Source organism: Lucilia sericata, unplaced genomic scaffold (assembly GCF_015586225.1).
Source record: "Lucilia sericata isolate MDLA Ls3-8-SP2 unplaced genomic scaffold, ASM1558622v1 Contig000635F_arrow, whole genome shotgun sequence".
Lineage (NCBI taxonomy): Eukaryota > Metazoa > Arthropoda > Insecta > Diptera > Calliphoridae > Lucilia > Lucilia sericata.
The window spans coordinates 71,373-143,461 of NW_023994641.1; the positions used below are offsets into that span (position 1 = coordinate 71,373).

Here is a 72,089-nt window from a genome sequence, read left to right on the forward strand (position 1 = left end):
AAAAATGCAGATATGTATAAATAAATATTTTTGTGCCAATTTGTCTGTATATTGTACATATACATATTTATTATGTTTTACTTTTTTTCGGCAATACAAAAATATTTTGGCTTTTACATGTATATTATATTAAACATTTTAGTCTCCCCAGAGACATAATAAATAACATAAATTTTTTGCTTTTAGACTTACATTTACATTCCGGTTTAACTATGTTTCGTATGTAAATGCGAACTGACAAACAGACATATAACTCTTCATTGTTGTTAATGGAAGCCTTAAATTTTCGTTACATCTTTAAAACGGAAAAAGTAGTAGATAGAGGAAGTGAAGCACTAAATATTAAGATTATGAATAATAGAGGAAAAAAAAACAAAACACAATAGGAAATATTTGAAAACTAAGAAAAAAAACTGAAGGAAAAACTTTTCTATTGTTTGCAGCCTTAATCATTTGATTTACATGAGGCTTTTAGGTAAGAGTAAGAATTATACGCAAAAGGTTTTTTTATAAAATTCAAGGAAAATATTATAACCATGAATTGATGCTGTGGAAATCCTTACCTCTATATGTGTAGGTGTCCTTATTTTTTTATTTTTTTGTTTACACCTCACATACACATACTACATATTAACTATTAAATATTCATTTAATTGAAGAGGAAAAAAAGAGTATGTATATTTTTCTTACAGTTTTTGCCTTAAGGTTTCAATTTTATGTTATTAACCCCTGACAGTCAGGTAATTGCTTTCAATTTGCTTGAAGTGCTGTGAAAAAAGGTTAACAAACAACAATTGTATGAGTTATAGCAGGGTGGAAAAGCAGACATCAGTAAAAGAGAAATGTTAGGAATGGTAGAAATAAACATATTTGCGTAACATGACCTGATAAAATAAATTAAATTGATGGATAACTTTGTTTGTAGTAAACTCTTCTTCTTACTTGTATTTAAGAAATGTAACGTCTATTGACTAGTTTATAATTTGGAATATATGATAGTTTCTATAGCAGGATGTAGACTAATCTATAGTTCAGTCTATAGACCAGTCTATAGTTAGGACTATTAACCAGTCTATAGTTCAGACTATAGTCTATAGTTTAGTATAAAGATCTTCCTATATTTCAGAATATAGGCTAGTCTATATTTCAGGATAAATATTAGTCCATATTTCAGTTTACAATTCAGACTACAGACCCGTCAATAGACTACTATATAGTTTAGACTATTGACCAGTCTATATTTCAGACTAAGAGTTTAGTAATATGAATAATACACAAGTATATATGTATATAATCCAGCCAACAGCTCAGCATTAAGTCTAGTCAGACTATTGAACGGTCTATAATTCAGACTTAGTCTATAGTTTAGTATAATGATCTACTTATATTTCAGAATATTGGCTAGTCTATATTTCAAGCTAAATATTAGTCCATATATCAGTTTATAGTTCAGAACACAGACCAATCTGTAGACTATACAGTTTAGACTATTGACCAGTCTATATTTCAGACTAAGAGTTTAGTAATATGAATAATATACAATTATATATGTATATAATCCAGCCTAAAGCTCAGCCTTTAGTCTAGTCTATAGTTCACACTATAGACCAGTCTACATTTCATACAAATGATCAGTCTACTGTTCAAGATATAGACAATCTATAGTTCGGACTACAGATCAGGCTATTGACCGGTTCTGTCTATGTATTAGTCTATAGATCTTGCAATGGTCCACTCTATAATTTAGATAGTGTACTAGGCTATAGTTCAGAGTCTAGACCAATCTATATTGGTCTAGAATCTACAGTTTAGATTATAGACTAGTCTATGTTTTAGGCTAACATCAAGTCTATAGTTCAAGCTACAGTCTTAACTATTTAGAAATTCATAGATCTGACTACAGACCAGTGCATAATTTGGACTATATACTAATCTATATTTCAAACTATAGACCAGTCTACAATTCAGATAAAAGACAAGTCTATAGAACAGATTATACACATGTTTAAAGTTCAGAGTATAGACAAATCTATACCTCAGATTATAGATAATTTCAATTATGTACAAGTCAACAGATCAGATTATAGATTAGCCAATGTTTCAAACGATCGACTAATGTATAGGTTATATTTTATACCGGTGTATAATCCAGTCTAGTTATTATTCAAGCTATAAATCAGTCTACAATTCAGGGTAAAGATCAGTGTATAATTTACACGATAGACTTTTCTGTAGTTCGGTATATAGTTCAAAATATAGAAAAGTCTTCATTTGTATTAATTTGGATTCGGTGGCAATTCATTTACATACATATAAAGTTATTATAATCAAATAAATTATGTAAGAAATATTGTATTGTTGTAAACCATTTTGTTATGATAATCAGTTTAAATACATTCAACAAGTTATGTAAAATATTTCTTGGAATTTCTTGCAAATTAATCTCATTATCCAAAAGCAAAAGAAAACAATACTGGATTACACAAAAACAAATAAACATTACAATCAGTTATCCTCAAGATGGCATAATCAAAAGTCAATTAATAATTAACAATATAATGGAAAAGTCTACTAGATACATCATTTTTAATATAAGTACTACATACACGTAGACATTACCAATACCTACTAAATAGAATCGAGCAGACTTAAAGAAATATAGGATTTCAACAAACTAAAACATTTTATCACTTATTCCTTCAACAACGAAGATTGGTCATTGTATATCACGACACATATACATTAAACGAGAAAAGTAAATAAAATGGAAAATCATTGTTAGAATATCAAATATACTGTTTGTTGTACTCCCACTGTCTTCGCCCAATACTAAAATAACTGCAGAAACATTATAACATCACATCACAATGTGAACTGAAAAAGTAATTTGATTTAAGGTGTAATTTTCTACTTTTTATTACAAATACTTTGTACGTGTCAAAGGCCTCTATTTGCAAAACGAAACTGTAGTAACAAACGAAACAGCAGAAGCCTTAAAAATAACCATCATCAGCACCAAGGACCGTAATCAAACAGTTGAGGAAATAAGATTTATTTAAGGAGACAATATGAACGGATGTTGTGTTTGCAAAGAATGAAATAAAATGACTATAATGATTAATTATAGGGAGAGACAGCATGCAAACTGGCATGTATAGAAAATCAATATTGGTTTATTATAGTACTTTTGTATAACCAGTAAGTGTAATTTTAAGTAGAATTTAATAAATTTAATAAATATGTAAATAATTTTGTGTAAATTCTTGCAAAACTAAATTTGTCATAAACTTTTGATAGAAAAACTTTAAATATGTAAATTCCAACTAAATATATCAATAAAACTTTAACTAAAATAAATAATGAAATCAAAACAAAGTTGTCAACAAGTTAATTTAATATTTTTCAATCAATCATACGGGATTGTTTTTATTTGGAATTTTTTTTTTTTTAATTTTTATTAAATTCTCTAAAAAAGATGTTTATATTATACTAATACAATTAAAAATTATATACATACATATGATACATACATATGTATATTTTGGCTTTATTTAACAATCATGCTGACCATGTTGTTGTGGATATTAAACCCACAACCACCCACTAATAGAACAAATTACCAATCTAGCAACTAATACCCTTAATCAAAAATCTGTCTGGTTGTAACCATAATATAATGATGAAATATTCAGAGGTTGTCTCGGAATTTTGTTCATATCTCCGTTATTTATAAACGGATTTTGCTGATTTTAAATAGGAAACTTCTTGAAAGCATGTCTGATAGTATTATTGAATTCTGTCAGATTCTGAAGGTATCTGGGGCCCTCAAAAAATTGATTTCAACAGACGGACAGACAGACAGACGGACATGGCTTAATCAACTCCGCTATCTATAAGGATCCAGAACATATGTATGTATATACTTTATAGTGTCGGAAAATTATATTGTGGAAATTACAAGCGGTATGACAAACTTGCAGAAATGTGATTGAGAATGTATTCTAAAGAATGGACATCTGTATGCAGAATGTGTTGGACTTCGGTTCCTTATTAAATTCTAAGACAAAGCAATGTCCGCTAGATCGTCTTACTGACTCAAATACAAAATACATCTATAAAATTCAACATAACTTTTATGTGAATCGGATCATAATTGACTCTACACCACATATAATTTACCGCTTATAAAAATACGAGTACAGCGATGAAATTCGACGTAAACATGTTTTATATGAACCGAAATCTCTCTACTAAATTTTCGGCCTATATTTAACCCTACCCTTCATATATGGACCCATTCACAAAATGACTTTAAGGATGATTACTGGCTCAAAAATATGGGTGTAGCGAGACATGAAGAAGTTCTATACAAACCAATATTTATGTACAATATTTTGTGAGGATCGGTTCATAATTGACCATACCAACCATATAAGGTTCCCTCCAGGAAACAACTTTAACGATGATTACTATAAATAAAACGGTAAAATTCGACACAAATAAGTTTAAAACAAACTGAAACCTCTTTATTGGATGTAGTTCCTTGAATAAAAAAATATAAATGTTTCATCAAAAATTGTTTTTTTTTATAACAAATCTAAATTTGGTCCCAACTCCCAAGATATGTACTTTGTATTTGACTCTAATTTACTCAATCTAGACTACTTTGTCCTCTTGCATTATATATTATATGACCAAAAAATATCTAATCACTTATTTAATACATCTTTTTCTCATCCTTAAAATTTTATTACACATTAAAAGTCCCCCTTGTATAAAATTTGAAAAAGACGAAGGAAATTCCTTAAGAGCAAAACGTGTTGCTAATGCTTTTAAAACTTACAAGTATTCGAATGCCAGTAAAGTTGATAAAAATATTCGTATTTACCACAACACGCATACCAACAACATCAAGTAAAAGCGTTAAATTGTAAAACATTTTCAAACAAATTAGAAATTATAAACCACCGTGGTCGACCTTCTGATGCTCTACATTAGTGGTCAATTAAAATATCGAACCTAACAAAATTAGATTAAGAGAAAATCATTAAGTCGAACTTTACTCGTATGTATTTAAATAAGGCTGATGTCAGAGTGGGCGCTACAAGCGATGCGAAGCTTTGCGCTACAAACCTTTTCTTGTGTTTTCCTATGTGTCATATCAGAGTGAAAGCGAAGGGTGATGCGAGAAAACACAAGTAAAAGTTTTTAGCGCAAAGCTTCGCATCGCTTGTATCGCCCACTCTGACATCAGCCTAAGTCTCTAAAAACGAGCTAAGGTCTCAACTATGGAAATATTCTCAAATACATATACAGAAGGTCTGACATCGCCATATTGACGGAGAAAGTGATTCTTAGCCGATTGTTATACTTAAAGATGGCAACATTTTGGACTGTTACAAAAAGCATTTCGAGCTCATAATAGCCCCACAGTAGCGCAGGGTATAATAACAAGTTTCATGGCTGTTGAAGTAAACATCAACAAGATGTAGATGAAAAATCAAAAAGAATTTTTAAAGCGACTGGGTCGACTGTGAAAAATGAAAAGTACGTGTCTGTGTAAGTGCGTGTGTTCTTGAAAAAAAAAAAATACAAAAAAAAAGGAAAACAACGAAAAAAAGTAGGACAGGATAAGGATGAGGAAATAAGAAAAGTAAAATGAATTGTATTGTATGCTTTTTTTCAAAGTCAATAGAGCAACAGTAGCACGTTTAATAAGGTTGAATGGTTTGATGTACAATTTTTTCTCTTCCTCTCTCTCTCTTTATTGTATTTCTTGTATTTGTTTTCATATATTTTTTTTTTATTTTCTAGTTTACTTTGATATTAAAGCATGTTGCAACAGTTGTTTTCACGTTCAATTTCAAGGCAACAACATATGGTTTGTTTTAACTTAAAGGCTTAGAGAGCAGTAACCTTGAAAAGCTTTCACTTTTTATTGCTCTCTCTCTGTGACTAACACTCTCGCAACATATAAAAAGCTTTTATAATATTCGAATTTAGTTTAATGTCCTTTTTTAAAGGCAACCACATGTAAAAATATGTTTAGTTTTAATACGACCAACGTGATGTAAAGACGAAAATACAAAAAGGACTTAAGAAAAGGATATTAAAGGAAAATAAAACATAAAAAAATAAACATATATTTAATAAAAACTAAACAATAACAACATAAATTTTAAAAATAAATATTATGAATAAATAAAAACATAAAATTTAATCTTAAACAAAAATAAAAAAATAAAAAAAATATTACTTTAAAATTGTAAACCTTTCTTTAAAATACTTAATAAAAATTTAAACAGCTATTACTACTTTTTCAAATTGTCATTGTGTTAGTGTTGTAATTAGCATAAATTAAGTAAACATAAAAATTAATTTGCATACTGTTAGGAGTTTCATTTAATAACAGTTTTTGTGTATTTCAAAAATAAAAACAAAATAAATATAAATATTTTTTTCAAAAATTATAACGACAAATAATTGTGTGTCTCTCTGTGTGTGTGTATGCATGTACTTAAAAAGTCATTTGCATAATTAGCCACAAATGACTTTTATTTAAAATATTCTTAAATAAGTGTATTAAATTATAGAGTAAAACAAAAAAAATTTTAAATAACAAATAAATAATTTAAATAAAATTTATTCAAATAAAAACAAATTGTTTAATTTTAAATGATAATTATACAAATATTGCAGCAATCATATAAAGGTAAGTTGTTAAATACTATTTTTCTTATATTTATCTAATTTGTATGTAGAATATTGTTTTTATATTGAAAGTTTTGGAAACAAAATGTGCTTCTTACACATTTGTATTAAGATCAAGGTGGTTTTGTATGATTTTGCTGAAAATTGAATCTTTGACCCTGTAAATAAATATTTGAAGTTGCTGGTTTAATTTAGGTTTTCTTTCATTTTCTATAACTGGTATTGAAATGCAAACACTTTATAAATCAATATTGAACGTTACCAGAATAATTTAAGAAAAATAGTTTAAATTTGTTTTATTTAGTTTTTTTGTTTATTACAAGGTTAAGGTAAAAGTGATAAACAAAGATAGAGGTTATATGTATGTATATTCAAAATAAACGAACATTTCTTAATTCCATTTTAAATTTAAAGGATTTTAGCCAAAGTCAATGAATTGAACAAAAATTTTTAAGTACATAAGCAAATGTTCGCGATCATTTTTTTAAAATGTGTTAAAGATAATTAAAATTTTTTGCATAAAATTCTTCAAGCCAATTGTATAAAAAGAAAGAAAGTTTAAAAAAATTTAGACTAAAAAAAATTATTTAATAAAATTAATTTGTATTAAGCGAATTGTGGACACTTAACTCATTTTCTGAAGGTGTCTTTGTGGTCGTATCATTAGGGTCAAGTGAGACCGGATCATAACAAAATACGTCAAGGTCATCAAGGAAAGTATAACTTAGTTTGTTTGAAAGGAGGATGTATATGCACCAAATCCGAAAAAATACACCTACCCTACACCTAGTATATACATACGTACGACAACACTATGCAATGTTGACAACGCAACGTTGTCAAACTTAGTTATGCAGCTTTTTATTGAGACACGTATTAACCCTAGTCGGGCGGTTCAGTTGTATGAATTAATGAACCAAAACATTAACTATATTCAATAGGCTTCATCACTGAGACATTAGAAGATCATGTACTAAATTTCTTTGAATGATCTTCAAAATTGCGACCTGTATAAAGTTTACATGGACGGATGGATGGACAGACGGACGGACGTACAAATGTTTCTAAGTCAATTGATATATGATTATTATTAGAGTTGTGTAGAGTATAATTAAAGATAGTTTTTTTTCTTTTATATTATTTCAAATTTTGTTTTTAGGAAAAAATATGTAAAAACATTTTGAATAATATTTTTATATAATTTTACGAAATGGTTGTTTTGATTAATCTTATGCAAAAATAAAACTTTAATTATTTTTGACACATCAAAAGTTATGTCAATTTTTACGAAATTTTTAAGCTCTTTAAAAGCTGTAGTGTTACGTATTTAAAAAAATTTGTTAAAATCGGTGTCTATGGGAATAATCTTTAATATTTAAAATGGAATTTGCCTTATACACCTCAACAAAAACCAAAGTAGGTCTTTCAATAGAACTACATCATATCCTGTAAAAAAAAAATACAGCTTTAATTTTTTGAAATTTTATATAATTTTGGAAAATTTCAAATCGGCCTATCCATTCCACATAGAGTATAAAAAAATTATATTATTTTCTCTCGAGCGGCAAAGAGTCGAAGAGCTTTACGTGAACACCTGCCATTTTGGCCTTATTTCACGGTGGTAATTTTCCAACTACAGCACTTTGCTCAAGTACTAGAGCTATCTAATCTCTGACTATTTCTTAGCTTCTGACATGCAAAAACATCACTCCCATTTACAACTACGCAGATGGGATATGTTGAGACAGCAACAGCATCTAGAGACGTATTCGATAAACTGAAATACGAACCCATCAAATAATTCGAAGACTTGTTCTGAATGACATAGAGTATGAAATGAGTACACCCTGAATATACCTGGACAAGAAAGGCAAATTCAATGGTATCTCTTGTACAAAATACCTTTTATTCATCATCATTCAACCCAGTACACTTCACGTTCGTCCGACACGCTCATACTCAAAGAACACTCACTTTATGTATACGGTGGGTAAGATCCGAACACCCCTACGTATCATATACACTTAACACCAACTCATTTCCAACGCTTAATTCTACAGTTACACCACTGTGGGGCATCTTTTGTCTTGGCGATAACACCGAACTTATACCGATTTATAGACTTTACTGACATTCTCTTCCCGCGAATTTGAGTTTAAACCACAGCCACCTAAGGGACCCCTCCAATAACCGGGACAAGACAGAGTCCGAAACACTGCCCTGTGCGCTACCGATTTCCGAGGTTTCAAAATATGTGGTTCTCTAGTTCGACCCCATGTCAAATCGTTGCAAGGAAAGGCCGAGGATAAATTTGATCATCACCAATTTATTGTCCAGGCAATCTGGAGGTGATTGCAATAACACCAAGATACGTCAAGGAAACATGCCCCCGCTGAATTCATTCATTTATGGCAACAGAAATGAAGAAGAAACAGATTTCTTCTACTAACATAATTTATCCCATAAAAAAAATCAAATTTATATATTTGATTAAAATTTGCTTAAAAAATATTATATAATCTCCAAACAAATTATAATTGTTTCCTAAAGTAAATAAAAAATAAAGATAAATAAAGTAACCCTTAAAAATGTAAATAGGGATAAATGAGGTCTACATAATACTAAATTACCCATATTGTTTGCAAAATACTTAACGAGAACTTTCCCAAAGAATTATTTTAAATTCATAAATTTTAAAAAATCTGATTGAAAAAAAGCTTAAACTTAAGTACAACAACCCTTTCCCATAAAAAGGAACAAAGACCTTTTGCAAATAAGAAAGAAAGTTAACAAACAAAAAGCCTTTTTGAAAAAAAAATTACTCATACGCCTATATGAACTTGGTATGTTTGAATCTCATTTTGGTAATGTTTTGTTGTTGCTGTTGTTTTCAGTTTTTCTTTTTTCGTTTAGAAAAATCAACATCTTTTTTTGTTTGTAACTTTTCCTCTGAAAAGAAAAGCAATTTGTTACGAAAACATTTATATGTATATGTTTTTATGTATGTATTTTTTAGGTTCTAAGTGTTTACACTTGTATGCAGTGTTAACAAAACCCTTATGTATATAATGTGGCAAAGTAAATTGTCTTATCTGTGGCTACAAATAAAAAGTGAATATCTCAAGTTATATAAAATACAAGTTTATCGATTTTTCAAATCTTAATATTCAGCTATATTGAATGTTTTGGAACTTTTGAAGGTAAATTTATTTCAATTTATTACATTTTCTATATTTTCAAAAAGATTTAAAATATTTTCTTATTTAAACCGACTTATATACTTTTTCTCTATCTACCACAAATTCGTATACGTGTGAATTTGTAAATTAAAAACGTTTAAATGTTTGTGGAATATAATGTGAACAAACACTTATACTCCTCACATACATTTTATAGACATACGAGCCCGAAGTAAGAAAAATATACATTTTGCAATTTAACACACCCTTCTTCACAGGGGAACTCGGGGGAATATTGCATGTAAATATTTTTATTGACAATTCTCTTAGAGTTATTATGACAGCTTTAGGAATTTTTACTTAAATGAAATTCACACATATACTTGAATGCTTAGACATAACAAAAATATAATTCCAAAAATAATAAATGTAAAAACTCTTTACATAAAATAATATTAAGCTTTTAATAAAAATAAAAACCTAAGATTTTATGATGCAGGAACAAAGTTCGAGTACTTTTGTGAATATGTACTTTAAGTGTCAGAAAGGAAAAAAGGAATAAATGTATTAAATTTTTTACTTTTTTCCAATAAAAATTGAAATGAATATTAGACCAATAATAATAAAACTTTTTAAATATTGTTGTACTAAAGACCTATGTACTTGTATAGGTTATATTGGCTTTAACATAAATACTTAATCACATTTAAAATTTAATTTGTGTAATATATTTCTAAAGCTTTAGTATTTTTAATACTGTTGTATAGGAATAACTCAAATTATCAATAATATTTGAACATGATTTTTAAATCGTTTAAATTTTTGTAAATAAAAAATTTTATATTTTTTCATTTAGTTGGACAAATATTTACAATTTTGAAATAGCAATTGATATCGGATAAAACTTTGTTTGTACAGTTTACTTAAAAAGGGCAAAAAATTTAACATAAACTTGGAAATGTAGGGAGTTTTTTTTTAAGATTTAGATCCATTGTTCTAAAGAATTACAAAAAGTCTATTTTATACGCAAAATTAAAAAAAAATAATGATATATTAATTTGTTACATCCATTTGTAACACATGACAATTTTGGCAGTACACTTATTAAAGCATTTATACATTGGGTCCTGATTAAATTCTAAGATGTTCAAAGATTGTCCCGCAATCATTTTGTCCATCTGTTTTAGACATGAAATTTTCCACAAATATTCTTCATTAATAGGTCTTGTTTGGTATTTAAATTTGCAAATATCAATCAACAATTGCACTTAGCCCTCATACAAGTGGGCTCCCGGAACATATGTAATTCAAACAGTTATATATATGTTGGTTATGAAGCTGTCGTGACAATCGATTTGCTCTTGAGGTTATTAATATAACAGTTTATTGTAAATTAGCCGATGATTGTTTGGTGGTGTGTCATAATGTCCATAGTCCTTATGACACACTAAGTAATGTCCATGGACATAATGACAATTTCAAAAGAATCACAATGTCCAAGAGCAATGCAACAGAAAGTCCATGGACTTATAAAAAAAGGCTTATTTTAGCAAAGCCGGTATTCAAAATTTTCCAGAGTTTGAAACCCCTGCGACCGGCCGAAGGCCGGCTATCCAGGACACTTTTTAAAAGGAATCCAAAATGCAACATACACCAAATTTAGGAGCAATTCTTTTCGGGATAAGTGTGTCCCAAAAATTCTAAACAAATTTTCCAATACATTTCTGTTTTAAAAGTGTCACAATGTCCATGGACATTAATACATTTGTGTGTCATAAGATCTATGGACATTATGACACGGTGCGTGTCATAATATCCAGTGTCATAATGTCCATAGACGTTATGACACAGTAAATTGAGTCATAATGTCCATGGACGTTATAACAATTATAATTTAGCGAAGCCGGTATTCGAATTCCCCAGAGTTTGAAACCCCCGCGCCCGACCGAAGGCCGGCTATCCAGGACACTTTTTAAAAGGAATCCAAAATGCAAAATTCACCAAATTTTGGTGAATGTCATAACGTCCATGGACATTATGACATTTTAAAAAAGTGACATAATGTCCATTTCAAATACCAAATACACTGAATAATTTCTATCATCTAACCGATTAATAAAAACTTATTAAAAACCTATTAAATTTTAAGACGATCTAGCCATGTCCGTCTGTCTGTCTGTTGAAATCACGATAGGGTACACACGGGAAGAGCAAAACAGTTGAAATTTTACATAAATATTCTCTAAGAGCTAAACAGTTGAAATTTTGCATAAATATTCTCTATTGATAAGGTTTGTTTGATATTGAAAATGAGCAATATCGGTTCATGATTTCGGCTAGCATCCATATAAGAGGCCTCTCGAAATACTATTAACGCTCATATCGGGCGAAATTCGACATAAACAAGTTTTATACGAACAAAAATCACTCTGCAAAATTTTATAAGGATCGGTCTATAATTGACCCTTCGTGCCATATAAGGTCCCCTTACGAAAATCACTTTAGCTCTTATAACTTTATCAGTAAAAAGACGACATAAACTAGTTTTGTAGGGACAAAAATCACTCAACTAAATTTATCCCCCACATATAAGATTCCCTTCAGGAAATGACTTTAATGCTTATAACAGCAGTATAGCGTTTTCAGTTTTTCATTTCGTGATCCTGTGTCCTTTTTAAAGGACTTCAAAATTTTAAAAAGTACATTTTTCAAAAAATATTTTAAAATACTTCTACTTTTAAAGGGACACAGGATCACTAAATGAAAAACTAAAAACGCAGTTTTTATCCATTAAATATATAGTTTCAGACGTATATCATCCAGTTCGTGTCTAATTTTGAGTGTCGGACGGTGTAATTGATCCTATCTCCAATATAAAAATCCTTCAGAAAATTTCCTTAAAGCTTAAAATTATCCGCAATATCTTTGTCCTATTATAAAAATTCAAAAAATACCATTTTCAAAACTAAAAAGTAGCAGAAAGCTCAAAAATTTTGAAGTACGAAAAGGTAAACAGTCCCCTTTTATAGGTTCACACTTACTCAGGGCTCTACATGCTTAATTTCATGTTCCGTTTTATAGGTACTCACTTAATCCGGACTCTATATACTTAATTTCAAGTTTCTAGACAATAGCAACACTCTGCTTCATTCGTAGCATGTTCTTCTTTCTTTCCTTTGTTTTTATAAACAAGCAAGTACAAGAACAAAATTTACCGTATGAATATTTGTGTTCTTGTCTGTTTATAATTTCATTAAAAATCAAATTTTTTATCTCGGATTTTTGCTCATATATCTCCGTTATTTATGGACCGATTTTTCTGATTTTAAATAGGAAATTTCTCGAAAGCACGTCTGACAAATTTGTTGAAGATTTGAGTCCCGAAGATATCGTGGGTCTTCAGAAAATTGATTTCAACAACCATACAGACGGACAGACAGACATACAGACAGACGGACATTTTTCATTAAAGAAGCACTAGTGGTGATAGATGTAATGTTGTCTTCCAAGGTTGAAAGACTTCATGGATTCTCACTAAAAATAGTCTAGTGAGATTAAATCGCATGATCTAAATACATTTATGCTATCGCATGCCATGCGTTCTTCTGTTAAAGGCCCATGCCAACTAACTTCAGCTCTTCCATTTAGGGCAAAAATGGCGATAATCATCTTACCCCATTATTAATGTTAATAGTTCCTTTTACATAGTTGTTTAATCATTCATAAATCGAATGTTTCAAAGGTTTTTTAATATTTATGAAAAATTAATCATTATCATTTCTACGAATGAAATGGTAAACCAAGTTTTTAATTAATTTTCATCATGACAATTAACTTTCTCTAATATAAGTATATTTTAATTAATTAATTTCCTTTTAAAAACGTTATTAAGAAGAGAGTTTGATTTAACTTGGTTAAATAAAGTGTTGATATAAATACTTTAATTAATATTATATAACGTAAGAAAACAAATAAATAGACAGACAATTAGATTAAAAGCTATTAAATAAATTAGTTAACATTCTGTACTTTTATATTAGGAATGCTTTACAAAAAAAAAAATATATATAACTCAATGATGAGAAATTTAATATTACACATACTTAGGCAACATGACTAAACGCATTATTATAATATTCATAAATATTTTATTAAATTGGCTAAAAAGAAAGAAATAAAAACCATACTACTTACTTATCTGCCCTATAAAGAGCATGTGAGATGGATAAGATAGATTAAGGTTGTCAGACTAAAAAAAATATAATATTTTTATTAAAGCCTTAAAGAAATTTAGAAATCCCAATATACATAATGTACATATCTATGTTTATTCTCCTATATTGGAAATGTTTTCATATCGATAAGCATGTTCTACTTGTTACGTGTCATGCAATATTGGCATTTAATTGGCTTGATATTGAATGTTCCTGGATTATCCCTCGAGTAATAGATTTCAACACCTTTCGAACATAAAAACCATTATTAAATACATTATTACTTGTTATAAATAGGAAAAAGAAAACAAAACCAAATCATACTTGTAGTCGAACATCGTGTTGTGAAAAACAAACTACAAGCATTTCTAAACACATATGTACAACACAAACACACATGCCTCAACAGCATGTTCATTTAACACTTGCCTAAGAGATTTAAAAGAATTAATTCATTCAGTAGTTGGTGTTTCGCAAGGATAAGCTTTTGTTTATATTAAAAAATTTTGCTTTTCCTATTACTTTAATTTAAACTTTTTAATAACAAATTAAATTGTTTACACTCTTTTAAGTTTCTGCCCAGGTGCCTTCTATGCAGCCATTACAAAGTAAACAAAATATGTTCAGTACTTGTATAAATGTTTAGAAAACTTAGTACAAGTACTCGTCTATTTAAAAGAACTTTAAATTACACTTTCTTGAGTTCACAAGTATAAAATGTTTGAAAACGGAAAATAATATTTCCGCTATTGCTAAGAGCACACAAACACAGACAGACAGAAACAGTCGCGCATCTTTAAATTGTCAGGAAATTGAGTGATTCACTTGAATAAAGCCCTAAGAGAGGATTTTATTTTAAGAAAAATTATTTGCCAGACTTAAACCGATCTTTACATGATTTTCTAAGTTAATTAAAAGTTATTGATTTTTAAATATGTATCGATCATCAATTTATTGGCGAATATACAGTCGAGTATATGTTTAGATCAAAAATAGATTTTTTGTGGAAAATAAGTTTTTTAGTCCATTTGTAATTTTCACAATATCCTAGGAGAAACTTTACTTAGCCGGTAACCAGACAAGTAATATTGGAGCAATGAGGAAGTACTTACTTTTGGGGTGAATAACTAATTATTCTTTTCGACTAGTTTCAACAATAACTGTATCAACTACTATTATTCGAATCCCAAGCTTTTTTTTTGAATAGATGCTCGGTATAATTGGCTACAAATTTTATTAGAAATAACTTAATAATGTGTTTGATAACGACTACTCATTACCAGGTAATGTATTAAATAAGTATATTAAGATTTTTTGCTGGACTAGCCCATAAACTATATATTTACCATTTAATGACTTGCACAACCACTTAATTTTTAATTATTACCATATACCGTTTGCATTACTTTTAAGTAATCTTATAATGACTTATATATAAGACCGTCTGACACTCAAACTTAGAAACGAACAAGATGACATAAGCCTAAAACTAGACATTATATGAAGCAAAACTGCGTTCACCGTTTTTTATATTGTAATACTTTCCTTGTAAAAGGACTTCAGGCTTACCCTAATATGTCAAATTTGCTGTCAAATGACCAAGAAGAGTTGTAAAATATTTTGTGTTAATTTCATTTTATTCTGTCAGGATCAAATGATGTCAAAAATGTTCAAAATTTTTTCTGAAAAAATAATTGTAAAAACCTAAATAGATATTAAAGGATACAAATTTTAAAAGGCATTTTTGACATCTTTTTATCCTGACAGTATAAAATAAAAATAATACAAAATATTTCCCAACTCTTCTTGTTCTGTTGACATCAATTGTTTGATCAGTACTTTTAAAAACATTGAAGTCATTTAAAAAGGATACAGGATCACGAAATGAAAAACTAAAAACGCAGTTTTTCTCCACTAAATTTATAGTTTCAGACGTATATCATCCATGTTAATGATTTTTTTCTATTTTTTCGGACGGTGTAATCAGATACGTAAGAACTTGCTTCCAATGTCAAAACCGTGTTAAAATCATAAGTTAAAATGCTAATGAAAAACGTAGTGAAAAGTGGAGATGGCGATATTTGTCTGTCTCTTTGTCTGTCTGTCTGTCTGTCTGTCTGTCTGTCTGTCTGTCTGTCTGTCTGTCTGTCTGTTTGTCTGTCTGTCCATCCGTATGTATACTGAAATCATATGAAGTCTCCAAATATTTCTGGGATCCATGTCATGAATAATTATATTATCCAAGCTTTTGAGAAGATTCCTACTTAAAACGAGTTAGACGAGTAACAAACGATATTGGATTTTTAAGGTTTTCAATTTCGTCTATTTTGTCTCCTACCAAATTGCAAAAAAATGTCTTTTAGCACATTTTTCACCTACACGTAACCAAAAATTGTCATAATCATTACTACATACCAAAAAAAAAAAGCAAAAGAAAAATTATATAAAAAAAACACCATCTACTCAAAGTCTCTTTAACACAACGAAAAAATTATATAAAACACTTTAGCATGAAAAATGATGGAAAACATACAAATGACCTTGATCATAAAAAGCTGGAATAAAATGAAAAAAAAAAATTCCTGAAAAAAATAAATAATAATAAAATGGTATGAATGTAATTTGGATGTTAGCAAAAAAACTGTAAACATACCTACAAACGTTTAAAAGCCCTTGTTTCCAAAAAAATTTTTAAGGGAATTACCAACGTTGCCAAGGTGAAATACATATTTAGCATTTATTTCAATATTGTTCGTTTCACATTTTTCCAACCGAAAGGAATTTTAAGAAAAACCCAATAAAGTTAATCTTGTTTAAATTAAAATTGTTAAAGAGAGAATTTCTACATTCTTCCATGTCTGAGTACATATTTTATTATCGTTTATCGTTTGCATTTTATACACTACTTAAACAATTCCCTTTAACCAAAACAATATTTTACAAATGAACCTTGTTGTGTTTTTTTTTTGTTCGTAGTTAAAGCTTAAATACCTTAATTTAAACAATGATTTTTTATTACTTCAATATCTGCCATCGTCATACACAGCGCACATTTAAAGTTGTCAAAATATTAAATGAAAATATAAGAAAAAAGGTGAAGACTGTAGAAAACTAAGTTAAGAATATTAAATATAATTTCTTTAAGTTAAACGGAAAGTAAATTTGTGAGGAGAGGGACAAATTTTAAGATTTAGATATAATTATAAGGAGAAGTACACAAACATTTATATGTAAAGTTTTAAAGGGTTACACAATGAGGTCAAGGGCTTTCGGATATACTCTGTAAACTGCTAAGTAACTTAATCTATTCAAACAGCTAAATTTTATCCACTAAAAAAGTCAATGATGTCCACATACATTTGACACTCACTGTACTCTTAACTAAATTTAATGATTTCCCTAAATGTGTGTGTATGTGTGTCTATTTTGTCAGTTTTCTGAAAAAGACACGTTTTACGCTAAATTAACATTTCACGATTTGATAAAGGTGAGATTTGATTATATATTTTGTGACATTTTCTTTCTTAATTTTATATTAAATTGTCGTAATGTCCCTATAACTTAAGTAGGCATTTGAATATTATCAATGTTGTCTGCTTAAGTATTATTTAAACTGTTCACAGAAAATGCTATCTAATGTCATTCAATTAAACTTTTTTTTAAGAGCATCTTGATGTGTATTTTATATAAATGTCCAAAACATAAAAAGTGTTCCATTTTTGTATAGATATTGTATTATTTATGTTGTAAGGTCTTATTTATAAAGACTGTAAAGAAACCATGTAATAAAAAATGTTTGTAATGATAAGCAGAATATTTTTAATTTTGCAAAAATAAATTTTTATTTGAAATATATGAGAATTTTTGTTGTTGCTTTTTTGACCTTTTGAATATTTTTAAATTCAATCTGTTTAAAGTAATCATATACATATTTGCATAAGACTTTAGAGTCACACTAGGATTTAATAACTGTTTTATACAACAGACTTTCCCGCCAGTACTTACTCCATCCTAGCTATAGAATAGCCAATCATTTTTACTATTTATACTAAAAGCATTATTATTTAATGAAAATTTTAACTTTTAATCTCCGCATGGTATTCAATTTTGAGTTTTTTACTTTATTTAGGGAAAATTGAAACCGCGAAATGAATATTTCTGAAAGAGAGGTTATATGAGGGCAAAGATAAATATGGTCGGTCCTATCAGTATAAATTTTGGTAGTGCGATTTACTATGACATTAAAGTTATTTATGCAGAAATTCATCGTGATAGTAGTAAGTGTTTAAAAGTCATTTTCTGAAGGGGACTTTGTATGGGGCTATGGTCAAATGAGGTCCGATCATTACGAAAATCGGCAGTATCATTTAAACTTATATAAAACCAAGATTTGCCGATTTTCGTAGAGATTCAACAACATTTAATATAATTATAAGCTCAAAAGCCCTATTCGGAGGATACGAATGTAAAGGGGCTAGTCGAAATAATGGATCGATTTTAACTGATTTCAATAGGCTTCGTCCTTGGGTCAAAAGAAGAATATGTGCCAAATTTCATCAAATTATTTTTTAAATTGCGACCTGTAGCGGGCACACAAAATTTGCATGGACGAAGACAGTCGGACAGACAGACAGAGAGACAGACAGATGGACATAGCTTAATCGACTCAGAGACGAATGGTATACTTTAAGGTTGGTGTAGGACCAATATATTTGGGTGTTACAAATATCAGCACAAATGCACAATACATTCCCCACTATAGTGCTTCTCTTATTTCGTGATCCTCCTGAACTAAATTTCTGAAAATTGGTAAAGTTTTTCCCGTAGACATATATGAATAGTCAACTCGGACTTTCTCCCAAGAAGAAACTTCTCATTCACTTTTCGTTTGGGGTCATACCATAAGTATTACTCCATTAGTGGGATTCTCCTGACAATGTTTTTAAATCCGCTGTCTTCGTCTTGAGAGTTTTTAACTCTTACGAGTTGCATGATGCTCATATAATAAGAGTTTAGCAACGGAAGAGCTCGTCTTAAACTAAAAGTTTTCGGCATACATATATATATTTTCAAATAGTTCCTTGGAAGACTTAACAAATTCTATTCATTTTGTTCTATCTAAAGCTAAGTTTTTGACTTTGTAATAATTAAGAAAAGCTTGAGAAGGAAGTGGCTTAAACTGATCAATGGAACGAAAAACACCTCCATCTTATGTTCAAAAGGTGGGAGTCGAACCCTGGCTATACAATCAGCATAGAAAAAAAAAAAATTTTATTTTTTTTTTTATTTTTTGAATTCTGAAAAAATTTACTTAGTTTAGGTCAAAATTCCAAAACCCAAATGTTGTTTTAATGAACCTTAAATAAATCTCTTCTACTAAATCAAAGCAAATAAATGCAATTAATATTAAAAGAATCCCTAAATAAACTTCTCTAAAAGTCAAATAACCTTGTTAAAAGTTAAAGCATAAGATTTATTTACTTTCACTTTTAATAAGGGTATGAGGCAAAACTTGTCGTGAAAAAGGTTTGAGCGAACTACAAACTTTGGTCACACTTTTTTGTGAAAGCAAAAGTAACAAAAATAAAGAAAACCTAAAAACTTTAATATTTTTTCATCGAAACTTGACAATGTTGTTGACACATTTAGTTGATACTTTTAGCTAAAAAAATAACGCAAAAAGACACTTAATATTTCGATAAATAACGAATGGATTTTACTCATAGACTGGATTTTTATAAAGGACTCACTGGTGTCAGTCATAGTTCGAACTATGAAGAGTTTAATTAAACGATTTAAATACATTTTATGAAACACAACTTTTTAAAGACCTTTATAAAAGGTGTTGACCCGATTTTTATATTTTGAGGTACTACCAATATCATTATTTTTGGGTGTTACAAAAATTTGCATAAATCTATAATATGTACTTTGTTATACTTTCCGTTTCCCACTTGCCTTGCTATTGAACCAACTTAACAAGGCCAACATTATCTAAAGAAAGTAATGATATATAGGGAGGTAACAATAATTCCATATCTTTAAAAATTATAATAAAAAGTTGCCTTTTGCAAACAAAAAAATATGCGTATGAGCACGAAAAAAGGAAATTTATTGAAAAAAATAAAAAAACATCAAATTAAAAAGAATAAGGAAAATTTATAAAAAACACGTTACTGAAACATTTTAAATAAACGAATGATTTATTTTGGATGAAAACATATTAAAGTTATTCAATAAAATATGACGATGAAAATGATGATAAAAGATAAAGTGTCAAATAATGAAATGAACGAGAAAAACGCATGTCTTAAAAACCATAGACAATATTGCTTATTTACTTTGAGAGTGTCATAACTCACAATCATAAGTATTGGAAAATATACGCCAGGTTAAAGTTTTTGAATAGAAAAATGTCACTGGTGGTAACCCACAACTATCAGATCGATTGATAAGCTCACTACCCAGTTGTTCTACGGTTGCGCCTAATCTTTATATGTGTTTATCCGCAAACTATACTTTTTAAGTTAAGACACACTTAAAGTAAATCATCGCTATGATATTGCAGAAAAATGCGGTGACAATTTTAATCTTAAAAAATCTCTTCTTGAATAATAATGAAAAATCTTTTATTTATTATTATTGTCATTTGCTGGTTAAGAAGAACAAAAGAAAAATCAATATTTAATACAGAAATCAGTTATTTGTTAAACATGTAAAATATAAAAAAGGAGCACAATCAAAACGTGTACGAATACGAATACATATGTACATATGTTGCTGAAATGTTCATTACATATTCTTTTATCTTCTTCAGTTTCGGTCACTGCTTCACATTTTTTTTGCTGAGACGTTACAAAACAAAATAGTATTAATTTGACTCTAGGGAATTTTTAGTTTGTGTGTGTTGTAAAATCTTGGCACAGGTCTATAAAATTAAGCAAAATAAATATGGTATGACATGGCTACTAATAATTTAAGACACATGGTAACACTTACGAGTACACTTATGGTAAGATATACAAATATTTTGTATGAATTTATGTATATATGCAGTGTATTTAAGTGTTTCGGTGTGTATGGCACTTACACGTTAATAGCGCAATATAAAAACCAAAATGTCTGTTGACACGGTGGTACGAAATGAAAAATTGGGGTTATACAAACATTTGTCCCAGTTATTCTCAATTTATTTATTGGATTTTTGTTTTTGGAAACAATAAAGAAATAGTTATCTGAACTCCTGCTGACAATTTTTGGTAGGACCAATAGGTGAAAAGTTACACTCACTTGAATAAAACCCTGTATGACCAAAATGTCCAACTTTAACCTCCTTAAAGTCAGGCAATTCTTGACCGACAGAGCTGAAAATTTGTGTTTGGCCTACTATCCAATAGTACTAACCTTGGAATAAATTTCATTCAAATCTATCTTTTTAGTTGGGTTACTTGACATGAAATTGCCCGTATATATAAAACGATTCAAATGGTGATAGGAGCCATTACAAACATCAACTGTAGCCCTTAACACCCTTCCTGGTGGTGTTCAGAGTATTGAACTGATATAACCTTAACATGTTATATTTTTATACCCACTATTATAAAAAAAAACACGTCGAAATATTGGTCATAGACCCGCAAAAGTATATATATTCTGGGTCCTTATTAAAATCTAAGTCTGTCCGTCCGTCTGTCTGTTGAAAGTACCATAGAGTCCGAAGGGAACGAGATAGAGTATTGAAATTTTCCACAAATATTCTCTATAGGTAAGGTTTGTTTAGTATTGAAAATGGGCAATATCGGTCCACGTTTTCCGATAGCCCCCATACAGGTGGACCCCCGAAAAACAGCTTTAATGGTCATATCTGTTTCGACATAAATATGATCCAAAATCTCCCTACCAAATTTTATGAGGATCGGTCCTTATCCCCCATATAAGACCCCCTTCAAAAACTTACTTTAACGCTTATTACTGACTTTAAAATACGAGTATGGTGATGAAATTCGATACACATAAGTTTCAATGTAGTCAAAATCTCTCTATCAACTTTTATGAGGATCGGTCCATAGTTGACCCTACCCCATATAAGGTCCTCTTCAAAAAATTAGATTAACGCTCATTACTGGCTTAAAAATACTAGTATAACAATGAAATTTGATATAAGTAAGCCTCTTATGACCCAAAACCTCTCTACCAAATTTTATGAGGATCGGTCCATAATTGACCCTACCCCCCATGTAAAGCTCCCTTCAGAAAATTACTGACTTAAAAATACGAGTATAGTGATGAGATTTGACACACATAATTTTCAATGTAGTCGAAATCTCTCTATCAACTTTTATGTGGATCGGTGGATCCCTTTCAGAAAATGACGTTCACGCTCATTACTCGCTTAAAAATACGAGTATAGTGATACAATTTAACACACATAAGTTTCATATGATCCAAAAACTCCCTAACTAATTTTATGTTGATCGGTTCATAATTGACCCTACCCCCCATATAAGGTCCCCTTCAGAATATAGCTCATTACTGGATTAAAAATGCGAGTATAGTGATGAAATTCGACACACTTAAGTTTCAATGAAGCCCAAAATCTCTATATCAAACTTTATGTGGATCGGTCCATAATTGACCCTACTCCCCATATAAGGTGCCCTTCAAAAAATTACTTAAACGATCATTACTGGCTTAAAAATACCAGAAAAGTGATGAAATGCGACACACATATGTTTTATACGAGTTAAAACCTTGCGACCAAATGTATTGAGGATCGGTCCATAAAAAATTACTTTAACGATTTTTGCTGACTTAAAAATACGTGAACAGTTATGAAATTTTATATAAGAAACATTTATAGGAACGTAAATCTTCCTACCGAATTTCTTGCGGAAAGTATCGGGAAGTGATATTCGATGTTAAGATGTTTTGTATGAACCAAAATTGGTCTAAAACAAATTTTATTAAAAACGGTCAATTATTAACTTTATCTCTCATATAAGGTGCTCTTCAGTTAATTTGATGAGTAATATCCCTCTATTGTTTATAGGGGAATATTCCTTTTAAGGCATACGGTTTGATGGTGGGTATATGAGATTCGGCACAGGCGAATATAACACTCTTACTTGTTTTGTTTCTGGTTTTGATACACACCACATCATTTCGAGCCCACTGTCTCTCATTTATTGCAGTACAGTATGTTGCACACTGTGTCGTATACAGCCAAATAATAATATAGGCCTATATTAACTAAAAACAAATAACGACTATTTACCCCTCTTGTACCCCAATACGTATCTAGGCGTACTAAATAAAGGTCATGTAAATTTATGCTAAAGACTGTTTATTTTTGGTTTGCAAAAGTAAACATTAAAACTGTGTATTTACATAAAATCATGTGTAAAATTTTACTAGAAAAACGCAGACACGTGTTTATGGTATAGTAAAAATGCTACGCTCGCTTAACTTAAATTCTACGAAAATGTATGTAAGTGAATGACCTACATACATACATTTATTAAATATACAATTTGCAGCATGAACGAAAAAAAGAAAACATTGTTTTTCAAAAGCAACTAAACAAATACACCAGTGACACATAATACGCAATTTGTAATAAATTGCGTCTTATTAGAGGTAAACGAACAGAAAAAAACTGTTAAAACAAAAAGGAACTTCTTAAACAAGCTACTTTTTCTTTTGTCAAAAAGACACTCTAGGGATATACTAGCTGCAGCATTTGATGTTAAATTGAAAAAAAATTGTAAGATAAAGTTATTAGCAAAATAAAAACGTATGTATAGCAACAATGTGATCTTCAATATACATTTTATTATTAAAAAATACATAATACCTGTGGTGCCTTTGATAAATATTACCTATAAAATGTATGTTTTCTAAAAATCTGTTAAATGTTTGCTAATTTTTTTTCTAGCTATATTCTCTCTTTAAAAGGTATTTCTAGTATTTAGCCATTTTTTGGGGAATTCACCATTATTGCTTCTGCTTGTGTGTTTTCATTCGTTTTACTTTGAGTTATAGTTTTTCTAAGTAAGTGAAACATTAAACTTGTTATGCGTTGCGTATACGTAATATGTATTAAGAGACACAAGAAAACATAGATTACTTACTCAACCTATAGACAAATTTTACGTAACAGTTTAAGTAAATTTTATAAATACCCTGCAGGTTTGCATTTAGAATTTCTTTTATTTTTATAAAAATTTTTGCTAGTAGTTACCTTTGCTACCACAAGTGATTGGTTAAATAACTACTATTTGCGGGAAATTACTTTTAGTGAGAAAATAATAATCATTCGTTGTTATAACTTATACCGTATTTTGTAACAATTACAAATAAAGGACGGCCATTTATTCGATATAGTTTAGTCACAATAAACGTTTTAATCTGTAATCACCCCGTATTGCCGGTTAGATTTACAAACTGAAATGCATACTTATATAATCCTAATAAAATCCATCATAATTCCTTTGAAAAGTTTAGCATGATGATGAAAACAAGAAGACGTCTGTATGCACATGGAGTTACACAAGACTTAATTAAGAGGAATATATGCATTAAAGCTCTTACTCATAAAACCAGAGGGATTTTAGCAATTGAGATTATAATCGCTAATTAAACCAAGGCTAAAATTTTGACAATTTGCACTGATACATATTTAAAATGATCTGTCTTATGAAAGACAGAAAGATAGACAATAAATTTTTTTTTTAAAATTCAAATTAAAACAAGTGAGAGTGTTATATTCGGCTGTGCCGAATCTCATATACACACTATCAAAGCGTATGCTTTAAAAGGAATGCTCCTCTATAAACATCAGGGTGATATTACTCATCAAATTTTCTGAGGAGGACCTTATATGAGAGATAGTGTGAATTATTGACCGCTTTTCATTAAATTTTTCATACATTTTTTAGACTGATTTTGTTTTATATAAAATGTGTTTACATAGAATATGACTTTCAGACACTTTCCACCTGAAATTCGGTAGGATGATTTACGTTCCTATACAATTTTCTTGGTTTTGGCTCGTAATAAACCTACTTATGTCAAATTTCATCTCTTTACTCCGACTTTTAAGCCAATAATGAGCGTTAAAGTAATTATCTGAAGGGGACCTATGGGAGGTAGGGTCAATTATGGACCGATCTACATAAAATTTGACAGACAGATTTTAGCTCGCATGGAACTTATACGTGTCGAATTTCGTCGCTATACTCCTATTTTTAGGACAGTAATTAGCGTTAAAGTCATATTCTGAATGGGACCTAGGGTCAATTATTGACCGATCCACATAAAATTTGGTAGAGAGATTTTGACTCTCATTAAACTAATGTGAGTCAAATTTCATCACTATATTCATATTTTTAAGCCAGTAATGAGCGTTAAAGTAATTTTTTGAAGGGTACCTAATAGGGAGAGTAGGGTCAATTATGGACCGCTCCACATAAAATTTGATAGAGAGATTTGGCCCTCATGGAACTTATATGTGTCAAATTTCATCACTATGCTCGTATTTTTAAGACAGTAATCAGCGTTAAAATCATTTTCTGAAGGGGACCTTATATGGGGGGGTAGGGTCAATTATGGACCGATCCTCATAAAATTTGCTAGGGAGATTTTGGCTCATATTAAACTTATTAATGTCGAATTTCATCGCTATACTATTACTTTTAAAACTGATATGCCCGTTTAAGCTCCTTTTTGGTGGTCCACTTGTATGGGGGCTATCCAAAAACTTGGACCGATATTGCTCATTTTCAATACCAAAGAAACCTTATTTATACAGAATATTTGTGAAACTGAATTTCAACTCTTCGGACGCTATCCTGCTTTCATCTTTTTGGTGGTGGGTATAATAAAACCTTTTAAGAAAAATTTTTAAAATAGTTCTTATATCGCATATTTTTAATACTTTCAGTAGTAGTTAGAACAAGCTTCTTAAGAACATGTTTCTTAAATTTTTGCCCTGCTATTAATCTTGATTATTCTGAACAAAAATTTTACTAAAAAATTTTAATTTTAAATTAATACTTTTTTTCATTAATATTTTTTCCAATACTGCAATTGTATAATAAACCACAAATGTGATAAACATCAAAATTGTATAAAACACAACATAAGCTGCCGCACATGTACACGAAATCAATAATCGCAAAAAATCCATATCAATCATTTTTTGAAAGGTCCATGGGATGAAAAAAAAAAAAAGAAAATAACAATTTTGCAATCATGCGACACCAAAAATATATTGATACATGTTATGAGTACAAAAATTCGAAACCACAAAAAAAAGTAAATTTTGTGTTTTTTTTTGCCACGCAGGCCGGAAATTTTTTCAACATATAATTTTAAGGTGTTTTTTTTGTAGGTGATTCAATGGCAATTACATTGATAAACTACATAATAAATTTATTTATACATATAAATATTTGGTGGGGTTTTTATATCCTTTTGTGGTAAAATGATAAATATATAATTTTGACGTTTTATATAAAATATTTCATTTATAACTAAAGTGTGCAAAAAATTCACTTTAATCCTAAATGAAATATTTTTAGTATAGCCGAAAGCATATTACGGATTTGTATAATATTCTAAATTCATGCTATATATCTGTATCAGTCGAAGTTAGTTAGTTAGTTAGTTAGTTAGTTAGCTAGTTAGTTAGTTAGCTAGTTAGTTAGTTAGTTAGTTAGTTAGTTAGTTAGTTAGTTGTTAGTTAGTTAGTTAGTTAGTTAGTAGTAGTTAGTTAGTTAGTTAGTAGTTAGTTAGTTAGTTAGTTAGTTAGTTAGTAGTTAGTTAGTTAGTTAGTAGTTAGTTAGTTAGTTAGTTAGTTAGTTAGTTAGTTAGTTAGTTAGTTAGTTAGTAGTTAGTTAGTAGTTAGTTAGTTAGTAGTTAGTTAGTTAGTAGTTAGTTAGTTAGTTAGTTAGTAGTTAGTAGTTAGTTAGTTAGTAGTTAGTTAGTTAGTTAGTTAGTTAGAGTTAGTTAGTTAGTTAGTTAGTTAGTTAGTTAGTTAGTTAGTTAGTTAGTTAGTTAGTTAGTTAGTTAGTTAGTTAGTTAGTTAGTTAGTTAGTTAGTTAGTTAGTTAGTTAGTTAGTTAGTTAGTTAGTTAGTTAGTTAGTTAGTTAGTTAGTTAGTTAGTTAGTTAGTTAGTTAGTAGTTAGTTAGTTAGTTAGTTAGTTAGTTAGTTAGTTAGTTAGTTAGTTAGTTAGTTAGTTAGTTAGTTAGTTAGTTAGTTAGTTAGTTAGTAGTTAGTTAGTTAGTTAGTTAGTTAGTTAGTTAGTTAGTTAGTTAGTTAGTAGTTAGTTAGTTAGTAGTTAGTTAGTTAGTTAGTTAGTTAGTTAGTTAGTTAGTTAGTTAGTTAGTTAGTTAGTAGTTAGTTAGTTAGTTAGTTAGTTAGTAGTTAGTTAGTTAGTTAGTTAGTTAGTTAGTTAGTTAGTTAGTTAGTTAGTTAGTTAGTTAGTTAGTTAGTTAGTTAGTTAGTTAGTTAGTTAGTTAGTTAGTTAGTAGTTAGTTAGTTAGTTAGTTAGTTAGTTAGTTAGTTAGTTAGTTAGTTAGTTAGTTAGTTAGTTAGTTAGTTAGTAGTTAGTTAGTTAGTTAGTTAGTTAGTTAGTTAGTTAGTAGTTAGTTAGTTAGTTAGTTAGTTAGTAGTTAGTTAGTTAGTTAGTTAGTTAGTTAGTTAGTTAGTTAGTTAGTTAGTTAGTTAGTTAGTTAGTTAGTTAGTTAGTTAGTTAGTTAGTTAGTTAGTTAGTTAGTTAGTAGTTAGTTAGTTAGTTAGTTTGAAAGGAGGATGTATATACAATATTTCAATATTTCCTTCTCATGAAGTTGAAGGGCGTGAAAACGATCCATTCAGAGCTAACTTATACTTATATCAAAATGTGTTAGTTTAGCTGCTATAAAATAATTATTAAACAAAAATATTTCTTATTTAAAACTCTTTAAATATTGACTATATATATTTTCGTATTTGTTATGGATATTATTGCAGTTATATATGAAAATATTGTTTTATTTATAAGCATCGCTCATTTACTATAATATTGGCATAACTCAAATTATTATGGTGTTTTTGCTGGTACATTAATCTCTGCAATCTAATTTTGGGGCCAGAAGACATAATAAAACTTTCAGAAGACAACTGTTACATTTCCAATATGGTCAAAATCTGAAGTAATGTATAAATTCTGATGTCAGATTCAGAGTTAAGGGAGCTTTAGTTTTAATTTTATGAAAGTTTTAAAAAGCCGTTTTCCAAACAATATTTCCTGAGTTATAACAGTATTCACACACAAATGTGCAAATATGAATTTCATACGTATTTATATTATTCTTTACATGAAAAAAAAAATTCTACAATTTTTATTTCAATTATTTTATTCATATGAACGTTTGTATATTTTAGCATGTTGGTTTTTAATATTTTAGTTTTTTTTTTTTTTCTGGTAAAAAAAACCCTAGATTATGAAAGCGTAAAAAATAACAAAACAAAATATTGTAGGTTTATAAAATAAATAAAAAGAATCAACAAAACAATAAGCATTTTGTGGAAATATTGTAGTAATTGTACACATACTGAAAAGTTCCATTTGAAAAAGTCTAACTAACTGCATGCGCAAAACATACGAGATGATAACTGTGATAATGTTATGTTGTATATGTAAGTTTATACATTACAGTGGCTGCTTAAAATTTAAAAACATAAATTTAAACAAAATTTTCTTATGATTCTTATTAAAAATTTAAATTTTCCTTTAAATACAGATAATAAAAAGAATTGAACTAATTGTATCTAAATAACTGGCCACCACTGTACATAGAGAGAAAAAAGGACGTTTTAAAATTATACCCGCGTGGTACCAAATTGACACCAAAGTGTTTATAATTTGTCAAAAACATCCGTTGTCAAAGTATGTACGGATAGTTGTCAAATCAATAACAAAAATATAAAAAATACACGACGTTATCAAAAGAAACAAAAAAATAATACTGTGTTACCAAAGTGACAACGCTATGTTGTCAAACAAAACGTTGCGTTGTCGAAATGACAACGATTCATTGTCGAAATCACAATGATGCATTGCCGAAATGAAACAAAGCGTAATCGAAATGACAACAATGCATTGTCAAAATGATAACTGGGAGTTAGTTAAATTTTATACATCTCCGTTGTGTAAATGTTAACAAACGTGGTAAGCTCACTTTTGATAACGGATTGTATCAAGTTTAAATTAAATTAGGAAATATCTACAATTGACTATAAAACTTATAGCTGGTTAGTTTACGACTTATTGTAAAAATTATGGTATTAGTATTAAATTTGCCTCTCACTGTATTTTATCCTGCTGCATATATTACACATAAAAAAAATCATTTGTTGCCTGTAACAAGTACTACAGTTAAATACAAACTTTGAAAAATAACTGTGTGAATTTTGGTTTTATCCTCAAACTTGAATTCATGAATGTGAGGTTGTATGTTGGGTATATTAGGGTGGCCCCAAAATGAAAGTTGCCGATGTTCCCCTGTCGAAAATGGAAACCATGATATTATTTCTCAAAATTTTGTTCCTGGCTTCAATATTTGGGGAGTTGTATCAAATGATTTTATGGTACAACTCCCCATTGAATGAGCCTCTCAAAGTAATTTCACGTGAAATCAAAATATCATATAATTCCTTTGCGTGATATTGCAAAACTTATGTTAGGTTGATAGGATGATGTATGAATGATCCGAAGAAATACACCTATTCCACTATTGGGCCTGCTGTGCGCTCCTTTTCACGAAAAAAATTGTTCACTGAATGTATTATTTTACAATGTTTCCTGGACGTAATTCCTAAGAATCTTCCAATCAGTGTTAATAAGGAATGATATATCCGGAATAACATCACTTCCAAGATACTTGGATCTAACTTCGACGAATGCCAGTAGCAAAGAAAATACTCCAGAGTCTTACTGTCATCTCCACAGGCTCTAAATTCGTCTGAATTCCCATGTCCAATTTTGTATGTATGTGCTCGTAATCCTGTATATCCACTCAGAATACTAACATCAAACTTGCTCATTTTGAGGAGATTTCTCGTCTTGCTCTCATTAGGGTCACCCCATAGGATCTTTGTGGTTCTACCCAGTGTTTCATTATTCCAAGAGGCCTAATGGGATTCTCTCATCCATATTTTTAATTCAGCTTTTGATGCGTCGAATGGTTTTGCGTTTTTTATCTTTGAAAATATCATGTTTTGATTGAAAACGAATTATTTAACTTATTATTTATCAGGACATCTACCTATCAAAAACTTTCATTACCAAGTAATATTTTAAGTCATTATTTTAACACGGTAATGTCATTATGTAATGGCAAGTGCTTACCACAATCGCTTACAAGTAATTAGAAAAATTTTGTCAAGATTTAAAGATTACGATAGGTATATAATGTTTTTAACACTTTATAACGCATTATAAATAAGACGTTATTAGACTGCTTCTATGTAATAAAGACCATATGTCATTGAAAAGTATGTTAATGATAAGTGGTTATAATTGAGAGTCATTACCAAGTATTTGCTGAGCAATTTAAGTAAGAAAGGCAGAATGAGAGAAATGTCAAACAACTTATAGCCCCTTAGAAGTGCTGCCTGGTTATTTTTTGCTGCATATTTTTTTCTAAACTCTACTGAGGACATGTATATCTGTATGTGTTAACAATTATATTCAAAATAAATATGCATACTAGCAAATTGTGTGAAGATTACTGAGGGTTTCAACAATTTTAATACCTTCAAAGTTTTTTATTTAACTATATTGTTAAATAGAGAATTTTTTATATTTTTCAACTTTCTCTTATATTTTTAACAAAACTATTTCTAAAAGAATGTTGTATTTTTTGCGAATATTAAAAAAAACCCTTTGTATATGATTTTTTTAAAATATATGAATTTGTTTGTGTATGCTGTAATCTTTGTGGATAGATATCATTAATTTACTGCAAGACTATCTTAATTCAAAAATATAATTTCAGGGAAAAAATTTCTCTAAAAAACGAATTTTGAGTTATGACACTTTAAACACAAATAAGTCTTATAAAATTTATATTTCTACGAATGAACAATGATTTAAATAAATGTGGTTACAGATTTACTGACTAAAGTCATTAGACAAATTTTATAGAAATTCCAAAGAATATTTTCACACTTTCTAAATAAATGAAGTAAATGGGAGTAAGGGATGACATAAATATATTAGTTTAACAATGCAGAATTTCACATAACTTTTATCAAAAGTTAATTTTGGAAGGACTAAGTGGACCAATCATCTTCATCCCATTATAACCACGATTAACTTATCTATTCGATTGATATCAGGATGAATTTCATAGCAGAACCTTTTAATGGGGGATTTCGGTCAATTATTTAAAAAATAGTTATTATTTTTTTGGAATAAATCCTTTTAGTTGAATTTTATTTAATATCATAAATTGTTAATGGTTATATTGTATTCATCTATGGACAGACGGATGGACGGACGTATCAAGATCATATTCGAATTGGAAAAGGAGAAAGAATACACATATATCTAATGTTATTGCTATAGTTGCATTTTTTATCCAGTAATGAACGTTAATTTTCTGAGAGGTCAGATTCATAAAACCTTCTAAAATGACTTCTGATTACAAAAAATCAAACGGGAGTAAAATTATATCATGGTTGCTGAATATTCAATATATTTATGACTTGTAACCTCCGGGAATCCTTTGTGTCAGGGCTGGGGAATATTGAATCGATATTGCTCCCCTCATTTAGCAAATATTTTGTTTTCAACAGACAGACGGACAGTAAGATGGACTGACATAGAGAGATCTATGAGGGATAGATGAAATAGTGAAACGATATTGTACTTTTGAATACTTTTTAATGAATCCCTCTAGCTGCTCTAGTTTTAACAGACAGACGGACTAATTCGACAGGCAGCCTAAAACTGCAACAAAACTTAATAGTGACAACTAAAAATTGTTTTCTTTGCTTACAAAAGATTCAGCTTAAACGAATTTAATACTTTTACTTGTTATCTTTTAACTTTTTCTCATCTCGTTTACGTTCAATCTCACATGTATAAAATGTAAATTTTATTTTTTAAAAAACTGAAACTTTGTTTCAACAAAATTACTTATGTAGATTCTATTGTTGAAAAGTTTTGCATGAAAATGATCTTACGCTTAAAAACTAAAGCAAGTGGAAAATTATTCCAGCAACTAAAATAAATTGTTGTCTATTTTGTTATCACATTTTAACTTGCACACATGTGTACTTCCTTAGTCAAGGATAAATATGTAAATATATAGTAAATACAAAGACAAGAAACATAAAAAGTATAAAATTTCATGGCAATTTTAGAAATAGTCGAAAACAAATTGTTTAAAAACTTTAGAAGGAAATCATTAACATTTCAAAATAAATAATTATTTTATGGTTTTTATGTATTTATCTATAATTTTGGAGTTTTTTTTTGGATGTTTTGAAAAATACTTTTTGGTTTATTTTCAATGTAAAAAAATATAATAAACAAGTATGAAAGTATAATGGCACATATCCCCTACATATCTATGAACCTAATGTACATATGTGAGTATCCTTTTTTCTCAATAGACACTTTTGAACAGTTACTAAACGATGATGCTGGAATTGAGAACACTTAGATATAAATAGGGTTGAGATCATTGACAGTTATGCATAATATCCTCTTCCCTTTGCCATAATATAATAAATAAAAATTTATACAAGTGTTCTTATGGTTATCGACAGAAATGGGAAATTTCTGAAAAAAATATGTATTTTACTAAATATTATAAAGATATTTATACAAGCACGTGGGTTTCCTACCATGAAATTGGAAAAGCAATCTAAAAACAATAAAATTTCTTTAAATACTGTTGCTCTTTACAAATGGTGTGTGTGTGGCTTAGTTACTAATACCTTTGCACAACAATTCTAAAAGTTCATGAACTCTTTGTCCTTTTTTCTTTTTTCCTTTTTTTGTATTTGTTAAATCTATTGAGCTTTAAATAAACAACTGGTGCTTAAAATACATGATTGGGTGGGATCCCTCTTAAGAATTGATATAATAACTAAAGTATTTATTATTAACTAAAGGAATTTAAATCATACGAAATTATTGCTTTTTAAAATATGCAAAAAGTATGTTAAGTGATTATGGAAACAAATATATAATTTTTATAAGATTATTTTCGAGAAATATTTTATAGTAAATAACGAGAATTATCGTTAGTAATTTCGAAATGTTTAAAATATATTCGGCTATTATTTTTTTTTTCCACATACATCTGAGACCAAAGACAATGTAGATGCGACAAATCCAAAGTCTGCATTAAAAACCAACTTACATTTGTCCGTCTGTATGTATGTGTGTTGAAATCAATTTTCTGAAGGCCCCAGATATCTTCGGGATCCAAATCTTCCAAATTCTATCATGCTTTCGAGAAGCTTCCTATTTAAAATCAGCAAAATCGGTTCATAAATAACGGAGATATGAGCAAAAATCCGAGACAACCTCTGACAATTTCAAATCAAAAATTTAAATTTTTCGTGCATGCTGAGTCAGAAATTATAAATACAACAACACTCATACATACGTTGAAATTAAGTATGTAGAGCCCAGCCCTGGCTTTTTGATTATTTTTCGTTCTACAAAAGGTACTTTTTGCATTTTGCATAATATTGAACCTAGATACATAAAATTAAGCATGCAGAACCCGGATTAAGTGGTAACCTATAAAAGTGTACTTTTTGGTACTTTTTCGTTCTTCAAAAGGTACTTTTTTTATTGAAACAAGAAACATGATTGTACGAAAATCTATAAAAGGGGACTTTCAGGTACATTTTCGTTTTACAACTGGTATTTTTTGATTTGTTGTAATAAAATTCGTACTGACTATTTTTTTAACGCATAATGGTGAAGGATATATAAGATTCGGCACAGCCGAAGATAGATCATACTTGTTTTAAAGAAAATTTTCGAAAAATTGTCTTTTTATAGTAAATTTTAGATTTTTTTAGTACATTTTCGAAAAATTATCATTTTATAGGAAATTTTCGAAAAACTCTCTTTTCGAAAAATTCTCTTTTTATAGGAAATTTTCGAAAAATTCTCTTTTTATAGGAAATTTTCGAAAAATTCTCTTTTATAGGAAATTTTCGAAAAATTCTCTTTTATTAGAAATTTTCGAAAAATTCTCTTTTATTAGAAATTTTCGAAAAATTCTCTTTTTATAGGAAATTTTTGAAAAATTCGATTTTTATAGGAAATTTTCGAAAAATTGTATTTTTATAGGAAATTTTCGAAAAATTCTCTTTTTAAAGGAAATTTTCGAAAAATTATCTTTTTAAAGGAAATTTTCAAAAAGTTCCGTTTTTATAGGAAATTTTCGAAAAAATCTCCTTTTATAGGAAATTTTCAAAAAATTCTCATTTTATAGGAAATTTTCGAAAAATTCTCTTTTATAGGAAATTTTCGAAAAATTCTCTTTTTATAGGAAATTTTCGAAAAATTCTCTTTTTATAGGAAATTTTCGAAAAATTCTCTTTTTATAGGAAATTTTCGAAAAATTCTCTTTTTATAGGAAATTTTCAAAAAATTCTCTTTTTATAGGAAATTTTCGAAAAATTTTATTTTTATAGGAAATTTTAAAAAAATTCTATTGTTATAGGAAATTTTCCAAAAATTCTTTATAGGAAATTTTCAAAAAGTTCTATTTTTATAGGAAATTTTCAAAAAGTTATATTTTTATAGATAATTGTAATAAAAAATCAAAACGAACATCACTTTACTATAGGGTGTGGAAATATTATATTTGAATATTATAAATGCCTGCTACATTGATGTTGGGCAACATTTGCTTACATAAAATTCAACTATTTTTAACAAAATAATTCTTCATCTGTCATTTAAGAAAACACTACAAAATTTATATGTGTAAATGTTAAAACATAAAAATAATTGCTCCAGAATTTTCTTCCATATTTTATTATCTCTTTCATATATTTAAATTTAAATATTTATTTTATTTTATATTTTTACCCACTGCTCAACATTTCAACTGTCAAAAAATATTACAGTTTTAAAAGAAAAATACATAAATTTTATTCATAAGATAAACACATATACACAATAACAAGTAAAATTGGCCTTATGGTGTAAAATAATATTATTTACATTTATACTTAAAAAAAAACACACTCTAGAATTTGTTATCCCCGCAAAAAGGAAAGAATTATTGCTGGTACAAGAAAAGGAAGAATAAAATAAATTTGTGTATATATATTTTTTGCGTTGGTATTTATATAAATAAACAAATGGAAATACAAATGTATATAGATAATAAAAAAACTGCCAGACAGTCAAAAAAAAGACACTCGGATATGTATTTTATTTGGCTGAGGAAGCAACAGTAAAAATTACATTGTCGTAAATTTCAATTTGTTATTAAAACAAGTATTTAATTTAAGGAGCACTGGTTAACAATGATGTCAATTGGAACTTTTTGAAAAAGTATCTATAAAAAATAGATTGAATTTTTAAAATGTTCGAGAAGTATGCTTTTACATGACTTAAAGTATATCAATGGGGTCAAATCTGTGTTTTAAATATAAAGTAGTGGAAAGTAATATTGTAACACTTGTTGTAAACAGCATTCCTGTGGTGACAATGGTGATATCCTGTGCCGATATTGACCATTTCAATGCCAAAAAACCTTATTAGAATTCTATTAATTATCACGTCGTGTGCTTTTAGCAAACGAACACAGAGATAGACAGACACGCCATAGCATCTATCTTGTTAGTCTAGTTCGTCATAGACTCTAATATGAACCGAGAATATATCAACTTCTGTAGGTTTACGATCAATGTTTGAATGTGTTTCAAATGGCATGAAGAAATCAATACACCCTCATGTTTTTCGATGGTGAGTATAAAAATAGTTGAAATAAGTCAATGATTTCCTCTGATCCCAATACAAATGTCATTTGATTCCATTTAATAGTAACAATTTAAAACCGCCTAATTAAACAACGGAAAATCGCTTACATTCTACAATAAATACTTTAAGAAATATGTAATTGTCGAAATTCTTCTTAACTGAAATAAATGAATAATCGACTATTTCCAACACATTGCCCTTCATTTAATGCTAAACAAGAAAAATATCATGCTTAAATATGTTGAACATGATGTAATTTATATGTATATGAAGCGAAACAATTTCCAGAAGAATCTTATTTAAAACTGTATTTAAAGAAGACAAAAAAAATACTAACAAGACAGATACTAAGGCACTCAATTATACAAATACATTTATAGATACATATACAGAGAGAAAATACTATACACGCCTGGTACCAAATTGACATAAAATTTTTCAACAACATCCGTTGTCAAGTATATACATACATACAACAATAACATGTAATGTTGACCACGCAACGTTGTCAACATTGCAACAATTTGTTGTCGAAATTTAAATTTTATGCACATCCGTTGTCATAAAGTTAACAAAGATGGTAAACTAAAAATCTGTTGTCAATCGTGAGCTTATTAACTTTTAGACAACGAATGTGCATAAAATTTGTATGTAGATATATACTTGACAACGGATGTTATTGAAAAATTTGGTGTCAATTTGGTACCAGGTGTGTATATTTTCTATTTCTCTCTGTGTATACGCAAACAACCAGCAGTTTTACAAAGATTTGTTGTATCCCTCTTAGACAGTATTTTTCTATTGGTAGAATCGTATACACCAAGGCCACTGTCGGGCCTTTTATGATGCGAATCAAATCCATGACCTCCTAACATTTTGCATTTTATTAATAGATAAGTCAAATATGCAGAAATTTGATTTTGATATCGGTTTTTAGCAATTTTTATTCTCAATTTGAAGCAATTTTCGAGCCATTCTAGCAACCAACTTTAAATATTAGGCAAAACCGGCAATTCGGGATAGTCACCCCAGACAGCCGGGGAGCTAAAACAAAATTATCTTCAATTGTTTATTTTGTAAAATTAAAGAAAAACTTACAAAAAATGCAAACAAAATGTAAAATGCTGTTCTTTTTAGATGGCATAATAAAAAATAAATATGGCATTTAGTTAAAAATTTAACAAAATGTATTACAAATAAACACAAGCAAAACAAAACTGTTTTTTTCATAAATTTTCAGTTTAAATTATATTACATATTTATTAATATGACATGAATTTAAGGGCAAAAATAAAAACTACTCAAGTTAATTGTATTTAATTATTCAATAACAAAATAATTTTAATTAAAACAATAAAACAATTTAAAAATCTCTGATTATTTAATTAAACTATTTATTAAAATAAATTCATAAATAAAATAATATAAAAAATTAAATAAAAACCACTTACCAATTATTAACAGCAGTTGTAATAGTTGTAATACAACAATGTTGCATTCCAATACTTTAATAACAAAAACACACACACATCTGAAATAAAACAAATAAAAAAAACTAAATTAATTTTTCATAAGAATGACCAACAATATATGAAAATTTAAATTAAAATAAAAACAATAATTGCAAAAAAAAGGAAAAAATATTACAATAAAAATCTCCTGCAATAATGAAAAAACAAAAGGATATACTCAACTATCAAACAATTCCCTAACAATAACAAATAAAACATTAGTGTAAAATCACAATGAGAAATACCACCAACAAAAAAAACTGGTTACACACTTTCATTTTTACATATAAAAACATGAATATAAAACCTCATACTAATACCAAGTTAAAACTTGGAATTATTTTCAATATCAAGTTCAGGTACGAGAGTTAAAGGACACGCATACATAATACATTTCAACAAACACGTACATTTTAAATGGAACATGCTGTGGCCATCATCAACTTCAGTATCAAAAAGCAAGGATGCGTATTAAATGCTTTCACTGCAGGACACACAGCAACAGAAATAAAAAACAATTCTACACTAAAGCAATATTTAAGTAAGTTACTCTCATAATTCAAAGTTTTCTCTAGTTCGAAAAAGCTTTTGGTTTGAAAGAGACTAAATGCGCAGAGAGAGAGTCCATATTACTTTAGTTGAAATTCAACTAGTGTGTTTATCATAACAATTCGAAATACAATTTCCCATTTGTTCGAAACTAATTATTTACATTATTAGATGATCAAAAAATCACGTCTCTTAAAAAATCACCCTTGGCATCATGATGCAGCGTGTAAGTATGTTCATATGTAATTACTATGGCCATTGTTTGTACAACGTGCAGAAGGCATTATGTACTCATAGATAATAAGTGTTTACTTACAGTTAGAACTATTGTTAGCAATTATTGCAGAATGGTAAATAGTACTTAATAATTGTACTGACCATATTAAGAAGCTTTTGTGTAACTAAATTATTTCCTTATCTTTGTTGATTTTGTACTAGATGGTTGGTAATTTTTTTTTTTTTTTTTTGAAATAAAAGGGGTTGGTGCTTTTAGTTGTTACAATAAAATTTGTATAATTATGTTAGTAAACTTGAAGCTATAGAATGGTAACTAAGTTGATTTCAAATATGTAACGTATTAAACCGATTTTGGCTAACCTGTACTAAAGTAAAGAATTTACCATATTCTAAAGAGAGCGTTCTACGTGGATCGAAACAAATAGTAGTCGGACGGGGTAAGGTTTGGACTATAAAGGAGGTGAGGCAAAACTACCACCCATAACTACCACCCATAAACTTTATAAATAGTTTTTAACAAGTATTTGCAACACTTTTTTCTTTAATTCCAACCAGGGATGGCAAATGGAATTTTCAAATTGAACACAATAATAAATCCGATTGTACCAAATCTATATCTTTGCAAATTTATATTAATATATATCAGCCAGTTAGAGCTAATCAATATTTGTATATATCAATAAGTAAGTTCAGTCAATGGGCTATTATATAGAATAGGGAGACTAGTCTATAACTAGACAATAAACTAATATATAGAGTTGTTATACTAGTCCAAAGACTTCATAGAATATTGCTTGAAATACTTTAAAGTTCTAGTTAAAAGTATTTTGAAACTATAGATTAGTCATTAGACTAGTCAATACACTTGTTCTTCGACTAGTCAATAGACAGTCTATTGTCTCTCTATGGACTAGAGGATAGAGTAGTCTATAAATTAGACTATAGATAAGATATTAGATTAGTTTATTGTCTAGTCTATAGAATTGTCCATATACTAGTCCAAAGACTACAATAGAAAAGAGATCGCATAAAAAAAATGTAATCCTAAAACGTACTCCCTTTTTTTAAATGTTGTCTGGTTACAAACTCTTCCAGGATTCTTTACAATATCCACATATTCACACAGTCGGTACATCTTTCAAGTTTGTGTTAAAAGTATAATTTTAAAATTGTAATGTATTTTGAAATTGTACAGAATGGGTCATTTGTGTAGAATTGTACTTTTGAAGATCGAATTGTGCCAAAAAAAAGTACAATTGTACCAATTTTGTCAACAATGATTCCAATGCTAGCTTCAATTAAATCTATTTTTCTCAGTTCAGATTCCCTGTAATAGTCTGTTCGGATTTCAGTAACTCATAATAGGATAGGGATCCATTTAGTCCCACTAAGTACTATTTTAGCACCATCGTTATTTGACAAGCAATGATTCGTTAAAGAAAATATGGAGAATATTATTTTTGTTTCCTTTGGATTTGTTGATAGTTTTGCTAATATCGTTAAACCTTTCAAAACCGAGAACAAAATAAAGTTTTTCAATGTTTTAAATCTATATATGAAGTTTATAGACTACTAAACGTCTGGAAGAGGTTACTTTTTTATTTTGAAGTTTTAAGTGGGCAAGAAGCCACGCCCATATTAAGAAAACATTAAATTAGTATATCTGAGATAATATAATAGTTAGAGTCCTCAAATTTTATCGGAGCCACTTTAATATCAATATGATTATTTAAGACAAAAGGTAGGCGGACTAGCAGCAGTGGGCGTGGCAACTCCTATATAAATGTAATACAAAAATTTGTTTATCTTGAAAACTATTACATCTCGTATTCGTATATCTGAGAAATTATTAGAACCAGAATCTTCAAATTTTACATGAAGAACTTTGACATTCATGTGAACATTTAGAAAATAATGGGCGGATTTTCAAGGGGGGCCTTGGCACCTTCCATATAAATTAAATACACAATTTCGTATATCTGGAAAACTATTAGATTATTAATTAACATTCGGAAAAATTGGCGAACTTGCAAATTATTGCGTGGCATCTGCCATATGTAACAAATTGTATATCTGGAAAATTATTGTTGTTAGAATCTTCAAAATCGTTAAGTGGGTTTTTTATACCCTACACCACTATAGTGGGGAGGGTATTATATGTTTGTGCTAATGTTTGTAACGTATAAAAATATTGGTACTACACCCACCTTAAAGTATACCGATCGACTCACTTTCGGAGTTGATTAAGACATGTCCGTCCGTCAGTCCGACCGTCTGTCCGGCTGGCTAGCTGCCCATGTAAACCCTGTGCGCAAGCTACAGACCACAATTTTCAAGATATTTTGATAAAATTTGGACCATACGAGTTTTTGCCGATGGACGATAAGACGATGCCTATTGAAAACGGTTGAAATCGGTCCATTATTTTACCAAGCCCCATACAACCTTACCTTCCGATTTAGGGTTTTAAACTCACGTCAAATATACTACTATCTCACCAAATATTGGCACAACTAAGTTTTATATATGCATAAATGACCGTGCCAATTTTTATGATGATCGGTCGTCCAAAATTTACTTATGACCATTTTGCATAACTAATCTTTATATAAAATTACATCCCTCTTCCCAATTTGTTGAGCATCGGCCCCTATTTTGAATTATTAATAAAAAAGATAAGCTTTCAATTAGGCAATAACAAAGATCTCTAATTAGTTTTTCCTTTAAATTTTAAATCGAACTTATCAATACATCTGATGCAATCATAGTACATTTTTATATTTTTCAATGATTTACAATTCCACCGAAACTCTAATTCCTATTACATACAAAAGCATAATAAAATCTCAATACTAAATATTTCCAATTCCAATTGAAATCTCAAAACGAGAATAAATAATATGTATCTTTCTTTCCTTAAAACTAGTTCATAAAAAATGCATGAGTTCTTTCTGTTATGTTATCCCTGATATCTATTTAATCGAAGCAAAATGTATATCAAACCACATAAAAAAAAAATACTGAAGGACATTATAGTAGTAAAGTACTGTGTGGTATAAGGAATACTTTCTTATAAATTCTTCCTTAATAACTTAATTGGAAAACTTCCTAGAGTTTTATAATAATATAAGGACAAGGTCTTTTATGGGATGCCTACAATATTCAAGGTTTTTTCCTATCATTTATCTTTGTTTATTTCAAATAGTAGAGATAAAAATAAAACTCTGTCTTCGAATACATACAATTTTCAATGACCGAGGTTTCCTTAACAAAGGTGAATTAATTACAATGCAATTTCTTTCTTTTTTGCCGTTTTTCTTTGTTTTGTTTTAATGCAACTAGTAATTGTAGTTGTTATCCTATCGTGTTTGTATTTTTTCCACACCCTACACCTTTATAGACGGCAGCATGTATTTTTGGTGATGTTTGTAAGATTTAAAAATAAATGTCCGACCACCACCGGGAAGTAATCCCATCCATTAACATGACCTTTGAGTATTGGAATTTTAAAAGACCTTGTTCCCATACTGGTCCTTTTAATATAGGTTATCATATGGTCGCGTAAGTCCAACCATAATCTTTTAGTTGTTTCATCTTTCACTATGTTTAACAACATTGTCTGCTGCTTTGTTTCGTTGACAGATGCTTGTAATTGTGCATTGTTGCAGTCGGTCGTTGTAAGTTTGAAGTAGAATCCATTTTATTACAACATTGTTTTTAAGTAGAGTCATTGTTGGCTAAAAGTACTAAGGAAAGAAAGCTTGATTTGAAGGCATTATCCTTTTGTTTACACACACAACCACCGACACACAAATATCCAGTAAGTATACACTTAAAGAAATACAAAACGACTTGTTGACACAGACATAGACAACACCAAGCTGTTTAAGTTAAAATTTTTAACAGCCAGTATTGAAAGAAGAATTTTAACAAAACTCAATGACGGCCACTTGAAAACTTCTTACATTTGTTTTTCAAAATTTTACATTTCAAAATTTAACAAGAAATTTTAATGGACATTTAAGTTCTTAAATGGTAAATATTTTATTTGTGTTTGTTTGTCTTTAGGTATGTAGTATGTAAAAATTATATAAAGTTTTACTGCAATTTAATTAAGAAAGTTTTATTTTCATTTCCATTTGAAACACATTTTACTGTAATTAAGTTTTCTTTATGAATGAAAAATATGATTTTAAATATGAAAGGTATTTGTTTGACAATGCAGATGTTTTGTTTAATGTATTTAATACATTTTAATTAAATGTTTTCTTGGTTTGAAAAGAAAGTTTGCTGCCATATTAAAGCTTTTCAAATAAATGAATTTTAGCATTTAGGTACTTCATATGAGAAGTGCCACGACAACTTTTACCAATATAATGATATTGATAGTAAAGTTACTCGTTTCCCTCATATATGAATCCTTGTATTTACTTAATATGGGAGGTGCCACGCCTTCCACCGCTAGACCACCCATTTTTATCCCAAATATTTCTGAAGTAAAGTTCTTCTTACAACGTTTTAAGACTCTAGCTGTTATAGATTTGCAGATAGTCGATTTAACTATTTAATTCATATAGGAGCCGCCACTCCCACTTTTGCTAGACCGCCCAATTTTTCCTAAATATTTATACTGATATAAAAGTCATATATAAAACTTTCAATAATTATTTTGTGGGCGTGGCACCACGACCACTTGATTTTCAAAAGAAAATATCCACATATATAGAAAGATATTTTGAAACCAGTCAACCCAGTAGTTTACCTTTAACTTTACACTGTTCAAAAATCCCCTTGTTTTCCTGAATTCCTTATATTTTATGATTAATTGACATAATCACAAATAAAATGCTAGCGGTATGATTACAACTATTACATTTAAAGGCAAAGACAGACTTGTCAATAACATCATATTTTATTTATTTTTTTTTTTTACTTTTCCATTTACCAGCAAAAAAACATTTCTATCAATATTATTAAACGAACAAAACTTTTTAATTGAAAACGAGCATAGAAAGAAAAAAGTGTTTTTCATTCTTTGACTAAAAATGTTTGGCAACAAAGTGCCACAAGTCAATGCCACTCAAAAGATTTATCAAACTTACATACATTCATACTTTCGCTTTTCTTGCTTGATTGAGTGACTGAATGATAATTATGTTTGGGAAACAGGATATGGCAAAGTATTTTTATGGGGAAACTAATATTAGACTGCTAAGGAATTGTATGGGATAAAACATTGTGGAATATTACGTTCTATAACGGACCGTTCCACAAATCAAATCATATTGGAGAGTGTTTTATTTCTCAAACTGTTTACAATAAAATCAAATAAAACATTTATAGAACAAGCAAGAATCGAAGCATCATATCAGAACTAACCCCGAAACCGAACTAAAGCAATTACCTCGTCCTTTGATTGGCTATAACTTATCCACATTTTAGACTTTAGTTCAGATTATAGTTTACAGTATAAACTATAGTCCATACTATATTTCAGTATATATTTCAAACTATATTGATATATTTACTATTTTAGTTTATATTTCGGACTATAGTTTGGTGTATAGCCCAGACTCTAGTTTAGAGTACAACTTACAGTTTAGCCAATAGTCCACACTATAGTTTAGTTATAGTACAGGCTATAGTTTAGTATATGGTCTTGAACTATAGTTTGGAATATAGTCCTGGACTATTGTTTGGTCTATACTTCTGAACTATAATTTGGTCTATACTCTAGGAATATAGTTTGGTCTATAGTCCTGGACTATATTTTGGTATATAGTGCAGATTGTACTTTTGTTTATAACCCAGACTATAGTTAAGTATATAGTTCTGACCACAGTTCAGTATATATAGTAGTTCAGACTTTAGATTAGTAAATAGTTTTGACTATAGATTATACTACAGACCAGACTGTTGTTTAGTCTATAGTCGAGACTATAGTTAAGTCTATAGTCCAGATTATATTTTAGTCTATAGATAAGACTATAGTTTACTCTATAGTCCAGACTATGGTTTTTTCTACAGCCCAGACTATAATTTAGTCTAGTTTAGTTTAATCTATAGTACGCACTATATTTTAATCTATAGTCCACACTATAGTCTAATCTATAGTCCAGACTATAGTATAGTATAGTTTGACCTATAGTTCAGTTTACGATATGACTAGAGTTTAATGTATAATACAGGATATCAACTTATCAAGATTTTGGCTTAGTCTTTTGTTCCTACTACAGTCTAGTCAACAGTCTATAGTTTAATCTATATATAGTCTGTACAATATTTCTCTAATTTGCAACTTTCTGGATGAAAAAAAAATATCCGCTATGAAGTTAAGAAACAACTAATTGGCATTTACCTTCACTTAATTCTACAATTTAAGAGACAAAATTAAAAATTTCTTTCAACAAACAATTTTGCTGTAGTCTAATAAATGCTCACACATATTTTGTCAGTTATTATGACTTTCAATTTGATTTGTGCTAAAATGGATTTGATTTCAGCTGGAAATGTATGTAGAAAATATCTTTTCTACTTAGTATGTTTAGAAAGATGTATGTACATAAAGAACATTTCTAATCATTTGCTTTTCATTTTGGGAAAAAACTCTTTTGAAAATATTTTCATAAATATATTTCATTAGGTCAATGTGAAAACAAAAATATTGAATAAATATTTGCCAAATGAAATTATGGGGGTTGTGTAATATTCACTTGGCAAAAAAAATCTATAAATTCTACACAGAGGATTTATTTTGTATCTACATTACGAAACCTTAAGGTTTTTCTTAAAATAAAAAAAAACTCTTAAACTTTTTTATGGAATTTTTTAAATACAAAAAATGCTGATAAGTATTATTTTTTTAAAGCTAAACTTATCACACAACCCCTATATGAAATCCATTATTAACTACTTTGAGCCCCAACTGTTTCTTGTCCTTGGAATGTATTTCTCCAAAGTGTATGAGTAAATATTATTTGGATTTCTGATTTGATTAATGGAGTGTGCTATAAAGTTTACAACAATAATCGTGATAAGAATAAATTATCAAAAAATAAGAAATACAAATGAATTTCACTTCAAGCATACAAAAAACTTAAAAGTAAAGTGAGACTGAAGTTGTAAATAGCTTTACTTTTACAGTCCCTACATTGTCTGGAACTACTTACACTTTTACTTAGCCAAATAAAAATATATGCTGTACTGGAAGCACAAACCTGAATACAAATACACACTTCACACAAAGATCATGTTTTCTGTAAGTCAAAGGGTAATGACTTAAGTAAATAGGGAGCAAAACTAGAGCTTATCCTCATTATATATCAAAAAATTTTAATTTTGTTAAAAGAACAATCCACAACTTTATTACTTTTGCAAATCATAAATAAAACCCTGAAAACAAAACCACTTTTTATGCATCGCAAAACATCATAAATAAATATTTCAATAAACATTGTATTTAGAAAAGATTTATCAAACTTTTTTTTCTCTAATCCAATAATAATAACAAACATATTTATATTAAATTAATAAATTTTCTTAAAATCTTTTCATCTTCAACAGAATAATTTTATTGGCAGTGAAACGTAAAGTATTAAAAATCTAAGAAGTATTAAAAGAAAAACTTTTTAACTATAAGAAAGTAGCAGACAAGCAGCCAGCATCAATGTTGCAATAAGGAAAATGAGTAAAGTTTTCGAAAGCAACAACAAATGAAACCTACAACATTAGCATGACTTAAAAATTAGCTTTTCAATTAAACACATTTACACAACGAGCTGCTGAGTAGAGTAGGAGAGAAAAAATAATAAGTATTAAACAAAAACCCTCAACAAAAAAAAAAGAAAACTTAAAATTAAACAAGTTAAACATTTAAATACAAAGAAATAATACTACAAAACTTTGTCCATAGCTTATAAAACTTTTGTAAAAATCTTCTAAGAAATAAACACAGTATATTTTAACTTAGTTGAAAAACCATTTAGACAAGATTGTAACAGCCAACCAAGCAACAACTTATACAAACACTATTTACGACAGCAACACCTGCAGCAGCAACAACAGCTGCAACATTTTATAAATATGGATAATGAAGAGAAACTATGGCAGGATAATAATGCACCATCACCTTCAATAGCATCAGCAACAACTTCTATTAATTCTGCTACACCACGTCTAGTGCGCACACCATCACCTTCTACGGCCACTAGTCCGCATACACCACCTCTCCAGCCTTTGGTACAAACATTTACAGCACCTTTGCATCGTAAAAAGGGTCGTCTACAACGTTCCGAACGTTTGCAGACCGTAGACAGTGGTTCGAATTCATCAAGCGGTAATAATTCAACATCAACACCAACCTCATACTCAGCATGGGAAGCATTGGTGAAGGAGAGTTTCGGTCAAATTGCTTGGCCAATTAAAATAACATCATGGGAGCTGGTGGACGATCGTGTTAAGGTTGTGCCAAATAGGTAAGTGGAAAGAATAATCATATTTTTGAAGAAACATATTTAACTGATGCTATTAAGAAAAGTTGTTCCACAGCTCTAAATTTTTAGAAGATCACTTGAACACTTGAAACAAAGACAAGCAATTGTCGTAAATTTAAAATCAATTTTTGAAGATAGCACTTTATGAACTTTTCGTAAAACATTAAGAAGTATTTTATTATTTAAACAATTCTATATATATTAATTTTTATATATAATTAAACATCGGAACTGATGAAATAAATCAATAGCAATTTTTTTACCCTACACCACTTTAGGGGGGAGGATATATTGGGTTCGAGCTGATGTTTGTAACGCACAATAATATTAGTCCTACACCCACCTTAAAATACCAATCGGCTTAGAATCATTTTCACAGTTTAGTTATGTCCGTCCGTCAGTCCGTCCCTCCGTCCGCCCGTCTGTCTGTGTAGCCGTCTGTACGTCCATCTGACCGTCCGTCCATGTAAACATTATAATAAAACTACATGTCGCAATTTTGAAGATAATTCAATGAATTTCATGATCTTCTATGGTACCGGAGACGAAGCCTATTGAAAATGGTTAACATCGTTCCATTATTTCACCTAGCCCCCATACAACTGAACCACCCGAATAAGGCGTTTAAGTTCATAATTATGTTGAATATACTCGTATCTCGACAAAAAGCTGCAAAACCAAGTTCTATACAGGCCTTGATGACCCTGATAAATTTTATAACGATAGGGCTTCATTTGACCCTAGCCCCTATATAAAGGCCCCTTCAAAATATGATTTAAATGACCACAATTTTATTCAACAATAAATGGCTTAAAATATCTGAGGCAAAGTACAATAATTCAACTTAAATGCTTTATTATGTAAACTAAATCTCATTTTATTTTTATAACTGGTGTGGGGGTATTACATGGTCGGCCTCGACCGACTATAATTTCTTACTTGTTTTTTAACTTAATATGAAAATCTGTTTTTAAGCGTGTGAATGATATGATATCACAATTTTAATATGTGTGTCTAAAAGGTAATTAATATGTATTATAAATTTTGCTATTTTTTAACTAACTTTTTTGTTGAAATGAATTGTAAAATCAAGTACGAATCGAGCTTAAATTGAGCCCATTTTGGGATTAATAAATTTTCTCCACTTTATTCTAAAATATACATAAAAATTTCAGAACATTTGAGATTTAAACAAACCTAAAATTCTCAAAATTTTACAAAGTACTTAGTAAGATCAATTTAACCAAGTCTTAAATAAGGGTTTCGTACTAAACGAAACCGTACTTCAATCAAGTATTTTCTACTTGGTTTAAGAAAAAACGTTCAGAAACCCCTCCGGATTGATTTGAGCACAGATTACTCAATTATTTTTTTCACTGTACAGATAAGCATTAATATTAACGTTTTACGTTTAAAGTCTCAGAAAAACAAACACTACAATTTAATTAAAAAATTCTTCATAATCATTTTTCAAAATATATTAACCAATAATAAAAAATTTAATAAATACGATACAAAAACAAATACTCGAAATTATTTTTTAAGCCAGCCACCGCCAAAACCTCCACCCAAACCACCGCCATAGCCACCACCGAAACCGGAAGAATAACTAGAACTGGAGGCATAACTAGAAGAGAAGCCACCGCCCAAACCACCGCCATAACCACCGCCAAAACCACCGCCAAAGCCACCACCATAACCTCCACCTAAACCACCATGCCAGCCATGGCTAGGCTTATGCCAACCAGTCGAAACGGGTACGGGAACACCTACAGGCACACCTACGGGATAAGGCACAGGAGTATGAACGGGAACCGGAACAGGGGTATGAACAGGTACGGGTACGGGAACATGTTTATGAACTTCTACGGGAATATGTACAGGAACTGGCACTGGTTGTTGGACAGGATAGGGAACACCAACTGGATAGGGTACACCAACACTATGTCCAAACTTCTTTTTTATAAATGAAGCATTTATAGTGTTAAAACACAACACAAGCGCTATAACGCCAAACGATAATTTAAAATTCATCTAGAAGAAAACCACAACACAATTAATAAACCATTAAGAAAAATGCAATTATTTTTAATATTTTTTCTATTTTTATTTTTAAACACTTTCATTTTATTATTTTTCTTATTTTTTTATTTTTAATGCTTTTAAACACTTTTAATTTTTTTTGTATTATTTTTAATTTTTAATATATATTTTTAATTATTTAATAACCATACCACTAGTTTTGTTCTTTTTCCGTTTGATTACGAAACTTTACTAAAATTAAAATAAATCTATCGACACTTTAAATAGATATCAACATTTAAAAAATATGTATACAAAAATCCAAACATATTAATGTATGTTTGTTTTTATTGTTTAAGGGAAAAAGTTATTTCTTTTTGGATTGATTTACTATTTTGCAGAACTGGTATGCATTCGCCGCTGAGTTACCTTTCATTAAAATGTGTAGGTGTTTAATTAAAAATAGTTAATTCAAATAATTAACACTTTGTTTTGGTTGGACGAAAGTAGTTGTTGCATTAAGGAAAAGTTTGTTTTGCTAGATAAATGTTTTATTAAGTGCTTCTTTTGGAGATGTCAACTTTTAAATTGTCTTAACTTGAAGAGAACTTGTTTGTGAGAAAAAAATTATTAGTTTTAGAATAATCTCCATGAGAACATCTTGTATAGAAAAAATGTTTAGTAATGGAAAATTTTTGGATAACGTTATATATATCTAGAATCCATTAAATATAAACGCGTATATCGTATATCTTTACATGTTTTTTATACCCTACACCACTTCAGTGGGGAGGGTATATGAGGGCTGATGTTTGTAACATACAAAAATATTCGTCCTAGACCCACCTTCAAGTATACGTATCGGCTTAAAATCGTTTTCTGAGTCGATTTCAAGATAATTGGATGAAATTTGGCACGCACGTTTTATTTCACCCAATGCCGAAGCCTATTGAAAATGGTTAAAATCGGTCATTATTTCACCTAGCTCCCATAGAACAGAACCCCCCGAAAAGGGCTTCTGAGCTCATAATTATGTTAAATATATAGATATATCGATAAAATACGGCACAACTAAGTTTTATAGAAGTCTTGATGACCCTGCCAAATTTCATAAAGATCGGGTCCCATTTGACCCTAGCTCCCATACAAAGTCCCCTTCAGAAAATTACTTGAATGTCCCAAATTAACTTATAAACACAAATATCGCGATGAAATTCAGCACAATAAAATGTATGTAAATATAAATATATTCACAAAATTTTATCGGGCTTGGTCCATATTTGCCCCTAGCCCCCATATAAAGCCTCTTTCAGAAAATTAGTTTTTCATCCATAAATTGCTTAAATGTATCGGAACAAGGGAATATTGAAGATAAATGCTTTATTATGAAAAATAAATCACATTTAATATTCATAACTGGTGTAGGGTCGGCCACGCCCGACTATACTTTCTTACTTGTTTAATAACAAACTCAGGAAATCTGAAATAGCAAACCAGCATATTGTGAAGAAAGATAATCAATATCGTCATTTACAAAAAGCTGACGAGGAATTACCTTACTTTACATATTACTTGTAATAGGTAAATTTTTTACCCATTTAAACAAATGGTAGATAGATTTTGGTTAATACCTATATAACTTATGGATGTCACTTTTATCGCAGTATTACAAATTATATACAATTTGAATACTTTGAAGCAATTTTTTAAGAAGTCAAGGGTATGTTAATATTACGGGAGGGTACACATGCCCATTTCCAACACAAAAATTAAACACAGAGAAGATTTTAGGGATAATTTCCTCTAGTTAAGGCTATATTATGAATTCAACAGGGAAACAGACGACCGTTTTTTTTTTCATAAACCAGCACTCAGGGGATGACCCCTAACAATGCAGTGCATTGCGCTGGACCTACGAAAATAGGTTGTGGGAGGGATGATAGAGGGTGTAGTGTTTGTGGACATTTGATTTGAACCCTTCCACATCGAAAGTGGCGGGGAATATTTCTGCAGGAAGTTTGTTCCACATACGAACAGTGTGGTTGAATAATGAATTTTCCCTGTAATGTGTTGTGCGGTCCACTGGTCAATCGACCACAAATGGTTGTGTTCTTGATGAAAGCCGTATGATGCGTAAAAATATGCTTAAAAATAATGAGTTCCCTAATTTCTGAAGAAAACATTCCATTATAGTAATGATAGAATACCCCACTTGCGACGGTGCTCGAGTGAATCAATAGAGGATACCTTACTGTCACCGATTAGGACCTTCGACCTCTCTTGTACGCGGTCGAGTAGCTCCAAAATAGACTTCGAAGCCCATACATGAAAGTTGTATTCGATTTTCGGTCGGATATAAGTGGTAAGAAGATCAGATGGAGTGAATTATATCTTACACCCTTTCAAAAAACCAAAACACGAATATAAGTGGTATAAATAGTAACAAGACCAGATGGAGTGAATTATGTCTTAACACCGTTTCAATAAACCGAGACACTTGAATGCTTCTTTCGACACTTGATAGACCAACATTATCTGCCATGCGTTTATATGTTAAAAAGCAACATTCAGAGATCGTGGCTTTAAATATACCGTCGACCATGCAAAACTTGTGGTCTTTGACTGTTCCTAGATATACAAATGTTAGTATTCTATTTATATTGGAGGAGTCATGTCTACTGTTGTTTGTCTGCCTAGTTCTGTGCTTAATATTTATGTTGATTATAATCATATTCGTACAAAATTTAAAGATTCTAGCTCCGATTCTAGCATAGATAGAGAAATTTACTATTTACTTAATATGGGAGGTGCCACGCCATTTTTCTCAAACGTCAGTGTAAACTTTGAGGACATTTTAGATCCATCATTTTTCCACATAAGTACTATAGTATTTAATTTATATTAGAGGTGCCACGCCCACTAATATTGTTCATATTTATACCTAAGTTATTCCTACAAAATTTGTGGATTTCTACTAGAAATTTCCAAACAAAAAGTAGTTCCTTCCAGAAATAAAGTATTCGCTGTGAACACACAAACACATATTAGTTTTGATGTATAAGAATGTATGACCCTTAAAGTCATATTTTGAAAGGACATTTGTAAAACGTGAAATTTCGAAAAAATTTAAATCGAACTTATATTTTATTAGAAGGTCGGATGGCAATTTCCATAGGGTTACATATGATATTATAGTATAAAACGTAGATCAACCTCTACTCTATAGTGATGAAAAGGGAATCACATATAAATAAAAAAAAAAACAAATTAACTTTTTCCCTCACCCAAACCTTAAAACATAGTATAAGTCAATATTTTACAAAATACCATAGTAAGCTCATAAAAGGAATCAATCAAAGCCATTGAAAACAATTCATATATGTAATTGAATAAAAATATTTAATTTTAATCACTAACACACTTTATTTATAAAACAAATTTTGAACGAGGTCGTTAAACCACTTCAAATTTCCACTGATTCATCTTAACTCTTTTTTAATAAAAAAAACCTTCAAAATTATTTACAAACCTTTCAAAACCACAAACGAAATTACCTCTACTACCAGCCAATAAAAACATATTAATTATTATGGGGCCTTTCCACAAAAATCAAAGGCAAGATTTTATTATGAACTTCCAGAAAGTGGTAAAAACCCCACAATATAGAAATTAAAATTCAAAAACATAAGAATTAAAACAAAAGCACGAGCCAATAGCCCAACAGCTATTCACGCATCTTTAAAATTGTCTAATAACTAGTTACCCATTCTGCTAATATACATAACGATCAACATAATTATCATCACATCATCATAATGTTGATGATCTTTATGAGGGCAAGATTTTTTCTTGTTTTTGATAAAAATCCCCAAAAAATAAATGAAAATTAAATTTTAATAAAACTCAAAACAAAAACACGAGCTAATAGTTTAAGATTCATTCATGTATCTAAAAGATTGTTTACTAACAAGATACCAACTGGTACTGTTAACGCTAATAAATAATATTGATAGTGATGGTGCTACAATGACGACATAAACTTTTGAACTAAACTGGTTTTAATGAAATAATTTGTATTTTATTTTGCCAAATAAAAACAAATGTTTTCTTTAAAATGTTTCTTTTTATAATCTTATTGGTATTTCTTTGCCTAAATGTAAACAAAGCAAAATTTATGTTAATTTAATTTATAATTTTTTTAATATTTCATTTCAAATTTAAAGCAACTGCTCTCCACTAAATAATATTTATTTCAACGCTTAACAAATCGTGGGAAAATCATTGACAGAGTTCATTTCCGAGTTGAGGGTCAGTGGAGTAGCAAATAATTTGACAAAATTAACATTTTGTTAGAATATTTTTCGCAAATGGAAATAGATAAAACTTAGATTTCCGCAAAATGCTTAAATTGGCAATAAAGTAAATGTTCTATGAAATTTAGTTTGTTGTTAAATTTTAGGCGTGGGAGTTTTTTAAATTTTAAGTTTTTAGTATATAAACTAAGAGTTGGTCAGTAAGAAGACAACAGTTTCATAAACCACTTAAACTATTAAGTAGAAAACTAAAAAAAAGAACAAAACTAAAAAAAGCAATGTTTCATAAAGTAAGTTTTTCTATCTTATAAATTGTTTAAAACAAAGTTTTATTAAAAATGGAAAACTTTTCCTTATAGTTATTAAAGCTGACATTATTAGTCTTGTACATGGCAGTAGCAATGGCTCAATATCAATATACAGGTCAAGCTGGTCAATATACCGGCCAGAGTGGTCAGTATGCTGGTCAGGCTGGTTACTACCCTGGACAAACTGGCCAATATAGTGGACAATCAAGACCTTATCAACCCACTTTGGGAAACACCCAAACTTCCTACCAACCCTCTTACACTGCCGGAAACACTCAAACTTCCTACCCATCCTCTTATACTGGCTCAACACAACGTCCCTCTGCTGCTACCATTGGAGCTCCCGATAATCGCATCTTAGGTTTATTTGGTGGCGGCAATAGAGGAGGTGGTCTCTTTGGTGGTCTATTGGGAGGTGGCGGCGGTGGTGGTGGTTTATTGGGTAATCTTTTTGGTGGTCTTGGTGGTGGCAACAGAGTCCCAACTGCTCCCGCTTACCCAGTACCTGTACCAGCACCTAACTATGGCGGTTATCCTGGTGGTTTTGGCGGTGGTTACCCCGGTGGATATGGTGGTTATCCTGCTTATGGCGGTGCTGGTGGTTACTATGGTTAAGTTGTTATTACATCCTTGGTGTTTAGCAAATTTACGAAAGTATTATGTTTTTCTTGTTATAGTTTTAAGAATTTTTTATTGTTGAATAAATAAATTTTGTTGAAAAAGAATTATGTATGAAAGTCTTACTTATTAAATCCTAAAGTATTTATTCTTTGTAATGTGTAACATACTTAATGTAAAGAAACATAGTTGTTATATGTTAAACCGTTTTCTTTATTTGCAAACTTGATTTTGTCTATTTAAAAGTCATGACAACCAAATTTTATTCTTCAGAAAGTTAGTTATTCAAAATGTTAGTAGTTTAAGGTGAAAAATATCCTTTGTATACTTACACAACACATATGATATGTTGCAAAGAAGTACTTTTTAGGATTACAAGTACACAGGAAAAATCTGAAAATTCGTTTTGCAACTATCAACAAAATTTCCAGTTAAAGAAATAATCAAAACAATTAATGTCAATAATTAAACCAAAATTTCAAATTAATTCATGACTAAAATATTATTGAATATTTAAGAATTATAAACATTATTTGAAAATAAACCAAAATAAAATAGAAAATTAGGCAAGAAAATTGATTCATTTAATTAAAAAATTCATTGAATCAATAAAAAATTTAATAAAATTTGGGCCCTAAGAATTTTAACAACGAGATAATTAACATAAATAAAATATTGTTGATATGAAATTTTAAGAAGGAAGAAGAATAGAAGAATAGACTAGTCCATAGACTAATCAATGGAATAGTCAATAGACTAGTCAATAGGCTAGTTAATAGACTAATCAGCAGACTTATTCTTAAGAACACGCAATATTACGCTCTTCTAAACCACACCATTTTCGTTAGACTAAATCTAATATACAACAAGTAAGAAATTAAAGTCGGGCGAGGCCGACCATATAATACCCTACACCTGTTACAAAAATAAAATGTCATTTAGTTTTCATAATAAAGCATTTAAGTTGAATTACACTTTGTCTCAGATATACTTAAGCCATTTATTGTTGAATAAAATTGTGGACATTTAAGTCAAATTTTGAAGGGAACTTGGTTTTGCAGCTTTTGGTCGAGATACGATTGTATTAAACATAATTATGAACTTGAAAGCCCTATTCGTCGGCTTCAGTACCATTTTCAATAGGCTTCGTCTCCCGTACCATAGAAGTTCATGTGCCAAACTTCATTGAATTATCTTTAAAATTGCGACCTGTAGTTTGATTACAAGGTTTACAAGCCCTATTCAGGGATTCAGTTGTATGGGGGCTGGTGAAATCATGGACCGATGTTAACCATTTTCAATTGGCTTCGTCTCCCGGACCATAGAAGATCATGTACCAAATTTCATTGAAGTTTCTTCATAATTGCGATCTGTAGTTTGATTACAAGGATTACAGATGGACGGACGGACAGATGGACGGACATAGCTAAATCCTACTCAGAAAATGATTCTAAGTCGACTGGTATACTTTTAGGTGGATATAGGACCAATATTATTGTGCGTTTCAAACATCAGTACAAACCCAATATACCCTCCCCACTAAAGTGGTGTAGGGTATAAAAATACTACACACTCATAAACAGGATATACCCAATTATATGTATGTATGTCTGCAATTCATAATAGATAGCAACAGGACGTTAAACATATAAAGCCTTAAGGGATTTTCCCATAAAATAATTAACTTAAACGTTGTAACACTGCCAAAATTTTCAAAATGTTCTCAAAATTCATACAACAAGATGGGTACGAGGGTGTCAGTGTTTTCACTTTAATACAAAAACATTCATATTGAGACTGTTAAACACAATTGTACAATGTACATACATCCATAGGTTTTATATAGCCGCGAGCAACCACCTTAATTACTTTTCTTTGTTAAGAACATTCTAACAATTAAAAGGATATAACATCCTTGTTGCAGGGATAACAGAACATTATAACCTGTAGTTATAGACATTGTCGAAAGCACATACTAAGGCAAAATTTATTTGAAATATAACTTTGTTTTGGAGTGCTGGTGAGTATGTTATTAGGTTTTAGATTTGTTTGTGTTAAACGATATTTTCCTTCCCTGGAAAATAAACAAAAAAAAACACAGTAAACTGAAAAAGGATATTAAATTTATCCAGCCATCAGTAGAGCAACAATTTGAGCAATCATTTATTAATTTAAGGACTTTATTTTTTGTGTTTTTTTTCACTTTTGTTGAATCTGCTTTAAGATGTTTTGTTGGCTTCGAAAGTCAGCAATTCATTTAAAATTTGTTGATCCTGTTCCAGTTATTTATGGTCCTCCAAATGATTAAAGTAATCATATATAATTTTAGAACATTATTTTAAAGAAAGAAGAAAATCTCAAAAAATATTAACTGAAGAGCTGAATATTGAAGCCCACAAACCTTTAAAAATGAGCGTAAAGGGTAACTGCTCATATTCGAAACATTAATTGCACTTGCATAGGATGAAAATGGTATCGCTACTCTTCTAAATGGGTATTTTATAGTCACTTTTTTTCGACCAGTATCAATCATTATACTCTTGTATTCAGTTTACTCGTTCACATTGAAATTTTTATGTCAGGTTTTTATACCCTAAACCACTTTAGTGGGGAGGGTATATTGGGTTTGTGCTGATGTTTGTAACATTCAAAAATATTCGTCCTATCCCCACCTTAAAGTATACCAATCGGCTTAGAATCGTTTTCTGAGCTATGTCCGTCCGTCTGGCTGGCTGTTCATGTAAACCTTGAGCGCAAGGTACAGGTCGCAATTTTCAAGATAATTGGATGAAAATTGGCACAAAAATAAATCACATTAAATATTCATAACTGACGTAGGGTATCATATGGTCGGCCACGCCCGACTATACTTTCTTACTTGTTATAACTTGTTTTTGTTAGAAAGAAATATTTACTCTGACATTAGAAATAATGAAATGTCCCTAAATATAAATTAGTATTTACCAAATTTTATAAAATATTTAAAGAATTGTTTATATTAAGAAAATACTATCATTAACTTATTTTAAAATGCAATACTCATGCAATCTCATTGATTAATTTCATAAAAGTATATTAAATTTGAAATTTTAACCCTCACAGTATTTTGTTCTAATAGAATACTTAATATTCAATATTTAATTATTGATATTGCTTATAAAGTCTACGTGCATTTAAAACAGTAAGCAACAAAAGTAGAGACCAGCAATATATAATATTTATCTAAAATTTTAATTTAAATTCATACTAAAATTGGCATTAAAGAGTAGTTAAGCTTAAATTTGTACAAGATTCACCTGCATCAAGATAAAATAGAAGTAAACTTTTAATTAACTTTTTACTATTTGTCATCGACTGTATTAAAAAAAAAACTGAGTGCAAGCATCAATGTGCGTCGGTCACAATTGAATGAGCAACTACTGTTGCATCTCTTCATTCATCCTTTTCTTGGTATCATGAACAAAAAAAAACTTGTGATAAAAGTTTATTGTTACAAAACACATAGAGAGTACATACATACATAAACATAAATAAATCTACGTAAATAAATTTGTGTGTTTGTATTGGTTTAGAAATTTAAACAGTAAAAACACAATACATTCAACAACAAACCTATACCCAGCAGTTTTAAAAGTATTCAATGTATCTTTTCTCGACAGATATGTTCCTCAATGTTTAAGAAATTTATTAATAAGAACTTATATATTTTTGAAGAGGACTTGCCTAAATAATGTCCATGGAGGGTACAATACACCAAAGAGTGTCAAAATGATCCTCCCACAACATTAAATGTCCTATTGCCCATCAGAAAAATAACATAAGAAAAAGCTTAATTTCACAAATATCACAGAAAACGTAAATTGATTTTTGTATTCCTCTAAGGACTAATTGTAACCCTTAAATTTTGATACTATAGACTTGTTAATCATTTGGACATTATGGTAAGCCAGCGATCGGAACCACCATCCTGAACCACAAGGTAGCAATAACTTATCTACTACAAGTGCATTTTCGTAGATAAACTAACTCTTAGAGTAAAAAGTCTGCAGACAGACCCGTATATGATGCATTTATTTCAGTGTATACATAGATATGTATATGTATGTGTGTGTTTGTTTGAATGTGGGTGCATTATGAAAAAAAAAAGTTTATTTACATTTTCTATTTTATACAGTTTCTAACTGTGATTAAATAACGTTGATTAAGTTTGTTTATTAAGAAAATATGCATATGTGAGAGTTTGTTTAAACGTTTATTAGGGTAGCATCAGAGCTACAAACTATTTCGTTTTAGATTTTAAAATTTTGAAAAATATTGATCAACAGAAAATACTTGTGGAAAATTTTATATTACAAAATCGATAGATTCTGATGTTATTTTTATTGACATGTCGAGGGACTATATTCAATAGTCTCTATCTAAAATAATACAAGTTTTCAGGAGAGCAAAAAAACTGTTTATTTCGCTAGTTCGTGAAGATTTTTTAATTTTTTCTTTTACAATATATTTTTACGACCATTTTCTAAACCATTATATAAAAAGAATTTTAATTTTTGCATTATTTACAAAATTATTCACAAATTTATATCAGATAGAGCTTATTTTTCTACGAAAATGTTCATTCAACCAACAGATAGAGAGTTTTTCATGGAAACATAAAATTTTTATTTGAATTAAAATCAATAAATATTATATTTTATACAATTTAATGGAGGAAAAGAAACCAAATTGTTGAAAAAGCAACAGATTATAATGTTTTGGTCCAAAATCAATGTTATATGGTTAAACACGACAATAAAATTGATTTAATTAGTATCATAATGAGCGATATCTCAAAAACTATTAGACCGATTTTAAATATTTTGACGGATTTGTGTTCAGCATATCCAAATTATTAAGAAGACTTGTTTTGCAAAAGAAAATTATCCAAAGGGATCGAGTTTGAAGCAATTTTTGGGTAAGATAGAGAGTTTTGCATTCAGAATTTTTCTTTTTTTTTAAGATAGAGAAATTTAAAAAATGCTATAAAATTGCCAAAAAATATTTTTTTTTCTTTGAAATTTATATCACTGATGCGCGATAGTTTGCTGAATATTTTGCCATCAAAATCTCATTTTCATAAAAATGGGAGATAGCGACTATTGAATATAGTCCCTCGATATACTTTCATATTAGTGCTCGTATCGTATGAGCAATATTTATGAATTTGTTATAACAAATATTACTCATACGTCCCCTTTTCACTCTTTACTTACCACCAACTTTTATATGACCACTTAAAAAAGAGTAAAGTAAACCGATTTTGTCCCTAGAGGAAAAGTACGTTAAACATAAACAAGTTTCTATTAAGCAGCTTATATGGGACTTTAACGCACAGGTTAATTTTGTTATAAATTATCTTTACACAACGGGACAATAAAAATACACACACACCTTTTCAAATTTATTACAAATTTAAAGAAAAAAACTTAAACCACGAAATTGTTGCTATAACTTACAAAGTGCTTGAACTTTTAAGAAAAAAATAATCTTATACAACAAATTTTAATAAAGTTTTGTTTTTAAAATTAAATTTAAAATTATTTACTTCCTTGTCGTTGTATTTAGCTCTCATAGTTTTCAGCAAAATGAAGTCATTCTAAAAAATATCTAGAATGGTCGTCGGTTATTCCATCATCATGGCTTAAAATCAATATTTAAAGTACATGTCACAGCAAATGGTGTCTTGAATCGTTACTGGAAAAATGTATTTATTATTTTTTATATTTTATATTCATTTCCATCTTCAATGACAGGCGAGTACTGCATATTGCGGCGTAGTATCAGAAAAGTGCATATACATTTTGCTGACATAAAATAAAATTAAAATGAAAAAAAAAAGTTTAAATTTCCTAGAATTTTAATATTGTTTAAATAACATGAACTGCGGATATTTAAAATACAAAGAACAATGTTTCCGTTAAGATTTTAATTTATCTGGAATGTTTACAATGTGCGGAGATCAGTTGAGTTTTTTGTATTATGTAACTAATAAAATTTGGTTTGAAATTGGATTATCTTAACGGTAAACTATAAAAGAAATTTATCATCTGATGTTTAGAAATTTAGTTTCCAGGCGTAGTTCCTTTAGAACCTGGTATAACATTGCTTCCAAGATATTTCAATCTAGTTTTGGCAAAAGTATGAAAATGATAGTGGAAGTGCTTCAGTGTTTCACTGTTCTCTATGTATGCTTTTACACTTGTCTCACCCATAATCCTTTGTCCTATCAGAAAAAGTATCCTCATAGAACTCCTTTCATTTGGATCACTCCATGAGACCTTTCTGCTTCTAATCGCCTTTTCAAGTGGCCGCCTTAGATGCACTCTCTCATCTTTTTCACTCAGCCTCCATTGGGTTCTATGGTATTGCTCCCTTTGACTCACTCGAGTTCTCTACTCTTTATAGTAGGTACCAGTCGATCTTTTATATACTATTATCTCGAGTATTCTGAATGCCCCTCGTACCTTTTATATGTTTCGATTGGAGTAGTATCCGGCAAACATTTTAGGGCTTTGGTTGCTGTATTTTCCAGTGTGATAGATGACTCACCATCGCCCTTTTGTACTTTTCTTTTGTACATGGATCTGTTGGTCCATGTACAAGCACTTTGCTTCCGCTATGCAAAAACACCCCTTCTGCTTATAACTATGAAGATTGGACAGCCTCTGTTGATTCGGCAACAACACCTAGAGACGAAGTCGGTATGAACAGAGTAAATCCTGAACATACAAGGAAGGAAAATTCAATGGTGTCACTTGTATAAGATACCTTACATACATCACCATTCCATCATGCACACTTCTTCTTCATCCGACACACTCATTGAGAAAAACATCCGATACACTCTACGTATACCCCTACATCTATTTCGTATCATATACTCTGACTCATTTCCAACGCTTAGTTCCACAGTCACTCCTCTGCGGGTTATCTGTTGTCTCGGCAACAGCACCGAAATTATTTCGAATTATTTGAAAAACATTTCGAATCATTCAGAAAAACACCCGATACACTCACTCTACGTATACCCCTACATCCATCTTGTATAATATACTCTTGACTCATTTCCAACGCATAGTCCCACAGTAACTCCTCTGCGGGTTATCTGTTGTCTCGACAACAGCACCGAACTTATTTCGAATTGCAGAATTGACCGTGAACCTATATTTTAACCAACATTCTCTTCCCATGAGTTTGGGTTTTAACCACAGCCATCATGTTCACGCGGAAGGGACTTCTCCAATAACCGACACAAAACAAAGTCCGAAGCTCTGCCCTGTGCTCTACTGGTTCCCGTGGTACCAGATTATAAGGCTCCCTAGTTCGAACCCTAGACGAAATCAATCCAATAAAACGCCGCGGATACATTTGATCATCACCTGTTTACAGTTCCGTCAGACTAGAGGCATTGGTAGCGCCCCTTTTTCGCCAAGAATGCAATAACACCAAAATGGGGAAGATCATTAAGGTAACATGCCCCTGGGGAGAACACTTTTTGTACAAAAAATCCACTTGATTATAGTACCGTAAGTTGATATTGATCATATTTCAAACCTTTTAAATTCTATTTACTCTGTCATCAGTATCCTTCTGCCTAGGTTTCAATATGCTCTGGATATCTTGTGATAATCAGAGTTTAGTTTTAACCGGTTAACATTCAGCTCTCTCTCCTTTGAACCCCAGCTTAAGACGTGTTCTGCTTTCCCGGATCTTCTACATAAATAATTTGGTTCCGTACCCCTCGGAAGTATGACGATATCATCTGTATAGCAGACAGGTCTAAGTTCTTAGGTTGGTTAGGCGTTCCCACGACAATTGGATCTTCACTCCGGAACGACCCGAGTCATACTCGGCTAAAGATTGTCAACCCAGCGACAGCTGTATCAACCGAAAGTTTTTTCCCCAGGAAAGAACTATCGGCCACAGTCGAACTGTTACAACAACAACAAGTTCTTAGGTTAGGGCGCATGAGGTATACCACGCATTAACCTTTTCATAATAAGGGTTCATTAAGAAAAGGGTACATCGCGCAGCACCACCACCTATGATTTCGGTCCCGTTGTGATGCCCTATTTGTCTATAAAAACTCTACTCACTACTTCCAGAGTTAAACTAACCGGTTCGATTTAAGATGGATATTTTTAAGATTTATCCCAGATATATTCTCCACACAAGAAAGAACAGCAGATCCAAATAGGGTTCTCTGTTCCCAGTAAATCTCGGACAATAACAGAGGAAATGAGATGTAGTCTCCTCCTCATTGTGACAACTTCTGCAGTAGTTATTGTATTGGAGGCCTATTCTGGCATGATTGCCAATAGCCACGAAAGCTTAACAATATGCTAGACTTAGGGGCATCATATAGAGGCCAAGTTAACCTCGAAGTTAGACAGGTGGTTTCAATAAACCATCTGATCATATAGATTATTTTGAACAAGTGTCTTACAGCTGAAAATGAGAATCCATTAATGGTCTCATTTATATTTTTCATATCTTCCATTGCTTATGGTTATTCACGCTTTCTAGCTGTTCACAGAAGAGTCTAAAGAGTTAAGCAGTTAGCCTTAGATTTGTTTGTGTTGAACCTTATGTACCGATGATCTGAAAAGATGTGAAATTCCGATACTCTTGCGTCCAAAATATTGCTTGCAATGCAGTTTTTTCAACTGAGGTATGGCTTAGCCTGCCTAGGTTTAATCTTAATGAAAACACACAAGTATTTTAAAAGTGATGTGGAATTCGGAACAAAGTTGTATGTAAGAAAAGCCTTAAACTAATTTACGATGTTAATCGGGATACATATTGTCGAACGTAGGGTTTCCGTGCAGAGTGCTGATGATATTCGGGAGACGATTGTTGAACGGTGTAGTTGTATGTCTGCGGCGACATTATGGGCTGGATTGACTGTATTGGGTTAGATTCGGTCGGTACCTTAGTATCTGGCTCTTATCACAAAACTGTGACTTCTTACATTTTAATATAAACAAGTTGAGAATTACAAAGCATTAGTTAGTTTTCTTTTCTAAATGTTCTAGAACTGACCTATAAATTTCAGAATTTTTCTATAACATCAAGTTTTCGAGATATCGTGTCATGGCCAAAATAGGCGGTTTCAATATTTATGACATGATATCTCGAAAACTTGGTTTGATAGAGAAATTTACTTTTTGGGTTAAAAATTGATTGGCCTCTATATAAACTTTTAGTTTTGCAAAAAAGTTGGGTCTGAAGAAAACCCATTTTTTAAGAGCACGTCTAATGTTCATACAATATAATTGATATACATATATATTTAAGTGTATATAGAAATAAAGAAATAATAATAATAAAACCAACAGTGCTCTCCACATGTTCAATAAATGTTTTTCTTTTTTGTCTGTTTATCAGTATGACAGTTTTTATTTGTTCGAATACAATGGAATTATGTCATAAACACTTTTAACAATAAAAATTTAACATTTGTACAATTATTTCTTACATATACATATACATATGTATGTATAAGTATACATACAATACTCAACTATTTAATATTTTTTAAAATTATTGATCTTTGATTACTCCTATAGTCTTGTTTTCGTTGTTATTTTGAAGGATATTTAAAGATTTGATTTTGGCCTTTACACGCCCACAACATTTATAAATTAAGATAAGAATCCATTGAAAAGCAGTAATAAAATATCATCGGTCAAACCCGACATATGTATATATAATGATCGAAAGTTGTCTATATTGTAGCTTTGACCATTTGTTAAATGATCATTAAAAACATCCTGCAAACTATTTTTCCGAACACATTTCTATCACACGTCCTGTCATTGTATTTAACACATATGTATATAAAATTAGTTACTAAATATAACTGTAATTAAGAATTCAATTAACTAAAAAAAATACATATAAAACAAATATATACTTGTACCATAGTAAAAGTAACAAAACCATAAAATTATTTGTAAGGTCGTTCTAGTCAGTACTGACTGGGTCAATACGTTTAGATTCGTACGTCATAGAAAATTACTCTTGGCCTACTAATAAAAAGAAAATCATTTATTTAAAAATAAAATGTAAATATGTGCAAAGTGTGCGTGTCTATTTGTATGCATTTTTTTATATTTTTTTTTAATCCATATATACTCAGACATATGTATTCACTGGGGTGCTTGTTTATAATTTAAAATCCAGATAGGAGTTTTGTGACAAAATATAAATACCTTGGGCATTTCAAATACATACACTTAAAGTGATCAAAATGTGATAATAAAACCAATTTTTGTTCTTGCAATAGGTTTTACTTTTAGCATTCGCACGGGACAAAAGTAGATGCTATTACATTACGATTACAGAGACACGTGATGACGAGTTCCCAGGAAACCATAAAATTGTCGTTAATTGAAGTCTCTTTGCAATAGTTTCAACTTTACACCAACATTTGTTTACACTTTTTTAAATTTAATTTAAATTATTTTCGCACGCGACATGTTGCACGTAACTTTTTTATACCCTTCACCTTCGTGAGAAGGGTATATATAAGTTTGTCATTCCGTTTGTAATTTCTATAATATAATTTTCCGTTCCTATAAAGTATATATATTCTTGAACCTTATAGATAGCGGAGTCGATTTAGCCATGTCTGTCTGTCTGTGTGTATGTTGAAATCAGTTTTCAGAAGACCCAGATATCTGTGTTGTTATTGGCTAGAAACATGATTAAAGGGGACTTTTTGGTACTTTTTCGTTCTACAAAAGGCACTTTTTTAATTTTCTTAATATTGAACCTAGACACATGAAATTTAGCATGTACGGCCTTGACTAGGTAAGAACCTATAAAAGGGGACTTTTTGGTACTTTTTCGTTCAACAAAAGGTTCTTTTTGAATTTTCTATAATATTGAACCTAGAAACATGAAATTAAGTATGTAGAGCCCGGATTAGGCCAGAGCACATAAAAGGGGACTTTTTGGTACTTTTTCGCTCTACAAAAGGTACTTTTTGAATTTTCTATAATATCGAATCTAGAAACATAAAATTTAGCATGTTGGGACTTGACTAGGTAATAACCTATAAAAAGGGACTTTTAGGTACTTTTTCGTTCTACAAAAGATACTTTCTGAATTTTCTATAATATTGAACCTAGAAACATGAAATTATGTATGTAGAGCCCGGATTAGGTCAGAGCACATATAAGGGACTTTTTGGTACTTCTTCGTTCTACAAAAGGTACTTTTTGAATTTCCTATAATATTGAACCTAGAGACATGAAATTTAGCATGTAGGGCCTTGACTAGGTTAGAACCTATAAAACCGTTCTACAAAAGGTACTTTTTGAATTTTCTATAATATTGAACCTAGAAACATGAAATTTAGCATGTAGGGCCTTGACTAGGTAAGAACCTATAAAAAGTGACTTTTTGGTACTTTTTCGTTCAACAAAAGGTTCTTTTTGAATTTTCTATAATATTGAACCTAGAAACATGAAATTAAGTATGTAGAGCCCGGATTAGGCCAGAGCACATAAAAGGGGACTTTTTGGTACTTTTTCGCTCTACAAAAGGTACTTTTTGAATTTCTATATTATTGAATCTAGAAATTTAGCATGTAGGGCCTTGACTAGGTAAGAACCTATAAAAAGGGACTTTTAGGTACTTTTTCGTTCTACAAAAGATACTTTCTGAATTTTCTATAATATTGAACCTAGAAACATGAAATTTAGCATGTAGAGCCCGGATTAGGTCAGAACACATATAAGAAACATGAAATTTAGCATGTAGGGCCTTGACTAGGTTAGAACCTATAAAACCGTTTTACAAAAGGTGCTTTTTGAAATTTCTATAATATTGAACCCAGAAACATAAAATTGCATGTAAATCCTGAATTATGTGAGAACTTACACAAGGGTACTTTTTGGTACTTTTTCGTTTGGTACTTTTCGTTATACTTTTTGAATTGAACCTAGAAATATTAAATTATGCATGTAGAGCCCGGATTAAGTGAGAACCCATAAAAGGCGACTTTTTGGTACCTTACCGTTTTACAATTGGTATTTTTTGATTTTTTGTAATAAAATCATGGTGAAGGGTATATAAGATTCGGCACAGCCGAATATAGAACTCTTACTTGTTTACATTATTATGTTTTTGTTATTTCTGTTGTCCCTTTGTAAATATTGCAGCAGTTTGGAGAATAGTTCTGAACTATCAATTAAAACTTACCCCTAGCCAGCGACTGTCCAGGTGACTTGCTATATTCCTATAAGAAAATCAATCATCACTTTATAGATTACAGACTGTCGGTCGGAAAGTTTGTCTGAAGGAGTAGTTAAAAGGAAATGAACATTGTCGCTTAAGTTTGTGTCTACTCTCTTCATAACTTGAGGACGTTAAACTGACAATTGTCTACGCTCTAGCTTACAAAAGGGACCCTAAAATCACGACTATCTTCACTCTCACGTAGAAAGAGCGAACCAGGTGGTAAGACGTTTGTAGAAATATGTGACATATTAGGCACTTCGAAAATGATTAATTGGCTCTATTTTATCATTCGTCATGAATGTACTCTTTGTAAACGAGAGTAAAGACTTTGTCACTTTACTGTCCCCAAGTAATCTACCGAGTAGAAACTTTTAAAAACCTAAGCTAAAATATTCTTTAAAGTGCATAGACTCCTTTGCCATAGTTTATATGAGAAGTGATGCTTATTCCAGAGAGAGAGAGAGAGAGACCGTTCTGCAACGATCGAAACAAATAGTAGTCGGACGAGATAATGCCTGAACTACATATAAGTCAGGTGAGGCAAAACTTTTCAAGCACTTCTTTCTAAATAGTTTTTAACTTGTATTACCATAATGGAATGTTACGCTTTTATATTTGTTCGTTTATTCTAAGCATTTTTTTCGGTAAATGCTCACTTCAAAGGCTGATTTCGGCAGAGGTTTCATGTAATGTTTTGGCCAGATATCAGCAGATCTTAATAAACAGGATTCAGAACTAAAAGATCGCCTCAAGTCGTCAGTTCGTATGGTACTAGTGGATGAATCCTACTGCTAGAAAATTACTGCTTGAGTAGTTCTGGTCTTAAAACTTTTTGTCCTCCCTAAGTTCCATGATTAGTTTAAAATGATTTAGGAAATATTAAAATATCATAAAAGATCAAAGTCGACAGACCTGTGTGCTCAAGTTAAGGAAAATTGAACAAATAAACCAAATATTTGAAACAGGCATGCTCCCTTTAACATTGAGGTATCTTAGATGAGGTCCACTTAGTCCTACACGGCAAATGAATACTTAGGACAAAAATAACCTTGGTAATTGGGCGTGATATCTCCCATACAAACATAATCCCCAAAATTTTCTACAAATAACTTTTGTATTAATGTGAATATTTTCGAGAAAAAATACTAATATGGGGCTAGACGAAATAATGGAACGATTTTAACCAGTTTTAGTAGGCTCAGTTCTTGCACAAAAGTCTAGTCTATAGTCTAGTCTATAGTCTAGTCTATAGTCTAGTCTATAGTCTAGTCTATAGTCTAGTCTATAGTCTAGTCTATAGTCTAGTCTATAGTCTAGTCTATAGTCTAGTCTATAGTCTAGTCTATAGTCTAGTCTATAGTCTAGTCTATAGTCTAGTCTATAGTCTAGTCTATAGTCTAGTCTATAGTCTAGTCTATAGTCTAGTCTATAGTCTAGTCTATAGTCTAGTCTATAGTCTAGTCTATAGTCTAGTCTATAGTCTAGTCTATAGTCTAGTCTATAGTCTAGTCTATAGTCTAGTCTATAGTCTAGTCTATAGTCTAGTCTATAGTCTAGTCTATAGTCTAGTCTATAGTCTAGTCTATAGTCTAGTCTATAGTCTAGTCTATAGTCTAGTCTATAGTCTAGTCTATAGTCTAGTCTATAGTCTAGTCTATAGTCTAGTCTATAGTCTAGTCTATAGTCTAGTCTATAGTCTAGTCTATAGTCTAGTCTATAGTCTAGTCTATAGTCTAGTCTAGTCTAGTCTATAGTCTAGTCTATAGTCTAGTCTATAGTCTAGTCTATAGTCTAGTCTATAGTCTAGTCTATAGTCTAGTCTATAGTCTAGTCTATAGTCTAGTCTATAGTCTAGTCTATAGTCTAGTCTATAGTCTAGTCTATAGTCTAGTCTATAGTCTAGTCTATAGTCTAGTCTATAGTCTAGTCTATAGTCTAGTCTATAGTCTAGTCTATAGTCTAGTCTATAGTCTAGTCTATAGTCTAGTCTATAGTCTAGTCTATAGTCTAGTCTATAGTCTAGTCTATAGTCTAGTCTATAGTCTAGTCTATAGTCTAGTCTATAGTCTAGTCTATAATCTAGTCTATAGTCTAGTCTATAGTCTAGTCTATAGTCTAGTCTATAGTCTAGTCTATAGTCTAGTCTATAGTCTAGTCTATAGTCTAGTCTATAGTCTAGTCTATAGTCTAGTTTATAGTCTAGTCTATAGTCTAGTCTATAGTCTAGTCTATAGTCTAGTCTATAGTCTAGTCTATAGTCTAGTCTCTAGTCTATAGTCTAGTCTATAGTCTAGTCTAGTCTATAGTCTAGTCTATAGTCTAGTCTATAGTCTAGTCTATAGTCTAGTCTATAGTCTAGTCTATAGTCTAGTCTATAGTCTAGTCTATAGTCTAGTCTAGTAGTCTATAGTCTAGTTATAGTCTAGTCTATAGTCTAGTCTATAGTCTAGTGTATAGTCTAGTGTATAGTCTAGTCTATAGTCGAGTCTATAGTCTAGTCTATAGTCTAGTGTATAGTCTAGTGTATAGTCTAGTCTATAGTCTAGTCTATAGTCTAGTCTATAGTCTAGTCTATAGTCTAGTCTATAGTCTAGTCTATAGTCTAGTCTATAGTCTTGTCTATAGTCTAGTCTATAGTCTAGTCTATAGTCTAGTCTATAGTCTAGTCTATAGTCTAGTTTAGTCTAAAGTCTAGTCTTTAGTGTAGTCTTTAGTCTGTCTTTAGTCTGTCTTTAGTCTAGTCTTTAGTCTAGTCTATAGGCGTGGCGAGGCGATATTCTAGTCTATAGTCTAACTTAGTACTACATATTTCAAGATTTCAATTTTCCATGCCTACTGTAGGGTGTTGTATTAAATTGTACTTAAATGCGTATAAATTTGTATGTATGTCATCCGGCTTCTTATGTCCATGATGTTCTTTGGATATTTTCTTTAACATTGAACACTTTAAGTAATACACGAGTATAAAAGGATTCTCTCAACTATAATGATTCTATAACATTTTGTGGGCTTCATTGTGTTTGATATCTGTATTAATAATGTTGTTGCTGTTGTCATTTTTTTTTTCTGCACATTGTTATTGCAATTTTTTATACTACCAATTCATGTTGTTGTTTTTTTTTCAAATTGAAAATGCGATAATGGACACTAATGACACTTGTTATTATTGTCTAAACATTAAAGTAAGTGTTTTTAATCAGACAATAACAATTTGTATTCACATTTGTCGTTGTTGTTGTTGTTGCTGTAGTTATTATTGTTTTAATTTGAATTTCATTTTATATCAAATTTGCATAGTGTGCAGAAAAAACAGAAAAAAATGGCAAAACTAAGTACAAACAAGTGATTTTTTTATGTAAATGTTTGATTTGACAATTGATGACTTTTTTGTCATTTTAATTTTTTTTATCATAATTCTAAAAGATTGTTCAGTTTATGAGAGTCTTCAAACATTTGTTATTAGCTAATCTTTAATAAAGATAAGCTAAAGGAATAATTAGTATAATTTTGATATTACGAACACATTTCAATAATACATACGTCATACATTTTTTTTAATAATCAAGGATATTCAAAATTGCTCGTTTAGTAAATGATGCAACAACATCTAAATAAGAGGCTGAGAATTTCCGAAAACCTTGGCTTTGATATTGCAAATAGGGACTTGACCTGACCATTTGACCTCTATTGATTATTTATATAACTGATTCATTGTGACGAATGTGTCCGTCAGGTTTAACCGAATATAATGTAAAATTATTTGTTTAAATTAATATCTTTAGTTATACGATTCCCTAAAAACTATTATTAACACCATTATTCTAATTTTGTTAGATATTTAATCTTGATTTAAATTTTGTTTTTCTCATTAAAAATATTTATTTGTATTTCACATTATAAATATTTAATCTGATCAAAAATGGCGACATGTTGTGCTTTTCGTTGAAATAACATTTAAATTATACAATCAGCAAAATATGATTAGCATTCCAGTAGTTCGGTGAGGTAGTCCCGAATTAGCTATGTAAACTATCACTTAGGTGGCAAGCTACTTTAACATGAGATTGGTGGAAGTCAATCATCACTCTATAGACTACAAAGAGACAGTCAGAGAGCTAGTCCAATGAAGTCAATACAGGGCAAAGAACAATTTTGCTCTCTCGGTTAATTAGGAACAGTAAAGTGACAACCATATCCGCACTCGCTTACAAAAGGGACACAAAACTGTCGATTGTCTTCACTATCGTTTATAAAGAGTATACTCGAGACCAAAGACTAATTAGCTCCAATCAAGTGATTAGACGTCAGTGGAAATTACTGTCATTTTCGATTGCCTTAACCTTTTGTTCAACTGCTGAGAAGTAATTTTGTAATTTAACATGTGCTTGTCCTAAGAGAAAGTCAATCATCGGTTCATAGACTACAAAGAGACAGTTAGAAAGCTAGTCCAAAGAAGGACCTTCAGTAAGTTATTTGTTTGAGTGTCTATTCTCTAGATTAATTGGGGATAGCAAAAATGGAGACTGTCTGCATTCTCGCTTACAAAAGCGACACTACAGTGAACACTAATTAGTTGCAACCCGTTGGTTAGACATTAGTGGAAATGACTATAAATTTTGTATGCATTGGCCCTTTAACAAACTGCTGGGATGTGATTTTGTAGTATATGTATATTACTAATACTGCTAGAGTTAAGGGTTAAACACAATAATATGTAACTGTCTCTTCTCTGTCATTCAGTCAGATTCATGGGAACGGATTTTGCCCATTTTCAATACCAAAAAGTAAGAAAATATTTATGAAAAATTGCTGCCCTCTAATCAAATCTAATTTCATAGACATTTGGAAAATAATACAATCTAAACGGGATACTTTGACTACTCGTAAAACTGCTGGTTACAAATTTTCGTAAATGTATAATTTTGTATAAACATTAGGGTGGCCCCAAAATGGAAGTTGCTGATGTTCCCATCGAAAATGAAAATTTAGTTCATTTCTGAAAATCCTTGTCCTGACGTCAATACTTAGTGAGCCGGATCTAAGGATATGAAGGTCCTTTTTAATGTTATTTATCATATTTCTTCCAAAAAAAAAAAGACATGAATTCATAAAAACCTCAAAAAAGTACCTTTTTATCCTTTGATCCAGCTCAGCAAATATTGACGTCAGAACAAAAATTTTGAGAAATGGTATCTTAGAATGAATTCAACTATAATTCTAGTTGGGCATCCTAATTCACTACATACATATGTGTTAAAGTTCACACATTTTTACGAACATATAATCATTTATAAAAGGACGACGCTTTAAGTTAATATGTATGTAATATATATGTTCGGATGTGTATTTATTTTTAAACACATATAATTTTATGTCTAAAATACTTAAGTGTTCATGTATGTGTATATTTTATATAAATACATTGATTTGGGGAAATTTATTTAAATGTATCATTGCACCCTACTTCAGTGTGTTTAAGTTTTTAACATCTATATAAAAATGTAGTTAATAATTTAAAAAAAGTATCTTTTCGATTAATTCTATTAAATGACCTAGTCATTTAAACTCTTCGGTCCAGACTATAGACTAGACTATAGTCTAGTCTATAGTCTAGTCTATAGTCTAGTC

General features: G+C 30.1%; 3 protein-coding genes across 3 annotated transcripts; 2 read left to right on the forward strand and 1 right to left on the reverse strand.

Moving 5' to 3' along the window:
* Window positions 1-6,239: 6,239 nt before the first annotated feature.
* LOC119606924 lies at window positions 6,240-47,147 on the forward strand. The gene is made up of 2 exons (XM_037960590.1): window positions 6,240-6,712; window positions 45,981-47,147. Exon 2 carries the CDS (start codon window positions 46,500-46,502, stop codon window positions 46,893-46,895), a length of 396 nt encoding a protein of 131 aa, XP_037816518.1. The 5' UTR covers window positions 6,240-6,712; window positions 45,981-46,499; the 3' UTR covers window positions 46,896-47,147.
* Window positions 47,148-48,378: 1,231 nt separating this feature from the next.
* LOC119606923 (holotricin-3) lies at window positions 48,379-49,213 on the reverse strand. The gene is made up of 2 exons (XM_037960589.1): window positions 49,144-49,213; window positions 48,379-48,943 (listed from the first exon to the last, which is right to left on the reverse strand). The coding sequence occupies exon 2, from the start codon at window positions 48,941-48,943 to the stop codon at window positions 48,443-48,445; it is 501 nt and encodes a 166-aa protein (XP_037816517.1). The 5' UTR covers window positions 49,144-49,213; the 3' UTR covers window positions 48,379-48,442.
* A 4,085-nt stretch (window positions 49,214-53,298) lies between these two features.
* Window positions 53,299-54,277, forward strand: LOC119606926 (glycine-rich cell wall structural protein-like). The gene is made up of 2 exons (XM_037960596.1): window positions 53,299-53,534; window positions 53,604-54,277. Exons 1-2 carry the CDS (start codon window positions 53,523-53,525, stop codon window positions 54,165-54,167), a joined length of 576 nt encoding a protein of 191 aa, XP_037816524.1. The 5' UTR covers window positions 53,299-53,522; the 3' UTR covers window positions 54,168-54,277.
* The last annotated feature ends 17,812 nt before the right edge of the window (window positions 54,278-72,089 follow it).

Coding starts and splice junctions, on each gene's coding strand:
- LOC119606924 (XM_037960590.1), top strand. CDS start 46,500: ATGGATAATGAAGAGAAACTATGGCAGGATAATAATGCACCATCACCT.
- LOC119606923 (XM_037960589.1), bottom strand. CDS start 48,943: ATGAATTTTAAATTATCGTTTGGCGTTATAGCGCTTGTGTTGTGTTTT.